Below are 71,868 nucleotides of genomic sequence, written 5' to 3' on the forward strand. Positions count from 1 at the left end.
TGATACCTTGGTGTCACCTTGTGACATGAGACAATGTGGTGTGGTTGGAGAGCATGTAGCAGCATCTTCATCATGGCTTGAGCATGAACCATCATTACCATCAAGTGTGCATGGGGTAGCATCATCACTTGCAACACTTGTCGCATCATCATCAACCTTGTCAAGTGAACTTGTAGTTGATCGATCGTCATTATCATCACTTGACCATGAGGTGGAGCAATCTTCCATAATCACCAAATTGTGGTTATGCTCAGCACACTCATGCACCTCCTTCTTGGGCTCATCCTCCTTGAATTTCCCATCATCCCATGTGGAGGAATCACCGAAGGTTTCCTTGATGGACTCCCATATCTCACGAGCGGTTCCCTTGATGTTTACTTGTTTCATCAAATCAAAGCTTAAAGCATCCATTAAAAAACAACAAGCATGTGCATCAAATTCATAGAGAACTCTTTGAGCTTTGGTGAGATTTCTATGGTCCAAGACATGGGTGAGACCACTTGTGACAACCCACCAAAATTTAGGTCTCTTTGCACGAAAATGATCAAGCATGTGATTTTTCCAAAGTGCAAAGTTTGTGCCATCAAAAATATGTGCCTCACAAACATCTAGCCCATTAGATGCCATCCTCTCGGGTCGGTGAAGACCACAAATGAGAGACCGGGCTCCGATACCACTTGAAAGGGTCGAGATGGCAACTAGAGGGGGGTAAATAGTCCTTTTTAAAACTTAATCACGTTAGCTAACCGAAACAAGTGTGGAATTAAAACTATCGGACTAGCCAAGACTACACCCCTCTATCTATGTACACTAGCACCTTGCAAAGATACTAATCAAGCAACAAAGGTGCTAGGCTAGCTAGAGCTCTCCTAACCAATTCTAGAAGCAAGGTCACATAAACCTATGCCACTAGTACTTTAAGCAACAAGGGAGCTCCTACACATGCTAGTAAGCAAAAGCACAAAGCCAACTAAGCTCACTTAGCAATGCTCAATAACAAGACAACCAATGCCAAATTAGAGAGCGCAATTACTTAGCTACACAAACTAAGCAATGTGACTAACAAGGTTACACAAACCAAATTAGCCACGCAAGGGAGCTACTTCTATGCTACACAAGCAAGAAGGTAACTAGCAAGCTACACAAGCTAACTAATTACAAAAGCAACAACACAAGCTCAATGTATATGAAAGTAATCGCAAGCTTGTGTAACGGGGATGCAAACCAATAGGAAGAACAAGGTTGACACGATGATTTTTCTCCCAAGGTTCACGTGTTTGCCAATACGCTAGTACCCATTGTGTCGACCGCTCACTTGGTGGTTCGGCGGCTAATTGGCATCACCCGCCAAGCCCGCATGTCGGGCACCGCAAGAACCTACCCCTGAAGTGAGGGTAGCTCAATGACATGCTTTACTAAAGTTGCTCTTCGTGACACCCGAGGGGCGAGCACAATGCCCCTCACAAGCTCTTCTCCGGAGCACCGCACAAGCTTCTTACGGGCTTTGACGGAGACCACCACCGAGCTGTCTAGGAGGTGGCAACCTCCAAGAGTAACAAGCACCACTGGCTTGCAACTCGATCACCTAGTGCCACTCGATGCAATCTCACGATGCAATCGCACTAGAATCGCTCACTCACACAATCGGATGATCACTATCAAGCATATTTGAGATGGAGGGCTCCCAAGCACTCTCAAGCATGGACACAAAGTCCCCCAAGGTGCTCAGCACCAGCCATGGTCAAGGGCCACTTCTATTTATAGCCCCATGGGCTAAACTAGCCGTTACCCCTTCACTGGGCGTTTTTCAGGCTGACCGGACGCTGCACCGGATGTAGCACCAGACGCACCGGACGCACCGGACGTGCATTTCGAACGTGTCCGGTCGCAATACCGGATGTGTTCGGTAGCGCCTGATCACCATGTGTCCCATTCAAACTAGCCGTTGCCACAATGGCTCTCTGACATGTCCGACCGGACGCTCACACCGGATGCAGAAGTAGACATGACCGGACGCTGAGGCGCTGCGTTCGGTCGAGTCCAGTAAGCACCCAGGTCTGAACGGACGCATCCGGTCACCCCTGACCGAACGCTGCCAGCGTCCGGTTGACCGTTCACAGAACGCCAACCATGCAGATTCACACCGGACACATCTGGTGTGGCGACCGGACGTGTCCGGTCGCTGAGTTCGCCGGTTAATACCGGACGTGTCTGGTCACTCTCTGACCAGCGCGACTCGCTCCTTTTCTTCACCAAGTTGATCCCCATCAACTCCAACTTCATTTCCTTTGTAAATGTGCCAACACCACCAAGTGTACACCACCATGTGTATGTGTGTTAGCTTTTCACAATCATTTCCCAAAGGGTTAGCCACTCAACTTGCCACGCCACTCAATCCTAGAGATGATGCAAAGTTAGATCACTCGAGTGGCACTTAGATGACTGATATGCAAACAAGTTTGCTCCTCTTGATAGTACGGCCATCTATCCTAAACCCGGTCATAAACTTATCTACACTCCTATGACCGGTGAAATGAAATGCCCTAGGTTATACCTTTGCCTTGCGCATTCCATTCCATCTCCTCCAACATCAATGCAACACATGCACCAACACGATCAACAATGATATGATCCACTTCATATCATCACGTGATCATATTGGTTCATAGATCTTGACTTTACTTGCTCTTCACCGTTGTCATCGTCCATCGGCACCAAGTCTTGCTCAAGCTTCTCCGCCACGCGGTCCATCACTCCAAAGCCTTCGACTTGCCCTTCACGCTTGCAACCGGTCCATCAAGCCAAGTCTTGTCTTGATCTTCTCCACCTTGATCACATGACTCAATGTCATGTCTCATGTGCATTTAAGCTCCTTCATCATCACATGTGTGAGCTTTGCAACATCTCCAAGCCATCTCCACCTCCATGGCATATGTTGCTCACACACATATACATGTGGACTAATCACCTGTGTATCTCACATAAACACAATTAGTCCACCTAAGTTGTCACTCAATTACCAAAACCAAACAAGGACCTTTCAGAGATCCGTGTATATATATCTGTGATCTATGTATATCTGTGCTATTTGGATTGTGTTACGGGCTACAGACTGGTCTAGGCTATAGATGCATCTATAGCATTTTTCTTACTATAGACGTCTCTGTAGTCTAGACTCGTCTATAGTAAGAAAAATACTACAGACGCCTATAGAGAATACGAGTCTATAGTATGCTACTTACTACAGACGCGTTTACAAACATTGTATGTAGTAGTATCCTTACTACTGACGTGTGTATTGTACATGCATCGGCACTATATTTTTTTACACATACGTGTTTATAAACATCGTCTGTAGTAGAATTCTTACTACAGACATGTGTATTACATACGCATTGGCACTATATTTCTTCACACAGACGCGGTTACAAATGTCGTCTGTAGTAGGATTCTTACTATAGACACGTATAACAGACACGCGTCTTAATCTTGTCGCGGACGCGTGTTGGCAACATGCATCTCTAGTATGAGCTTACTGCAAACGCGTGTAAATACTCACCAGTCTATGTTAAGGGCTTATTACATACGCCATACGCGTGTTCGTTTTTGTCATAGTCGCGTATTGGTAACACGCGCCTGTAGTATGTGTTTTATTACAGATGCGTTATGGCACGCGTCTGTGATGTGCCCGAACACGCGTCTGTGATGTGCTTTTTTTTACGTAATGGTCATCATAAATATTCCAGCCTATAAAAAGGATGTCCTGGAACTTTATTTGCATTTTCTCTTTTTTCTATTTTGAAATAGTACTCCTATATAGGGTAGATTTGTTAGTGTTTCAGTTTTTTTTTTCTTTTTTGATGAGAATGTTAGTGTTTCACAATTGATCTGATTTTCTAGACGATTGGACGAATAGATATTTTAACGGGCCGGGAGAACGATGATGAAGACGGGCACTTTGAATCCCGAAAGAGGGTACGGCCCCCCAAGGCCCAAACGAAAGCTGGCCGACGTGCCTTCAGTTGCAATGGGAACGTAGAGCAGTGTACCAACCTGTTAGCAAATATCTCAATGGGCGTCGTAAATGGGGATGCCACAAATGCAAAGGCCAACAGGGACAACCGAAGGATACAAAGATCATAATTCTTTGAAAAAAAGCCCATTTCAGTTCTCTAAACTATCCACAAAGTCCAGTTTTCCTCCCTAAACTCAAAAACCGAGTAAACCACCTCTTTAAAAAGCGTTCATTTTACCTCCCTGACCTGGTTATAGGTGGTTTTCAAAGGCGGTTTTGTCTCTTTCCTTTTTATTTATTTTGGTTGAATTTTTAAAAAATCATAGTAAATCACAGAAAAATCATAAAATGAAAAATTCAATTTTCTTGGACTCCACATGAGTATATCTATACAATGAATATATAATATGGTAAGCTTTAGTACAAAGTTTTTGTTGTAGCTTTAGATCTATGCTTTTCTGTAATTAATTCAAAGCTGCAGTTTCTATGGTCCAATTGTGATGAAATTTTTATGATGGGTTAACAATTATATGATTTAACTATAATAAAAATTTCATGCTCATTAGTCATGTATAGCTGAGTTATAGATTTATTTAGTTTTATACTTGTTAAATAGTTTTAAAATAGTTAAAAGTGTGTAAAAATAGAAACAAGTATGAAATTTTTACTACAGTTAAAGCATACAATAATTAGACCACTATAAAAATTTCACCAAAATTGGACCATAAAAACTGCAGCTATGAATTAATTATAAAAAAGCATAGATCTAAAGCTACAATAAAAACTTTGTACTAAAACATACCATATTATATGTTTATAGTGTAGATCTACTCATGTGGAGTCCAACAAAATTGGATTTCCCATTTTATGATTTTCTATGATTTACTATGATATTTCAAATATTCAGCCAAAATAAATAAAAAAGAAAAAGTCAAAATCGCCTCTGAAAACCACTTATAACTGGGTCAGGGAGGTAAAATGAACGGTTTTAAAAGTTAAGGGAGATGGTTTACCCGACTTTCGAGTTCAGAGAGAAAAACTAAACTTCGAGGACAGTTCAAGGAGATAAAATGGACTTTTTCCTAATTCTTATACATCTCACACGGTATTTGAATTCATACATCTTTTAGAATCACCATGGTGCTTAGATATAAATATCTCAACATTTGCATTTAAAGATGTTAAGGCACATATAAATGCACATATTGTTGACAAATTGTTAAATTAGGATTCACAAATTGTTGAATCAAGCTTAGAAAAATGTTAAATTAGGATTCACAAATTGTTGAATCAAGCTTAGAAAAATGTTAAATTATGATTTAGAAAAGTGTTAAATGAAGCTTAGAAAAATGTTAAGGCACATATAAATGCAAAAATCATAATTCAATATAGACTATTAGTTATAGAGATTGGAAAAAAGAACAAAGTGAAAAAGAAAATTAGCTTACAACTATATGTGTGTTGTGACCCCCTATTGGTGGGATAAAATAATTGGGCCAAGTGGACTATGTAATATTTAATCTTGTTTCTTCTACAAGATTGATAAGAGAGTAAAAAAACAAAATCTTCAAACCACAAATGAGTTTGAAAATGTTGGAATTGCATGAACCTTGATTCATTAGAAGAACTATTGCTCGTTTAGATATTTTACTTGCTATCTAGAATATTTAGAATTGATTTTTTTCCATTCCTATCAACAAGGATTAGCATGATGCTAAAATCCCTCTAGAATGGTCTGACTTTTTAATAGTTCTCCTCCTTTCTCCGACTCACTTTGGTTGAGCAAGAAAGACTTGGCAGGTCCTGTCCTCTTCCTCTTTGCAATCTCAAAACATGCTATATATATAAATTGCCTTCCAAGTGCTAAGAGCTCCCACAGAGTAGTTGCTCTTTCAAGCTTAAAGATTTGATAAATTATGCTCACCTTGAAGAATTTTGTACACCAGTCACTCCATAGCATCAATTTCCCTAGCCCCTATAGTAGGATCAGTGCAAATAGCAAAAAAGAGAAGAATCTTCGTTGCTACTGCTATGCTATCGTGGACTCCTAAAAGCATCTAAGCCCCTAATTTAGGTTTTGGTAATTTAATTATGATGACGTTTGTGGACTAACATTTTCATGAGATTTGAAAGGTGAATGTTGGCCACAAGGAGAAATTGAGTTACATCGAATATCATGGTGTACAAAGTTGGCAGACATGATGGTTAGCTCAAGGCAAACGTAAGATTTTGTTTTAACTAGTCATGAGGTGATTAGAGGATGAGAAATGACCGGACTGATAGGCTAGATAGCCATACTATCAAGAGGGGTTAATGATCTTTACTTGATGGTTATCTAGTGATGTCTTCGTCAATCATGCATGATAGTATGGCCCCTTGAACTTGACGGTTCTCTAGAATGAGTGGTAGTCGTCTAGTGCAAAATGAAATGCTCCCTTGAAGTATTTTTCATGCATACCGTGGATGGCCCGGACTATTATTGTAGTGGACTATATATCCATAGGAGGTCCTTGTGATAGTATGGGCCCTGGATACTCCCACTACAAGGGAAAATGCCCGGGATACCCCGGCGTATGTGTGATATGTTGATCACTAGTCGGACATAGATCCTACTACAGTCCTTTTCAAGAGGAGTCCAGAAAGAGTTTGCGTTCTCTAACTTAATTGAATAATGAACGAAAATGATTATAACTCTTTAAATTAAACTTTAAACATATTATGGAAATCAAATATACAAGGAGTTTGCACTCTCTAACTCAATTTTTATTTCTGCATTTACTTTGCATTTCTCAATGTTTGCTTATCTTTTCTAGTTTGCTTGCTAGGTTAGTTGTAGGATTGGAACCTAGGTGCAAAACTTGTTTTGTGTTAGACATAACAATACTTAGAAATACTTAGTGCACATCTAGATAGAATTTGTATAGGTTTTTAATAAGTAGTTCTCGGGCCTTAGTTTTTAAGTGACATAATGCACCCCTTCACTCGCTCTAAGCACGTAAATAGAGTAAAGATATGGGTCCCCCACCTTACCATCCATTCTGTTAGACAATTGCCTAATGATTTTATTGGATTTTGAGACAATCAGGAAATGGACCATTCTAAAATTGAACATCCGGAATTGTGGCATTTGGATCTGTTGACAGGCTTTGATCGAGCAACTGGTAAAGGTATATTTCTTGTCTTAAGCATCACGACCCCTTTAGCATACATAAACACAACTTGGTTTTTCTTATTACAATGTCTTAGATAAATATTGAATAATGAAAAAAAAATGATTACAATCTTTTAAATCATAATAGCGTATTATAGAAAACAAATATACAGTCAAAGACTGAGTTTGACACTCGCACTGCACTCTATAAAAATGAACAAAAGGGAGTACACATTTCATAATAAACGTTTATAACTAAACTCAAGAAAAACACATATACACCCACGACGGGAAGTACATATATATTAACATAATAATTAACAGAAAAACTAACATCAGTAGTAATCATATATATGATCTTGCCATACACCGTACCCTATTATTAGAAACTTACGGGCAATAATATTTTGTCACCCATGGAGGTTCTTGAAGATGAGAGGCATCCCACATTTGGGTGTCAAGGAGACAACATACTTTGGCTTGTGAACGTACGTCGGGGAGAGGGAGAAGGTGAACTTCCTGAGGATGACCGCCATGACGATCTGTGCTTCTATGATGCCGAAGCTCTTGCCGGTGCAGGCTCTCGGGCCTAGCGAGAAAGACAGCAGCGCGTGTGGGTCCGTGGCGGCTCTGGCGACGCCATTGCAAAACCTCAAGGGGTTGAACTCGTCGGCGTCGGAGCCCCACACCTCCTTGTCCCGCTGCAGCAGGCCGATGGGGATCGATATCACGGTCCCCTGGGGCACCTCGATGCCCCTGAGCACGGCGTCCGAAGCGGTCGTCCGTTGTATGTACACGATCGGCGGGTAGAGCCTCAGTGTCTCCAGCAGAACCATGTGAAGCTGCACGTATGCACGTCATCTTGTAGAAGTGAATGCAGAATGCATGCTTTTATTTGTCGTTATGAGAGTGGAGAGCTGCGTGATTGTCGGTACGTACCAACTTGAGTCTGGAGAGGGTGTCGGAGTTGGGAACGTCGCCGTCGCCGCCGCGGAACTCGCGGAGGACCTCCTCCCTGACCTGGTCCTGCCACTGCGGGTGCGTGCTGAGCAGGAACATGGTCCACACGAGGAGGGTGGCGGTGGTCTCCTGCCCGGCGCCGAAGAAGGTCTTGCACTCGTCGATCACCTCTCCGGTGGTCAGCGTCGTCGTCGTCCCTTCGTCGTCGCTCCCAGCTTGCCGCTCCGGCGGCTCCGGCGACCATGCCTCCAGCAGGAGCCCGAGGAGGTCGTCGCCATAGCCGCCACCGCCGCAGTTGGCGGCGGCCACCCGCCTCGCCATCATCGCCGTGATCTTGGTCCTCAACAGCTTGTCCAGACGTCGCACCGTTAGGTTGCGCCGAGTCGGCAGATGCCTGGAAAAGAGGGGGGAAATTATTGGAACCGGAACCAAAGTTGTTTGTCGAAAAATGCCACGAGCTTGCATTGTTATTGTTATTTGTTATTACCAGAGTATGGGACCATCCAACATGGCCTTGGCGCCCATCTTCTGCATCTGGTGCATCAAGACGAGGACCTCGCCGGCTTCCTGGTGGCTGGTGCCGAAAGCGGCGCGGCCGATGATTTCTGCGGTCAGGTCGCAGATGGCGCGGTCCACTTGTATCTCCGCTCCTTGACGAGCACCGCGGTGCAGTAGCTGCTCACACCATCGCTGCGCCATCTGCTCCGTTGCTTCTGCCGTCACCGCCGACATGCTCTGAACTCGACCAAAGTCAGTTGCTAAATCTGCCTATATATGAAAATTAATATATATACACATATGGTGCATGTGCGTGATCTTGTGAACGATGACGACGGCGACCTTGATCCTCTCGTGGTTGAAAGCTGGAAGGACAACTTTCCTGTGCCGTTTCCAGTCGTCGCCGTTTGCTAGTATGAGCCCGTTGCCCAACAGGACTTTGAAGACGGGGATCATGAAGTCCTTGGCAAACAGGCCCGTCCTGTCTGTAAGCACTTCCTTAATCAGCTCTAAATCAACTGAGAAGATCGCAGGGGTTGGCCCGATCCAGTACAGGAATGTCCTCCCTGATTGACCAAATGAAAGAAATAATCTCATGATGAGGACCTTTTTTGGTTCAAACTTCAAAGCATGCATGCATGTGCGTTCGCAATGTACGTATCTTTGGAGGTCCTTTTTTTTTTGTTGTTGTTGTTGAGAAAACGTATCTTAGGAGATCTGTAAATATAGAGTTTCATTAGGCCCAAGTTCTGGTTGATGCCATGCATGGCCGCGCTGGTCCTGCTGTGCGTGTTGCTTGGCTGACCCATACGGTTCCTGGTGGGCCTTCTCAGGATTACTGCTGGGCCGGTGATGGAAATATACTGGGCCCGAGAATGTCTGCACTCTACAAGATGCTGGCCCGCGTAGTGACAGTGGTTTGGGTAGTGTACACTGTATAGGTATAGTTAAGAGCCGGCTCTTTGCTTTGGTTGAAGAAGTTTATTTATCTCAGCTACTAGTAACTCATGTTTACATTACGGGCCCTCGTCGTAGAAACACAGAATTGAGCTTATGAAGAAACTAGGGATCACAAATGAGAGGATGCGGAGGCCTTTTTTGCAAAGTATATTTACACACGCATTTCCCTTTGCCATTCTCATCATCAAAAGTGCGCGGCCATCCGTTTGGACGAATATATAGGTATTGTTGCTTTTTAATAAAATATAGTATACACATTCCCGCACAAAAAAGCATGGCTCTATTCTGCTCTGTTTCAAATTATAAAACGTTTTGACATTTCTAAATCGCTCTATGGGAATCCTGCTACCAAAAGCGGGGTCGTGGATCGGTCCACGTCGCTCGCTAACCCGATAGCCGTTGGATCGAGGGCTCCTGCGATTTGGTCCGTTCGATACGGGTCCATTCGGGTATCGCACCCGTTTAAACATCGACCAGATTGAACCTTCGTCAGGCGCGGCTTCTCTGCATGCTCCCTCGCCCCAGCCTGCGCATCGCCAGCTGCACTGCACATCACCGTCGGCCGTATACAGCATCGGAGAGTCAGTCACGCCTGCTCTGGGGCCGCCGCACCGGCAGCAGAGGGTGCCTCGCCCTGCCAAGGCTAGCGGCAGGTCCGCCCCGCCAGGGGCCTAGGCCACCGCATCGCGGTGCCGTGGGGCGGGTATGCCGCTATCAACATCAATGTTCTAAATAGCGGGATTTAGCCCCCGCTATAGTGCTATTTAGCCTTTGGGGAGCTCCACAGCTAAGCTACACCACTTTTGACGCTAAATGGAATTTGCCGCTAATAGCAGCTAATAGCCGGTGAAATAGCACTCAAATGGAGGCACCTTAGCTCCACTATGAGGCCAGACTGAGCATGGGCTTTCAGCACCTTGTGGCCCAAATCACACGGCAGTCCAAATCGAGTCAATACACGCATTGGAGACTGGTAACCCTAGCCACAGACCACAGCCACCCATTCGTCTCGTGTTTCTTCAGACAGCGGCGGCTGCGGTCTCTACGCGAGGAATTGCTTCGACCGGCGGTGGCTGCTGCTGCTGCTTCGACCAGCGGCGGGCTTCTTCTCAGCTCTCGACGAGAGTAGTTCTCGCGGCCGCGGCGACGTGGTAGCAGTTGCTGCTGTTGGCCGACAAGCAGCAGGGAGTTTGATCTGCAAGCAGCCGTCTTCGAAGTGCGGCTGCGGGGCGACGAGCAACTTTGATTGGGGAGCAACGAGCTGGTGACCATGTCCCAACCAGAGCAGACAGGCAAGTTCCTTCCTTTCCCGCTTAAACGCTTTACTAATTTGCTACTGCTGATGTTGAATGGTTTACTCTTTACTGTAAATAAATTGACAATTATCCCATGAAGCAAGTAGAGTATCATATCTATTCCAGGTTGGTGCAGTAAGATGACCTTTTTATCTCATATTAATTTTTGTTGCTTAGGTGGTACTACATCTAAATCAGTAGAATAATCAGCTTCATGCAACAACATGGTGGCTAAATCATGGCTCAACTACACCTAATTTGAGGCTATTGGCGATAAAGATTCTAAGTTTGACATGTAGCTTCTCTGGTTTTGAGAGGAGTTGGTCAGTATTTGAACACGTAATAAAAATAATTGTACTTCCACAACTCACCTACATGAATATATTTTTGCATCGTTATTCATTCCTTGAATTTTATTCACCTAAACAAAACTAGGTGTGCACGAAAAAGCACAACAGATTACTTCATGAGAGGATGAGAGACCTTGTATTTATCAAATTTAACTCCAAACTAAGGCATAAGAAAGAGAACAAGATGAGAGATCCCATAGAGAAGGAAATAAATGATGTGCTGGAGGATGATAACAATAAGTTCATTACTGAATTAGAACCAAATGCACATCAAAGTCAAGAAGATCAGGGATGTGCAGAAACAGCAGCAAAAGCACAAGAAGTAGCATCACAGGGAGCATCAACATCACAAGCAAACGCCAAAAGGAAAAAGCCTGTGCGCCCTAGGAAGAAATTCAGGACCATGGCATCTCTGACGAAGCCTCGGTCTGCAGCCTCTACTTCTGAATCAGAGGAAAATCAAGATGCTATGGAATCTACTGATATTGAAGATGATTAGATGAGTACAACAAACTATTTAAATGCTGAAATGCATGTGTGATATACTGATATGTATCAGACTATGGCCTATGCCTCCATGCCTTATGTTTGTTTGTCTATCTGTCACTGTTTAGTTGGTATGCAGTGTAATGTCTGTCAACCTTGTTTGAACTTTGAACTCATGTGTGTATGTGTCTATGTGATGTATCATGTATGAACTATGAAGTTGTGATCTGATGTGTTAGTAAGACTTTGAACTATCGGTCCCTAGTTACTTGATAATTGGTATTTGTAATGTGATCTTCTATGTTTATTTTGTGTAAAATTACCTGATTTTTTATATATTTTTTGCTCAACCGCTAAATAGCTATCAAATGGCTTAGCCCGCTATAGCTTTTCTTAACCTTTGGGAGAGGCAGCCGCTAAGGGGCTTAGCCCAATATTTAAAACATTGATCAGCACGAGCGTCACGTGGGCCTTGGTCGCCGGCTCGCCGCCTTGCTGCTCACGGGCAGTGGAGCCACCGACGTGGCCAACCAGCCACGGACCACCTCCGGTCGAATTGCGGCCACCCCCCGGTGCGCGTGGGCCGGGCGAAGCCCGCCTCCCTCCCCTTGCCGTCCTCCCAGCCCCAAGTGCATCCTCAGACGGAGCACGATCCAGTCCCATGTGCAGTGCTCTCACTAGTCACCACTCCGACGGCCTCTGTGTGTCCTGCCGGCATGGTCAGTTGCTTCGTCCCGTCAGCTGAACTGCTGAAAGCTATGCCTTTCGCCTGTCACTCACTTCATACTCCATTTCGTGCATATCGTTGTTCTCCATCCCAGGTAGCCTCTCCTTCCAGCTAAAATTGTGTCGAATTTTTACCAACAAATGTCATGATTGGTAGCCTGTATGCCCACGCCCACACGGCTCTCTCTGGTTGGCACAATACAACATCAGAGAGCTAGCTTCAATAGATGGTGCTCTCAAAGAAGACCTGCATGGCTGCATCAACGAATTGCAGGAGATCGCCACATTATGGAGCATCGCATTGGGGATGAACGCCAAATGATGGTCAACTCAAAGGACGTTTTTCATGCCTGCAACGTATTCGACAAAATGTCCATAACCTAACACAATAAGCTACAGAGCCGTGTCAATATAATACATGATGAATTATTATGATAAATTATCAGTCCCATATTTATATTTTTAAGGACGCTATAAACTTGGATAACACAATTCTTTGGAGTTTCAGTGGCATCGATGTCTGAAATACATACCCTTTTTATTGTAATAATGCTTCTGCTTATTATAAGAAATAGGGTAGACTAAATACAATTATACCTTGCTATGCCCTTGTTCATCTGAGGTTACTCTACGTGTTAGCTATGTATAATTTTTTACATATTCATGAACAAAAATATTGTGAACAAGAAGCTGATGTGAAACCGACAAGAGTTGTAATCTATGTTTTTCTTAGTTATATAGCACCTTTTGAGAAGGTAAGTCTTCTATTCTTAGCTGTTATTTTCAAGCTAAACTATAGTACTGAATCTAAATTGATAATAAAATATGATTTGTTCTACCACAGACTAGGCAAGGTATATTTTGCACAGCCCCGAAGTGGCATACTGATTTTGACTCAGACCAATAGCCTAAAGCATCTGAAAAGGCCATGAAGTACTACATAAATATATCTTAAGTATAGCATATACCTTCACTCAGTTGGCTTTCCCTTAGCTTTTTTTGTCATGCTGATCTATGTTTCCTCCATAGGTTATGTTCCTAGAATTGTTTTAGCAATAAAAAAATTGTACTTCATTCATTACTAAAGAAATTTATGCATGTCAGACCATCATTGGATCCATGATCATGGTGTGTCCGCTGACCAAGCTCTCCATCCCAGTATTCTCTCTAGGCTCCTAGCCTAAATAATTCATTGCAATGAACAAGCTATAAAAGTTCACTCGAGTGAATATTTTTATCTACTTCACTGCTCTCACATTATGAGACTTCCATTGTGGTATTTCTGCCTTTTGGATCCGAACTGTTTTAAATTTTGGCCTGGTACACTTCAGTATACGTTTCTTCATACCTTCTCAGCATGGCTCTAGAAAACTATCCAGGTAAAAATTTTCATCAATGTCTCAACTACCATATGAAAAATAGAATCATCACAAGGTTTTGCCTTCTCAGTATATATACTAAAGAGGGAGATAACAATTTCATGATACATATATCCTCCGCTGGCCTCCTCCATGGAGGGCGCGGCAAAGCCGTGCTTGAGTTTCTAGTACATAATTTTTGTTACGCACTCAGATATACATTATGTCTAGGTATAGAGGCTGGAATACGTTTACTACTCGATCCTTACCAAAAGTAAACCCACACTATCATAAATATATACGGATCGGAGGAGTGTTATTAGAGTTTACCATACTCGACGACCCATCTGTGGAACGGTGGCAGCAAGATGGGCATGATGTCATGGCAACCGACGTCCAGGTGCGGAACCCTTATCCGGCTGGCACGCGCCAGCCGCTTCACCTCCGGCAAGGACCCGGCCAGGAAACGGTAGGGTGGCCCCCGGATGCCCTGCCTCGCGAACGACCGCGCCACGGCCCGCGGTTGCCACACGAGGCGCCGCCACAGCGCGAGCAGCAGCGCCAAGAGTACTGCAGCCAGCAGCAGGGGCGGCGGCGCCCACGGCCACTGGTCGGCCTCCATATATGCCACAACCGCAAGGCGGGCTATTCATTCATCAGCTCGATCGATCTCGTATGCATGCGTAGTCGTCCTCTCCTAGCTCTAGTTGTACGTTGGCGTCCTCATGGGAATTGCAGGGCCGCCCACACGTTCGCCGTGATCGATGGCTTCTCTCGCAGAAACTCTCCGTCTACTAGCCGGTTGTTGCTTGTGTGTGTGGAGCGCTTCTTCGGTGATGTACGCGCGCGCATATCGTGTGATGTGACAAGTTTGAGACTCGCTACATACACTTGTGTGTTAGCGTTTTTGCTAACTTGTCAATTAGTACTAGGTGAGTGTCATTGCGTTGGAAAAAAAAATCTAGTGGATCGGTGCCAAATTGCTAAAGTAGTATAAGAGAGTATATTCCCTTATATCTAAGGGGGCAGTCCTATCTCTGAAATCACAGGTATAGTTTTCTTTTTTGCGAAAGAACAGGTATGGTTTTCATAGATACCACATCATCATCAAGTCACTGCACCAAGAAACTTCATCGTGCAACGCCTAGCTCCTTCAGTAGAGGTCTAGTAATAATTTTGTTGCCATTCTCTTTCGACACACCTTCTCGTTCCCCTATCCACTTCTCCCTTCACCGTCCTCTTGGTTTCTTCTCTCCCGACTCCACGACGAGAGGGCTGCTATATTTTTTTTGTGGGCAACTTTGATCCATGAGAATATTTTTAGTTTTTAAGATTTACTTAAAAAGGGTGCATGGGAGGGGGGCATATGTTGGCGACTAAAATTAGTAAGGGAAATCATCTTAATCGATTTCAAAGGGTGTTAAATCATAATTTTGACTTCACCATTTTGTAGCATTTGATAAGATGGTAAAAAAAACATTTGTGGGACATCCATTTTGGAATTCGGATGAGGTAGTTATTGTAATACCAGAGCCCATTATAAGCATGTATTAGTTGTATTGTTACCCCATGTGGCATGTGTGGTTGTGGTTGATGGATGTAGTACCACCTTGGAAATTTAGAAGTGTAAGGGTCAGCTTATAATCCTTGTCATTCTAAACGTAGCACCTTCAGGTTAACCTTTTTACACGAAGCGAGGACGATAGTGTAAGACAGGTGATACGTGTATGTAGACCCATTCCACATGTGGAGCCGGACCATATAAGCAGATTTTGGACGCATGGTCTTGCAGTTATGGCCATTAGAAGATCCAAGCTTGTAGAAACCAGCTTAGCTTGTTTGGAAGACTAATCTGAGTTAAAAGTTAGATTTTACATTGGAATTGGAATCTGAGTTAAAAGTTAGATTTTTTCACTGGAAATTGGAATCCAGCTTAGCTTGCGCTTAGCTTGTTTGGCAGACATATGAGTTAAAAGTTAGATTTTTACACTGGGATTGTAAGGAGTTTCAACTCTATTTTAAGCCAAGAGACCTCCCCACAAGGTAAATATGTAGGTCTAAGAGCAATTGATACACACCCAATCAAATTAAAACAATCTATTTCTTCTCTTTTTTGTCTTGTCTTCCTTATCCTTGTGTTGCCAAACCCCTACTCGATGTACATATTTTGATTTTACGATTAGCGGTGTCGTCCTAGACTTGCTGCTTGTAGGGCAATCCAATGATGCCCATGCCCTAATAATAGGTTCCCTCTCATCTGAGAGTTTCAACGATTTTTTTACTAGCATGCTTAGAATCTAAGTCATTCATCATGAAATATGCGTGATAGATATTCGTTATTGGTTACTTGGTTTAGTCATGAATCGTTCACCACGAAAGCATGATAATTACCCTCTCTTAGGCAATACCCGTGAGTTCTTGCTTGACCAATTTCTACATATTTGTAGCGAGTTGACCCGACCGGATCCACACAAGCTAGTGGTTTGGTGTTTGACCAAACTCTGCGTGACCTTTGACAGTAGACACAAGAGAAGAAATGTCATTGTGTTTCAGCTCTACGACTCATGTACCAATGTCTCTCTTTTTTTCTTGTTAACAATATATGTCTTATATCTTCTAGTGAGGATATGAGCTACCTTAGTTGTTCGAGAATGTGGATCAGATCATCTAGGTAAGTCCTCTTACCTCAATGGAGCGAATTTAGGTGCCTATTTTCTCCTCAATATAAAATGCCTCCTAGATCTTGTTTTTTTGTCTTATCTTCTAGTGGGAAAAAGTCTACTCCACCCCCCCAACTATGGGGGTGGTCTACATAACCCCCTCAACTATGAAACGGTCTGATTTACCCCCTGAACTTTACAAAACCGTCTAATTAATTACAGATAAAATTGGATTTTTCAATTAATCTAAAGCTACAGCAAAAACTTTGTACTAAAGCATACTATATTATATATTCACTGTATAGATCTACTCATGTGGAGTCCAACAAAATTAGATTTTCTATTTTATGATTTTACTGTAGCAAACCGCCGCTGAAAACCGTCTGGGGGGTAAAATAGACGGTTTTGGAAAGTTCAGGGGGTAAATCAGACCTGTTTCATAGTTGAGGGGGTTACGTAGACCACCCCCCATAGTTGGGGGGTGGAGTAGACTTTTTCCACCAATAAATCATGATGCCTGGAGTAAATTACATTGTTGGTCCCTAAACTAGCACACGATTCTCATCTAGGTCCCCAAACTATGAAATTGCATATATAAGTCCCTAAACTAGTTAAGTATACCATCTCGGTCCAAAACAGCTACGTCAAAGTCCATTAGCTGACGTCACGCTCCAGTGTGAAACTGGCATGGGTTCGTAGCTCATAATTACAGGAACGGACCCTAAACTAACATGTGATTCCCACCTGGGTCACAAACTATAAATTTACTCATCTAGGTCCCACTAATAGAGAAATGACTTTCGGTTCGTACTTTTAGTCTCGGTTGTGTTGGGATCCGGGACTAATGTGAGCATTAGTCCTGAGTCTAAATTTTACAGGCACCAAAGGCTCTTTTATCTCGGTTGGTAACACCAACTAGGACTAAAAGCCACCCTTTATCAACCCGGACTAAAGGGTGACCTTTTAGTCTCGGTTAGTGTCATAAACCCAAATTAAAGGTCTCCCACCCGGGACTAAAGGTTCCCCACGGGTGAAATCAAAACGAGAGCGCCCAGGACTTTGTCAGATGTGGTGTGCAATTGAGTTGGTAAGGAAGCTACGCGCGAGGAAAAGGGTCTTGGGTTCAAAACTCACGTATTGCAAGAGCGGTCTCCCAGGATTTAAGCTATTTTTTTAGTCCCGGTGATGGTCTTTAGTTCCGGTTGGGAAACCGGGACTAAAACCAGTTCCCAACTGGGATTCAATCCCACCTGTTTACTAGTGCAACCTCTTAACAGCAGAATTGTAACGTGCCATTTATCACACACTAGTCATATATTCACTTTCACACTCAAGAACGAGCTTTTACAATCTTTCTCAGCCATCCACGTTCCTGACGATGAGAGGCATCCCAAGCTTGGGTGTCAAGGAAAGGAGATACTTGGGCTTGTGAACATAATCTGGGGAGAGGGAGAAGGAGAACCTCCCGAGGATCATCGCCATGACAACCTGTACTTCTACGATGCCGAAGCTCTGTCCAGTGCACACTCTCGGGCCCAGGGAGAAAGCCAGCAGCCCCTTGGGATCCTTAGCGGCCTTTGTGAGGCCATGCTCGAACCTCATGGGGTTGAACTCGTCGGCGTCGGGGCCCCAGACCTGCTTGTCCCGGTGCAGCATGGCGATGGGGATCGAGATGACGGTGCCCTGGGGCACATTGATGCCTCCAAGGACGGCGTCCGATGCAGCTCTCCGCTGTATGTACACGATGGGAGGGTAGAGGCGCGACGTCTCCAGCAACACCATGTATAGCTGCATGCATGCATGGGCCATGGGTGAGTGTTTGTTTACATATGGTGCAGTGCAGCAGCATGCTCATCGCATTGGTTACCAGCTTGAGCTTGGCGAGAACATCGGCGTGGGGGACCTCGCCGTCGCCGTCGCCGGTGGAGAATTCCCGGACAACCTCCTCCCTGACTTTGTGCTGCCACTTCGGGTGCACGGCGAGCAGGAACATGGCCCAGACGAGGAGGGTGGCCGTGGTCTCCTGCCCCGCGGCGAAGAAGGTCTTGCACTCGTCGATCACCTCGTCGGTTGTCAGCGTCTCGCCGTTGTTGCCATGCTGCTGCTGCTGCGGTGTCCACGCCTCTAGCAACAGCCCGAGTAGGTCGCCCCCGCCGCCATTGCCGCGCCCACCACACTTGGCTCCGTGGGCGGCCAGCCGCGCCTGCATGATGGACATGATCTTGCTTCTCAGCTGTTTGTTCAGACGCCGGACGTGCAGGTTACGCCGAGTTGGCAGATACCTAAACAAACAAAACAAAATTACTCGGTTGTTGGTGCTGCATGCACAAGTGAATACAGAATAGTAGTAGCACCAGCACCAGGTGAGTGTACCAGAGTATTGGAGCATCCAGCGTTGCCGCAGTGGCGAGCTTCTGCATCTCCCGCATCAAGACGATGACCTCCTCGACCTCCCGGTGGCTCGTGCCAAAGGCGACGCGGCCGTTGACCTTGGCGGTCAGGTCGTTGAAGGCGTGGATCATGTCTATCTCGGCTGATTCCTTGTCGCCGCTTTGGTGAATCTGCTCGCGCCATCGCTGCATCATCTGCTTGGTTACCTCTGCCGTCACCGCCGACATGCTCTGAACACGCGCAGCAGGCCGGGCAAATGAAATCAATCAGCAGTCAGTTGCTATATTATATACTACTTGTAATAATGTTTGAAAGCAGGAAAGAAGGCTCATGCATGTTCTATCTCATGACCTTGATCGTCTCATGGTTGAACGCGGGGAGGACCACTTTGCGGTGCCGCTTCCAATCGTCTCCGTTTATCAGTATGACACCGTTGCCGAAGAGGAACTTGAGCACGGGGATCATGAAGTCCTTCTGATACAGGCCCGTCCTGTCCGTCAGCACTTGCTTAATCAGCTGTAGATCAGTGGAGAAGAGAGCGGGAATCGGCCCGATCCAGAACAGAAACGTTCTCCCTGTAACAATCATGGAACATATGTATATTGATGATGAGGTTCAGTTTACTCAAAATCTTAAAGATAATTCTCGCAAAAAAAAATCTTAAAGATAATGTCTTGCCAGCACTGGTTCACGAGTCACGACCAATTGCATCCAATTGCATAGTTGTTAACACTTTTTTCTAAAGACGAAGGGAAAAAAAAAAGAATTAGCACTGATAGTCATCAGTTTTGCCTACCATAGTCAGCGACCCATCTGTGGAACTGCGGCAGGAGGACGGGCATGATGTCGTGGCAGGCGGCGTCCAGGGGCGCCACCCCTCTCCGGCCGGCCATCAGCAGCCGCTTCGCCTCCGGCAAGGACCCTGCCAGGAACGTGTAGGGCGGGCCCCGGACGCCCTGCCTCGCGAACGACCGTGCCACGGCGTGCGGCCGCCACGCGAGGCGCCACAGCGCGAGCAGCAGCGCCAGGAGCGCGGCCAGCTGCACGGCCACCACCATGGCCGCCGATCGATGCGTAAGGCTTGATCAGAGCAGAGGCCGTTTTTTGTTTTCCCGACCCACTCACTGACTGAAATCCAGGCGTGCGGCTACCATGTGGGTGGAGCGTCTTGCTTGTATTCATCATAATATGCTATATAGTTCCTCGCAAAAAAAAAAAATGCTATGTAGCGTGCATGGCTCGTTAACAGCATGTTGTAGGGTTGGCAACGTCGGTGCCATACTGCTATGTCGAGTTGAGATGGTGTCGATGCGGGACCCACGGGATACACCGTAAGGAAGAGAGAAGATCTAGTTTGATTAGGATTCCTCCCATGTAATCCTAGTAGTAATATTATCCTGTAATCCTATTAGGACTCTACATTGTAAAAGGACTAGGACTCTGGCCTCCTGATTATATAAAGGAGGGCGGACTTCCTGGACAAAACAACACAACACTTTACAATCAATCCAACGCAAAGGCTAACGCCGACTGGACGTAGGGCTATTACTCGATCACGATCGAGGGTCCGAACCAGGATAAATCGACTGTCTCTTGCGTTTACCGTTGAGTTCTGCATACGCTGAAGCCCGAACATACTGCCCTGGGTACCCCCGCGGCAGGCTATCGGTGGTGAACCATCGACAGCTGGCGCGCCAGGTAGGGGCTTTCGGTGAAATTGCATCCGAGAGCTCGACGGACCTCGACAACATGATCTTCTCGACGGGATCAACCTTCATCTTTGGTTCATGGATCTACGAGGCAGGCGATGATGGCAAGCTCCAAAGCCGTCTCCTCGAAGATTCGGATCACTTTGAAGACCTTTCTATTTCGGCGACTACAGTAGATCAACTCGTCGGAAGATTTGCACAGCTCGTGATGTCCGATCCAACTCAGATTTCGCGGCTTTGCGCATCCAACTCAAACTCAGGCTCCGCGTCCGAGATTAAGTCTTTACCGAGTTCTTTCAAGAAACCAAGTTCTTTTCCGGCGGGGCTCCAGAGCGCGGCCTCAGCCTATCAAGAAAACAACTCGGAATACACTCAGAGTCCTTTCAAGAAGTCGGGTCCTCTCCCAATTGGACTCAACAACATAGCAAGATCTTACCAAGACCCACTCCAAGAAGTCATCAGTCCAGTGCGAAGGCTACGGCTTACTGGAGCACAAGAAGGCCTCATACTAACCATGACATCTCAAGATTGCCTCATCCACTAGCCGGGTCCTATTCCTAGAAGCAGCAACGCCCGATTAGTTGATGAGACAGTCGTTCTACCCTACCAAAAAGGCAGTATGCTCTACGACACCGATGCCTCCATAGAAGACATCAACAACTCATGCAAGGCAGACATAGAAGCAATACATGCCCGAGAAGTTTTTATGGTTCGACAATCACCGCTGATACCGCCACAAGCACCAGATGTCAGATCCTTAGATGAGTAGAATCCAACATATCTCCCAACGCCCTGGAATACGATGACGAGTCTGAGGGCCAAAAACAAGCCAGAGAAAGAAGAAATAAACTAAAAGAAGGTCGCAGACGTCGCGCTAGACAGCACAAAGAAACCTGGATCAAGTACGAGACAGAATTAGCCAAGTACGGCAAGAAGAAATACGATCAAGAAGACAGAGAAAGACGAGCAGCCAGGGCACGCAATGCCCCATATGATAAGATCCGAGAAGTGTTAGAAGAACTTGAAGCCATTTCACATCCCAATGAAGAACAAGAGCGACTCCGAGAACTTTTACGAACAACATCCTTAAAAGCACACGACGGAACGACCCGCTCTAGAATACCCGCCGTTTCAGCCGGGCAAGAAGTACAAAGTCAAAGGAGGTCTGCTTTTGAAAGACTGGGGCCAAACGGAAGCCACGACCGAGGAAGCAGAAAAAAACATACTCAGAGTAACCAAGTTGAGCATACCGGCCAAGAGCAAAAGAGCTGAAAAGATGCTTGAGCCCGCCGATGAGGGTAGCTAATAAGCTAACACCCGATCCAAAAAGCAAAATGGCTAAAATCATGCCTGAGCATACCAGCTGAGAACAAAATAGCTGAAAAGATGCTTGAGCCCGCCGATGAGGGTAGCTAATAAGCTAACACCCGATCCAAAAAGCAAAATGACTGAAATCACGCCTGAGCATACCGGCTAAGACCAAAAGAGCTGAAAAGATACTTGAGCCCGCCGATGAGGGTAGCTAACAAGCTAACACCCGATCCAAAAAGCAAAATGGCTGAAGTCACGCCTGAGCATACCAGCCGAGAGCAAAAGAGCTGAAAAGATGCTTGAGCCCGCCGATGAGGGTAGCTAATAAGCTAACACCCGATCCAAAAAGCAAAATGGCTGAAATCACGCCTGAGCATACCGGCTGAGAGCAAAAGACCTGAAAAGATGCTTAAGCCCACCGATAAGGGTAGCTAATAAGCTAACACCCGATCCAAAAAAGCAAAATGGCTGAAACAAGCCAGTTGTCTGACTACTCGTCATAGTTTCCGACTACTTTGGCTGCGGTGACCAACTACTCGACAGCTCATGTCTAAGTACTCGCAAGCTGATGCTCGGGGGCTACAACCACCGGGGTCTCCTGAGCGCAAAATGCCAGGATCACGCGCTGATTCTACCACGCGGCCGTCAATAAGCTAAGTCATGGTTTAATATGTTTTTAAATATTCTTTAATCATCATATATCTCTGGATATTATCCATATGCCTCCATGGCTCTACTACAGTTGATTTACTTGGTTGCTGAGGCATTAATCCGTGAAGCCTACTCGCCAGAAAGGGAACCATTTTCTGGATCACATCATCAAATAAGGAGCTCGCCCACCGCTGGCTGCCTTACTTGGCCACTACTTCATTGGGTGAGACACACGCCCCACGCTGTCTTACTCGGTTGCTGCTCTACAAGTCGCCAGGACGTTCGACTACTCGGCCGCGGTTATCGACTACTCGGTTGGGGTGATCAACTACTCGACAGCTAAGGTCAACCTTGTTGCGGTGATTTGGAAATTCTAAGGTGGGGGTGATACGGGGTCTCCGGTGAGGGGACTGCCCACCCGAAGCCTTTTGACGGATTATCTAGGTTGCCTTCCTTGGATCGGATCATGATCGAACGAGAAGATTTTGCGTCAGTAAGATGAGCACGAATATGAGGATGCACGTGCATATTTATATATACTTTCATTACTCAAGCAAAACAAAGGAAGAGGCATGACATACAGCAGCATGCAAGAAGACATCAAGCACGCAAGCTAATTATGGAAAGTACTCGGTGGCGCAACTGTGTTGACTTGCAATGGTATATGGATAGCCTACTGCAGTTCGCGGGTTACTTGGATACACCCTTGAGAATGTCTACAAGATCCTACATATCCTCAGAAGAGGTTTTTAGTTCTTTGAACAACTCAGATTCAAGACCCTCCAACTTTTTGTTTCAAATAGCAAGAGGCTCGGGGGCTACACTCAGTGAGTACACTTTTTCTTTCAAAAAGCACACATCACTCAGAAGACTTCTTCAAGACAGGAGTTTTCAAACAACATAAGATTCAAGACCCTCTAACTTTTTGTTCCAAATAGCAAGAGGCTCGGGGGCTATACTCAGTGAGTGCACTTTTTTTTTCCTTGAAAAAAGCGCACGTCACCAAGAAGACTTCTTCAAGACAAACCACTTTAAGGACTCATGACAAAAAGAACCCGGACCGAGCTATATCCGAGTTCTTTTTTATAAAGAACCCGGGTATATGCTCGGGAGCCCTTCGACGAAGAATCGGAGCAATTTCAAGACAAGACCCTCCAGCTCCTTGTTCCAAATAGCAAGAGGCTCGGGGGCTACACCAAGATGGGAGTATTTTTTCTTCAAAAAGGCACACACCACTCGAAGATCCCAAGAAGCGCTACATGGTTTCACTCAAGAAAGCACTCGGGCGACGCTTATTCCTGCTCGGCAAGACCTGGAGGAACAAGACAAGGCTTTCGGAGTTCAACCATGAAGTGCTCGGGGGCTTGTCGATGCGGGACTCACGGGATACACCGCAAGGAAGAGAGAAGATCTAGTTTGATTATGATTCCTCCCATATAATTCTAGTAGTAATATTACTCTGTAATCCTATTAGGACTCTACATTGTAAACCGACTAGGACTCGGGCCTCCTAACTATATAAAGGAGGGCGGAGTTCCTGGACAAAACAACGCAACACTTTACAATCAATCCAACGTAAAGGCTAACACCGACTGGACATAGCACTACAGGAAAACGCCTCTTTGCCGACTGCTTGCCCCGGTCGGCAAAGGCATAAACCCAGTCGGCAAAGGCTTTGCCGACCGCAAAGCCACGTGGCAGTCGACAAAGAGAAGTCGGCAAAGCCTGGGTCGGCAAAGGCGGATTTGCCGACTGCCACGTGGCACACAGTCGGCAAATCCTTTGCCAACTGCCACGCCAGCAGTCGGCATAGCCACGTGGCGCCGTCAGCCCTGACGGCAGGCTTTGCCGACTGCTGTTTCCTCGGCAGTCGGCAAAGAATTTTTTTTTCAAAAATTGTTTGCCGACTGGCCGCCAGCTCGGTAGTCGGCAAAGAAAGAAAATTTTTTTTTTGAAATGTTCTTTGCCGACTGCTTTCGGAGTTGCAGTCGGCAAAGGTTTGACCTCTTTGCCGACTGCCTCCCATTGCAGTCGGCAAAGACTCTGTCCTGGGGTTTTTTTGCCCAGCTTTGCCGACTGTAAACAGTCGGCAAAGCTGGAATTTTTTTTTTTTGCTTTTGTTTTCTGTTTTCTCGCATCAAAACCCTGCAAAATCACAAATTATAATCCAATTTCACCAGAAGCACCGGTAGCACCATTTATATCACAATTTCATCACATTTGTCGCCAACATCACCACATATATCACAATAACGCACAACATCACATATATCTCACATATATGTCACAATAACAACCACACAAGTGCATTACAACCATCACATGAAGTCCAACACGTCGAACACCACAAGTCGACGTCCATCACACGAAGTTCAACATAACAAGTCTAGGTCCATAACGAAGAAAAGAAATACATGACAACAACTTCGACGATACGGTGGATACATGATAACAGAATCGACAAGTACCTAGCTCGTCGCGCCGTCCCTGGTCTCGTCGTCCGCTCCACCCCCAGAGCCCCCAGGGTTTGCCCACGGAAACCCCCTTGGACCAAATTGAGGCGCCTGCGCGTACTGCCACCCTCCGCGCACCGGCGGCCACGAGTACGTCGGAGGAGGGCCACGCGGAGGTGGATACGGTGGATAGGGTGCAGGTGGTGGATACGACATCATCTGATGGCCGGGACCTCCAGGAGACGGGTTTGAACCCGTCGACTGTACCTGCACAAGTTAAACGCCAAGTGATGTCATTAGTATCTGCAGCATGGACGCACAAGTTAAAGCAAGAGTCAATATACTCACCGGGGTCCCTCCAGGAGCGACAAGAGCAGGCACAGGAAAAAACTCTGAAGGAGGAGGCGGTGGAGCGAACATTGGAAGAGGAGGCGGTGTAGACGCCCCGGGCGTCTGCATGGACTGGAAGAAGCTGGCCATGTTCTGCATCTGAGTGTTGTAGTGCTGCTGCAGGCTTTGCTGGTAAGCCATCTGTTGCGCCATCATCTGCGCGTGCAACGTGGCGATCCTCTCCTCCATCTTGGCCTCCATCTGGGCCTGCAATATTACATCCGCAGTGTTGATTGTATGTACAGGTGCGAAACGAGTGAACGACGAACGAAACGGCACTTACCTGTGACGCTGACTGCCGCCGGGGCGCTACGGGGATGTCGCTGGAGCTCGTGGGCGTGGATCGAACCTGGGTCAGCGTAGGAACCTGGGACGGGTCGAGGGCGCTGTGAGCCATGTAGTAGCGGCCGTGCTGCTTCCCTGGTCCCAACCTCTGCAGGAGGTCTGTGTCCAGGGGCTCGGCGGTGGGGTCGAACGTCTCCCCGTAGCGCTGGCGAGCCGCGACGGTGTACTCGGTGGCCTTCTCGTAGGCGGTGGGGTTGGTGTACGCATCGGGCCCGTCCTCCGGGTTGTAGACGTTGTTCGGATCCGTCGCCTTGCCCTTGTGAGAGAGGAGGTACGCGGTGTACTCGTTGATTTCCTGCCCACCGTGCGTCTGCGTCTGCATTGAAAACACAAACATGGTTACAAGTATTGACAATTGAGCGCAAGGATTAAGACATGAACGGACGCATACCCATCTTGTCGCGAACTAGGGGAGGGGCTGATTCCCTTGGTGGTGTGACACCCCTCGCATCTGCGCGCGGCGGCCCTGACGGTCGGCGCGCCTCGCGTACGCCTCATCCGTGCGCCACATGCGCACAATCTCCGTCCAGCATTCCCTGTGGTTGTCGCACCACGACGGACACACCTGCATGACATCAAGTATTTGACATGCGAGAAGATTAGTGTAATGTTTCACTGAAGGAATCTGAACGAATGTTGTCATACTTAATTACCTGCTCGTATTGCGCTTGGGTGAGGTCGGCCTCCCTCGAGTTCATTCTCTGGCGGATTTGGGGCTTCTTGATGTTCTCTCCAAGCACGTTGGCGTGGAAGTCGCGGATGGCCTGTATGCACGCCTCATGGTACAGGTCCTTGAGACGATCTTTGCAGACCGCCTCCTGCACTCGCGCCGCCTGGGCTGCTTTACCCTCCTCGCACGTGAAGAAGTCCTGCACACAGACACATCATGTAGCATTTCCTTTTTGCAAGAAGTCCGACGAATGCGTACTATTTAGCAATGCGGTGCGATGAAAGACTCACCCAAAACTCCCTCTTTATCTTTGCCGCGATGGTCTCGCCACCCTCCTCGACGAGGTAGAAGTGGGACCACTTGGTGGGCACCTTCATCTCGCCGTTGACGTTGACAAGGCCAGGGTAGTACTCCTTAATCAGGAGGCCCTGGATGCCATTGATATGGCGTGCTTGACCTGCTCCACTCACAATCTTCCAGGAACTGCACGAGTCATTAAGAACAATTATTAGTCTTCAGTTCGATTTTTGACATGTCATATGAACAAGTAGTGAAATCAATAATGGTTACTTACGTCTGGCCCACGGGTGTGATCACCGGGCGCTGGTGGAATTGCGGCCGCACCCTAGGAAGCTGCGTGGGCCCGCGCGAGTACACCTTGGCCACGCCTGACGAAGTCGAAGCCGTCTCGCCTGGTGTAGGCGCGTCGTCGCCGTCGTCGTCGTCATCGTCGTCGTCGTCGTCGCCGCCGCGCTCGTCGTCACGCGACGTCGTCCCCCCTTGCGAGGACGAGAACGACAGCCTCCTGGTCGCCTGGCGACGTCCGCTGGGGGGCTGGGACCCCTACTGGACGACCCACGCACCAACACCTCCTCCTCCTCCTCCTCGTCGTCGGTGGTCTCCTGCGGGGGGACCTGGTACGCCGAGCGTACTGCTCGATGCGGCCGCTGCCGCCGTCCGCCTGGCATTTTGTCAAGTACCTGCAATGACAAAGAACAAAACTGTTAGCATAAATAAATGACAAGTACTTGTAAAGGAACATAATAATAACAATATAGTATTACATGGCCTCGTAATTATCTCCGCGAACGGCAATATCTCGGGCGTGGAGTCGTCATCTCTATCACTATCGTCGTCATCGCTATCAATATTGTCGAGCTCCCTTAAGTCATCACTGTCATCATCATCCTCATTGTCTCCATAGTCATCATCATGTACCTCCTCCTGGACAACTCCATCGCGCTGCATCTGCCATCGCTCAAGCATTCTTAAGTCCCTGGCATCCTGCACCTCCTCACCCTCGTCCTCATCGATTTCGTTGTCTACTTCCATGCCCATGAGCGAACTAATGTCGATCTCCAAGGTACCTTCTAGCCCCTCAGGTTGATAGAACTCATCGGTGCTTGGGTCAAAGTTGTAATCGTCGTCGTTTGGGAGAGGCGCTTTGCCGCGCGGCGACACCAAATGCACAAGGCTCCACCCCGCAAGCTTCTCGTCTTTTTGGCACGCCCATGGGAGGTAATAAACTTGCGTGGCGTCTCGGTTGGCCACAATGTAGACATCGTCTCCTTTATAGCTGGAGTCCTGTCGAATCTCGACTTGACCTATCGTAAGGTCTTTCCTCGTGATATCAGGATCGAACCAATGGCATTTGAATACCACCGGCGCTAAAGTCCCGGCACCCTTAAAGTTGAGCTCGTATATCTCTTCGACTATGCCGTAGTAGTCCTTCCCATCCGTGCCGGGCGTACGAACTCCGCAGCACATGGTTTTTAGGTTGGGTCGACTCTCCTCGAGCATGCGCAGACGAGGTTAGCTTCCATGCTCCGCTCCCGTCCGAGACAGAATTTCGGCAGCACCTCCCCGCTGTTCTCCCGATACACGTCCCGGCGGGGAGAGTGTGTATCCAGAGAACAACGGGGAGGTCCTGCCGAAACTCCGACTCGGACAGGAGCGGAACATGGGAGCTAACCTCGTCTGCGCATCCTCGGGCTGTCCAGATAACGTGGACAATCCGAAACGGATACGGTTATACATATGCGAAGAACGCATACTTCCAACCGTATCCGTTTCGGACGGGAGACGCCTAACTGGGTAACGCGACCTACGACTACATGTGGCGGAAAGAGGGTTCATACCGTAGGTGCCGGTGAAGAAAGGCTAGCGGGGCAGTGCTGAGTCGTGCTCCTCCGGCTAGCCTCCAATGGGAGCCCTCCTGAAAAAGAAAAACAATTAGTGAGAACGAAAAATTTCGGCAGCACCTCCCCTGTACGGGAAGGTTACCAAACCTGCAAGAAAAGACGGCACGATGGCCGACAAACACATATACATGTCAGGCACGATGGCCGACAACCACAAATGTATTTCCAATCCATGCAGAAGAATATAAGCAGGTATTAATAAAGTTACTACTACTACTAGTAGTACTACTACCTCGTCGTCACGGACGGCGTCACCGGCGCGTGGAGCAGAGGCGCGCGCGAGGACGGCGAGGCGGGGACGGCGTGGCGAGGCGAGGACGGCGAGGCGAGGACGGCGCGGCGAGGCGAGGACGGCGCGGCGAGGACGGCGACGCAGGGCCGGCGGACGGTGAACGGCGGCGCGGACGGCGGACGGCGGACGGAGCGGGGCCGCCCGGATCGGGGCGGGGCAAGCGACGGCGCCGGGGCTGGGTCGGGGCGAGGCCGCGGCCGCTGCGGGGCCGAGCGGAGCTGCACGCGGCGGCGGCGCCTGGCCGGGCCGGATCGGGCGGGGCAGCGCCGGTGATGGGCCTGGGGGGGCGGCCGGGCCGGAGGGGCCCAGCGCGGAGGGCCAGCGCAGGGGGGGGGACGCGCCGCGGGGGTGGCCCAGCGCGGGGGGGGAGCGCGGGGGAGGGGGGGCGCCGCCGGGGAGGGAGAAGAGGGGGGGGGAGGGGAGGGGCGGGGGGAGGGGAGCGGCTGGGGGGGAGGGGCGAGGGCCGCAGGGAAGAGGCGGGAGGGGCGAGGGGGAGGGGAGGGCTGCGGGGGAGGGGGGGGGGGGGGAGGGGGCGCGCGGGGGAGGGCGAGCGCCGGGGAGGGGGATTCCGCGAGAGGGCGAGGGAGGCCTTGCGGCCGCGGGGAGGGGCGCGGGGGAGGGGGGAGGGCGCGGGGGGGGATGCGCCGGCGGCCGGCCGGGCGACGGCGTCGACGGCGGGGGCGGCCTGGGTGGCGGCGACGGGCGAGCGGGATTTTGGGGAGGGGAGGGCGGGCCGAGCGGATAAGGCGACGTTTTCCTTTTTTTATTATTTTTTTCCCTTTGCCGACTGCCAGCATGTGACGCAGTCGGCAAAGGTCTATTATTTTTTTTTCAAAAAATTATTTTTTTTAATTTTTTTTAAAAATACTTTGCCGACTGCTCTGCTCCCTGGCAGTCGGCAAAGGTTATTTTTGATTTTTTTCTCAGAAATTCTTTGCCGACTGCCATCCTCCCTGGCGTCGGCAAAAGTTATCACATGTGGAGATGTCCAGGTTTTAGCCACCCGACGTCGCCACTTGCTCGAAACTTTCTCAAATTTTTACCACAGCCTCCGCATGCGATGACAAGACACGTCGTCAAGTTTCGTCATTTTCGGACTCCGTTTCGATTTTATAAAATTTAAAAACACTTTTCACGCGCGTGGCTCGGCGTGTTCCGACACCAACACGGTCGAAATTTCACGCGAGGCCCCGCACACGGCCTCAACATGCTCCAAACATCATGAATATCATTTTCTGAATGGCCGGATTCCATTATTTCATGTACCTGCAGTTCAAATCTGGAGCTGTCGGAAAAAATCAAAGAAACAGAAAAAATCTACGGAATATAGCAAAATAAATCAAAATGACCCCAAACTTGGAATATATCATGTACTTACTGTAGCAAGGCAACACAAAAAAACTGGGATCGAAAATCGAAAAAAAAAATTAATTCTTTGCCGACTGCCATCAGTGGCAATTGGCAAAGAGCCTTTGCCGACTGCCAGGGAGGATGGCAGTTGGCAAAGCCTGCGCCTTTGCCGACTGCTGACGGAGTGGCAGTCGGCAAAGGTGACGGCGTGGATGGCGTCAATCATGGCCTGCCTTTGCCGACTGCAATTCTTTGCCAACTGCCTGGCAGTCGGCAAATCCAGGCAGTCGGCAAATCCTGCTTTGCCGACTGCAGGAAATTCCAGTTGGCAAAGGGACCTCTTTGCCGAGTGTCGAAAAAAAACAGTTGGCAAATAAAATTGCAGTCGGCAAAGAGCCAGTTTTCTGTGGTGTAGGGCTATTACTCGATCACGATCGAGGGTCCGAACCAGGATAAATCGACTGTCTCTTGCGTTTACCGTCGAGTTCTGCATACGCTGAAGCCCGAACATACTGCCCCGGGTACCCCCGTGGCAGGCTATCGATGGTGAAACATCGACAGATGGTCACAATGATTAACCCGAGACAAATAAATAAACACCTTTGGTGCTGTGCTTTTTTTTTTTCAAAACATATTAAAGCTAGTCTCAGTGGTGAGATTCATGACGTTAATACAAAAACTGCCACATCAGTTTTTATGCTGATAACTATAACAACGGGTTTCATTCAGATGAAACCCTATCTATATCTCTTTTCATAATTAACCTATTAAGAATCAAATCTGCTGAGGTGTCACAATATTAAATGGAAATGAAATTCAGATGAAACCCCCTCGTACTGGCCTTATAAATACATGTACACTTATTTCTAGAGATCTAGCCATCTAAGCTACACTTAGTTCATGGCTTCACGACTTTGCATGGGTATTTGTTACCATACTGGTTTGTGCATAATTATGCCATAAAGTATTATTCACTGCTGGTGGTGAGTCACTAGAAGTCACTATCTAGCACCTGACTAACTCAAGCCTACTAATGTAATTCGGAGAGAGTTGTGCTGCTTCTTTTTATGGTCCACACAGGAGGGGGAAGATTCCCCACTTGGATTTCACTGATGCCTTAGGATTTGTTTGACTGCACACCAATTCACCCTAATCCACACATGTTAAGAGGTACTAGAGTGTATGATTAGTTAACCATAATATTTCTCAACCGAGGTAGATTGATATTCAAAGAGAGCTGAGATCGTTTATTAGCATATCAGCTGCTTTAAGGACTCCAAATTACGCCTTGCGCTCATAGGATGCAATCTAAGGAAGTCCAAACGATAAGAATCTCACTCTGGCTAATTTTTGTATATGTATCATCTTTATTGCTAATTTTTGTGTGAGCTGCCCATTATTATTTTGTCTTCTTTTCTAAAGGAAGTTTGGACCATTTTTTTGGCCTTTCCTAAAGGGATGGTGACCAGCGGGTCATGCGATGCCTCGGCTGAAATAATTCAACTAATGTGAGAGTCCAATTCGGCGCACAAAAAATTGCAATGTATTTGCTAAGGAGGGTGGACGCTTAATTATATATGGAGATGGAGTTGCATTAGTCTAGAGAATTAGTTCATGGCTTCCAGATGAGCTGCGCAGCTTCCTTGCATGCTGTACCTGAACCCGAGCAGTGGCGGCTGATTGTTGGTGATCATCTTTTCAAACAGGAAAAAAGAATGCGAAAAGAGCAGCTTGGGCGTCTTAATCGTGAGGCATGGTTGTGTCTGAAAAATTGCTTGCTAGACATATTGGCACACCGTGCAGTTGTGGGGGCAGAGAGAGAAGAGAGCTGCGTTGCTCTCACACATCTGTCACTGTGAAGATCTTGACTTTAATCGATCGTGATCCCTAGGTAAGAAGTACTGTCTGATAGCCACAGGAACACAGCTTCTGTGAAACTCTTCTTAATAGATGAGCTTGTGCCATCACGGCAGTACAAGTACCATTGAATTCTCACTGAATCTCTGTGTACGTCCCTCGCCAAAAGCTTGCCTTGAAAGGCTTGGAGAGACAGGACAATTCGTGCGTGCAAGTTTCTCATCCACATTCGTCAGTGGTCAGGGCTGTTATGGTCAGATAGATGGTCCTGATATATAATTAACAAGGGTAGCCATATATGTATACGGAAAATTAGATGCTTAAATAAATCAAAAGACACGAAGAAGAAATATCCTCAATGGGATCGTTCACAGCCACACAGGTGCTATATGTAGTGCTTGTGCTGGTGATAGATAGGTCATCGTCAAGCCGTACACTGGATACTGCTAATGATAAAACAAAGACAAGGATCCAGCTAGCCCTGCAGCAATAATGCATTAATGCACTGCATATAGAGGTTAAATTTTGTGTGCGGAAATGAAGGATATATAGGAAGACGACGGCAAAGAGAAGCACGCATCGGTGTCGATCTTTGGGAGTATTCTCGCTAGTTCGGTAGAGGAAACAATCAGATAGTCACAGGCGCCCGGACGGCTCGCATGGCAGGGCAGCTACAGCTGCTCTGCTCGTCCTGTCATGTGCTGTGTGTGCAAGCAAGAAAACCCGGCCCTGTGGTCCATTCCATCTATGCACAATGGCCATCTTTTGAAGCAACAAAGTAGTAGATAGTGTCAAGGCTAGCTAGCCAGCCAAAAGGATGAAAGAGATGGGAGATGATTTCTTCAGTCTACCTAAAAAAAATCGAGTGATAGCAGGCAGAGAATCACTCGAGCGTCGGATAGCTTCAGCGTTAATCTAATGTAATACAAGGGGAGAAAGCGACTCAAGAGGTTCGCGGGTCATATTCTGCTGGTCCACATACGAGCTCTTGCCTTGGCTGGGCTAGCCAACGAGCTGATCGGGCTCATGACTTTGCTCACAAGTTGCTTTTGCCTTGGCAGCCCATCTCAGGAAAAGCAGGCCCATCTATAGGCTGTCTGTCAGATTTGGTGTCCCCCTGCGGCCCATGACTTGGGAAACTGTTGTTGCATACTGCCACTTTAGGACGAAGATAGGTTTCCACCGTGCGTCATCTTCCTCCTCCAGCCTAGCCCTGAGCATTCAGCTAACCAAAACCGATCGGTTCGGTTCCTTGGTTTTTGACACAAATTCGGTTCTCTATAAAAAGGAACCGATCAGTTCTTCACAAATCTTGGAACCGAGCAAAATCGGTTTCGATTATTTTGGTTCGGTTCCGATTCCAACCGAACTAACCGAGAATATACACAAGCAGCAAAAAAATAATAGAGAAAGGAGGGAGCCTCTGCTTCCAGCGACCAGAGATGTGCCAGCCAGCGGCTGGCTGCGGGCTGCCGCGAACCCGCCAGACGAGGCACCAGGCTGCCCCTTGCTACTCATGATGGGTGCGCCCTCATCCGTCGTCACGTCAACGGGCACTGGTCTGCCCCTTGCTCCTCAGCTCGATTGGTCGCAGTTCGCAAGCTCATGGTGGTAGGGAAGGAGCAAGAGCAGCAGAGTGGGGCGCGGTCCTGCTTCGGTCGCTGGAGGAGCGGGAATGGGGTTGGGAGGAGGGAAGGAGAAGGGCGTGCGATGAGGCGCGAGGAAGGCTGGTGGCGTTGGGGTCCTGAGAGTTGTGGAGTACTCCTGGTGTCAGCTGGGAGGGATGAGTGGAGTGGTCCATTGGGACTTTAGGGTTTGGGGAGCTTGTATATATACAAAGGCCTGTTGGGATGGGCCTTTTCTTTCTGGTTACTGGGCCTCATCGGTTTCGGTTATTTCGGTTAACCGAGCCCCAGAACCGAACTTATTTCGGTTACTTAGAACTAGGAGCCAAGCTAGGAACCGAAATATTCAGTTTCGGTTAGTTCGATTCGGTTTTTGGTTCTAGGTTATTTTTGCCCAGGGTTACTCCAGCCCGCACGGTCATCTTCTCCTCCAGCTCCCTCGCATGTGGTCGTCCTCGCTCCACCTCAGCCTCCTCCTCCTCGCCCCTGCCGCCAGCCACCGCCATGCCGCGGGGGCTAGGGTTCGCCGAAAGCGCCTGCGGCGGCTGCCTGCTTCCTCTCCCCCCTCTCATCGGAGCTCCACCATGGCCACGCTCGTCGGCGACGCCGAACTTCGAGCTCCGGCCATGGCGCCCATGCCCCTCATTGTCAAAACCTTACAACGTAAAATTTTGTGCTTAGATACTCTTTGGTGTCTTTGTTAGTGCATCAATGACGATGTGATATATATATATATTTTATATATAGTTGCATCTGGCTTTGCTCCTTTTTAAATTTCTTTGTATCATTGGCACACATCAGCAACAAAAGAAAATGTTGAGGATAAGGAGGGATGGGAAATGTTGATTCTGTTTTCAGTGGTGTTTGGTGGAGGGAGAATAAGGATTAGGTCTAAGAATATTTTGAGAATATCCCTTTGAATCAGAGATCCCTACGGCCCTATTTGCTCGAATTATTTCAGCAGTACTTTTTAGTGAACGAACAATGTTTTTTTCTCACAACAAATCAGCATAAGCCAAATTTCAGCGAAACGAACAGGGCCGTACGTCCCTAAAAAAATGAGAGGATGGGGATTGTCCCTCTTCTTCGCGTGTGTAATGGCCAAGTGTGAGCTGGTAGCGATCAAGGCTGGCCATGGCGGTGGTACATGTGAGGCTAGATGTTGTGCAGGTGCGGGGTTAGCTGTTGTGGTAGCTAGACGGGTGCGGCTGCGATGAGGCGAGCATGGGCAAGCAGTGGGCTAGTGTGTGTGGTCATAGGGATGACAACGTGGGGGTGACTGCAGGGCGCGTGGACTACGGTAAGGGTGTGGGCACTAGGACGACAGTGAGGGTCATGGGCACAGGGCCGACAATATGTCGAGGCGAATACAGGCGCAGAGACAATGGTGGGGGCACAGGCACAGGGACAATGATGCGGGGGTGATTGCAAGCGCTGCTACGAAGAGGTGAGTGTGGGCGGACAACGAACCGACACATGTCGGTTTAGCCGTGGTGGCACGAGACAACTGCGGGCCAAGGGATAGGAATGCAGGAGCGTGGCAGTGGTCGCATGTGTGTGGGCACAGTGGTGCGGGCAGGCCAACGACTGCTGGGCAGGACGGCAACGTTGCATCTTTGGGAAGGAAGAAGAAAGAAAAAACAGAGAATGACAAAATAGGCTCCACATGTCAGGTGGCTCATCCCATATTTTGATGCCCCAGAACCAAACAAGGAATGGAGAAGGTCCTATCTCTTGCAACCAAACCCGGAACAAGAATGGTTCCATTCAAAAATTAGAAATGGAACCATTCTATCTCTATTTGTCTCCAAACCAAACATACGTGTAAAAGAACCTATGGAGATAGGATCATCCCCTGCAGAGACGACAAAGGGGAAGCTTCTATAGGCGCCGACTGGCTTAAAACCCATGCCACTTCTTACGCTTGTATACTAATGAACCGTGTTAGTGGATGGGTTTAATCTAAAACTTGAAAATTGCCAAACAAAAGATGGATCTCATGAGTACCCCCCTCCCTATATCCTAAAATAAATCAATTTCTGGCTATGTATCAAGTAGACAAACACTTGTCAACATTCTGGAGTTGATATATTCTGAGATGGAAGGAGTAGTAATTAACAAAATCGTAGTTGAAGTTTAAAAAAAATTGGAGTCAGTCTGGCTTGACGTATGGGCAGTTTTTTAGTAGCCTCGTGTTGTAAATGGCCAACAACCGGATGCCCATTACCGTATAAACTAGGGTCGCCAGTACAAATAAGGATGGGATTTAATACTGATCCCGTGACTCACCTGATGGCTAACGAATTTTTTTAGCCAAATTATTTGTATCTGTGGTTATATATATATGGCTGTCACCCTAGGAGCGGCGCATCTCGAATCGAAGCTTTGAATAAAGCGCTAGGCCCCAAAATGTCAAATTGTCAATATGATTTTTTTTCACCCGGCCGGCGGGTGGTCGCTAATCAAATGCTGTCATCATCCACACATGAAGCCTATCTGTTCTAGTTGGATAATGGTTCAGAAAAAGCCTTGTGAATTTTAATGTACTGCTCAAAGCAAAACTTAGCGCAGGTAGAAACCAAATTCTAAATGTCTGATCGTGAACGACGTCTCGATCGCTACCTGAAATATAAACTATCCAGCAATTTTAGAGCCAAATAAGAGTATGGCAAAAGACTAAGGTTCCATTTGGCATGGCTCTCAAGTGCTCCGGTTTCGGCTCCTGTTTTACTCTAGAGCAATGTTCAACACTTTAGATTTTTTCAGCACCAGAAGAAAAAATGGCTCCGGCTCCGGCTCTGGCTAAAATAAACTACGAAATGGAGGAGCCGCAGGAGCTGCATTCTAGGTGTTTTTGGGCTCCACTATAGTACTGCTACAGTGACGGAGCCGAGAAGAAGCCCATCTAAACAGGGCCTAACTTGAATAATGTTGTCGGGGACCAATTACTTGGGTACCCAAAGAGGTGGAACTAATAACCATCAAACGCTGATGCTTCCGAACAGGCAAGAACGCAACTACACTTCTTGACCATACAACCGAAGGTTGACTGCGCCTCGCTTGGCTCCAAAGGGTTGGCTCCGCCTCGCCCGACCCCCGAGGGCAGAACTCCGCCTCGCCCGACGTCTGGGGGCAGGCTCCGCCTCGCCCGACGACCGAGGACTGGCTCCGCCTCACCCGACCCCTGAGGGCTGGACTCCGTCTCGTCCGATGGCTGAGGGCTAGCTCCACCTCGCCCGACGTCTGAGGGTAGGCTCCGCCTCGACCGACAGCTGAGGGAAGGCTCCACCTCGCCCGACGGCTGAGGGCAGGCTCCTCCTCGCCCGACGTCTAAGGGCAGGCTCCGCCTCGCCCGACGGCTGAGGGCTGGCTCCGCCTCGCACGACGTCTGCACTCTGCCCCTTCATAATGACGAGCACAGGGTAAGACAGGACATTCGAGTCAACCACAGTACCGAGGACCATACCCTGCATGCCTGTAGGAAAGTACCGTCACGATACGATGGGACGGGCACTTTAAGCCTTTCCAGGCATGACAGAGCCCGAACAGTGTTTTAGTCGCCGACTTTTATCTTTCAGTGTTGTGGGCGCCGCCATCAGCCCTCGGACGTGGATCCTGACATAAGCATACGATAACCACTACAATCTAGGAGAGAACTCACATCGTCTACAGTAACAGACGTGTAGTCACTTCTCCGTCTGCTCCCCGTAGGGTCACGGCTCGGCACCCTGGCACGCCGCAACAGACGTATTGTAGGTTTATACTGGTTTGGACAGAACGTCCCTATCAGGACCAGTGAACGTGCTATCCCTGGTATGGTCTACCATGTCAGCAGGGCAGTCTCAAGGGAAAAGGAAGACCCGACATCTTCGAAGGACCTTCTTTATCTTTGGTTTTTTCCTCTTTCTCCTATATGTAACCCCTGCTCCCCCTTGGTCTATAAAAGGAAGGGCAAGACACCCCACTAAGGGGACGGATCGATTCCACACATAACACACAGCCAAGCAGCAATCGAGCTCATGGCATCCTTTCAACCTTTTCATCAGAGACTTGGGACATGTCCCTCTCTCAACCGTTTGTACCCCCTACTATGAACCTTTTTTGGTGCTAATAACATGAGCAGCAACAAACTAGACATAGGGATGTTCTGTCCGAACCAGTATAAACCTTGTGCCCTTTAGCGCACCATCCGGACCTAACACGCAACAAATATAAAATTACTAGTTGATATTTATTCAAAACACCAACTATTGGCGCGCCAGGTAGGGGACCTTTGCGCATTCCGACGATAAACATATGGGCACGGATGGCTAGCCACAACATCAACTGGGTCCCAGGCGCACACGTGCACTTCAGGAGCCTAGACTTCATCATCACGGTGGAAGGAGAGTTGGCATTGGCTCACGTCGCCATCCAATCTCTCCCCTCCATGGGCCTCAACCACGAGAAGCTTGGGGCCGACTCGGTGTCTCCCTTGGACCCCAGTAGTCTAGGGAGAACCAGCGCCATCTCACCCTTTTCGACGCCAATGACATGGCGTGGTCTTCTGGAGGAGGATCCCTCTCTCTGGAACACCACATACGGAGCGCCCGACAGCGTTTCCGTTTGATCTCCACAATGTTGTGGTGATCGTTAGCCACCTTGTGGCATGACGCATGGTTTAGCCGCCCGCGAACAACGAGTTCATGGGGGTGATTGAACATATCACGGAGTCTCTCCCCAACCTCCTCACAGAGGAGCCGGGGTCATCCTCTGGCTCTGACTCCAGTAGGGGGAGCCATCATCCCTGAATGCTTCATGACAGGTACCCCTAAGGGGCACATCGAAAGCATCTCCACGGAGGAGGCTACCCCAGTGGGCAACCTCACCGACGAGACCGAAGGGGAGACAACGACTCCACCTCACATGGGGGGTGGAGCAGCTAAAAGCCCAAAAGCGAGAGATCGAAGAAGTCAAAATCCAGCTTGTGCAGGAGTGCATGGAGCTCGATCGAGAGATCGAACGCCTTAGAGACGGTGGGCATGCATGTGCCATGGCCTGCGATGTAAATCAGAGGATCATCATTGATAATGAAGCCCTTCCTCACTTCACCCGAGCGAGCTAGAACATCACCGCCATGACAGCCTTGCTCCATGGTGTTCCAAAGGCCACGACTCCCAAGGATCATCAGGCCCACCGCGAGATCCGCACGCTACTTGAGCGTGCGGCGGTGCAGCAAGCTGAGAGCTCGCTGTCTCGATGACGCGAGCTCAACGCTAGCCAGCGCACAACCTTGGCAGCCCCCACTAGGGATGTGTCAGTCCACCAGGCACCACAAGGCGGCAGGCAGCGCGTTGCTATCCTGATACACCAGCGTCTCGACCGCAACCGCGACACATGCAGCACTCTCGACGCTCGCAGACACACCTACAGTGACCCGAGAGAAGGAGCCAGCCATGGCTATCATTCTCGTCGTGGTGGGTGCTACTACAGTGGCGAGGACCAGAGCCCAAGTCCTGGCCTATCGGGCACCTCAAGCCTTTGGCCGCTACATCCTCAACGCTGCTTTCCCACCAAGATACTGACCAGCTACCAATATCCCAAAGTACTCTAGAGAAGCAAACCCTAGACTTTGGCTCAAAGACTATTGGCTTGCCTGCCAAGCTGGTGGTGTAGATAATGACGACTTCATTATCTACAATCTTCCACTATTCTTAGCCGATTCAGCACGAGCGTGGTTGGAACACCTACCGTCCAACGTGATCCAGAGTTGGGCGGATCTGAAGGAGATCTTTGTGGGGAACTTTTAGGGCACATATAAGTGCCCTGGGAACCCATGGGACCTCAAGAACTACCGTTAGAAGGTCAGTGAGACCCTCCAAGGGTACATCCGACGCTTCTCCCTGTAGTGCAATGAGATCCCTAACGTCGTCGACGCTGACATTATAGGAGCCTTCCTGTCCGGGACTACCTGCGAGTCTTTGGTTCATAAGCTGGGACGCAAGGGCCTGTGAACCACTAAGGAACTCCTAGACATTGCCACCAGCCACGCCTTAGGAGAAGAGGCAGACGGAGCGATCTTCGATTGTCTCGAGGGCAAGGCAAGGCGGGATGAGGGTGCCGACGAAGGCACCTCCAATCATTCCGCCAAAAGGAAGAACAAGAAGCAACGGCGCGAGGACTCGCTCGTGGCCGCTGCTGACCACAAGGGTGGTTGGAAGCACACAGAGGGCACGCCGAACCACTTTGAAAAATTACTCAAGGGGCCATGCCCGAACCATACCTTCCCGGTAAAGCATCTACTCAAGGACTACAGCCTCATGCGGCGGTTCCTATCTAGAGGCTCCAACAAGGGGAAGCAAGGAAAGGACCCTACCCCCACCATGGATGACACCGAGGAGAAGGACGATGGCTTTCCAACACTGGACGGCTGCCTTATGATCTTCGGAGGATCAGCGGCCTACGACCCCAAACATCGTCAGAAGGTCATGCGCCGCGAACTCTACACAACCAAACTGGCCACGCCTACTTTCCTCTAGTGGTCAGAGTCTGCCATAACCTTCGATCGGACCGACCATCCAGATAGCGTCCTGCACCTAGGGAGATATTCACTCATGGTTGACCCAATTGTCGGCCTAAAGCGACTCACCAAAGTACTGATGGATGGGGGCAGCGACCTCAACATCATCTATGCCAAAACATTCGACGAGATGGGCATTGACCGGACACGCCTCCGCCCAACCTGAGCACCTTTCCATGGCATTGTGCCCGGGAAGTAGGCCATGTCGCTTGGGCAGATCGATCTGCCTGTTACCTTCGGGGATCAGTTCAATTATAGGACTAAAACCCTCACCTTCAAAGTGGTTGGGTTCCCCAGAACTTTCCATGCCATCATGGGGCATCCGTGCTACGCAAACTTCATGGCCGTCCCCAACTACACGTACCTCAAGCTAAAGATAATGGGCCCCATGAGGTCATCACCATCGGCACCTCCTTCTAGTGGGCCTATGAGTGTAAGGTCGAGTGCTATGGCCACGCCGCAGCAATCGTCATCTCCGATGAACTCGCCACCCTTAGAGAGGAGGTCACCAAAGAGGCGCTCGACGCTAAGAAGTTGATCGGGTCATTCAAGTTAGTCGAGGTCTCTAAAGAAGTCCTTGTAGAAAGCCGATCGCTTCGAGTGGACATCTGAGGCCTAGGAGGCACTTGACATGGTCAAACTGCATCTGACAAGGGCCTCGATCTTGGTTCCTCCAAGCAACGGAGAGTCCCTCCTACTATACATAGCGGCCACAACGCAAGTGGTCAGCGCCGCCCTAGTAGTAGAGAGGGAGGAAGAGGGGCACACCCTCAAGGTGTAGCTCCCTATGTACTTCATCAGTGAGGTACTATCTAACTCTAAGACCCGCTACTCCCAAATCTAAAAGCTCCTGTACACCATCCTCATCACCAAGAGGAAGCTACGCCACTACTTCGAGTCATACCCCATGACGGTTGTGACGTCGTTCCCCCTCGGTGAGGTCATCCAGAGCTAGGACACCACAGGAAGAACCACAAAGTGGGTGCTCGAGTTGATGGATCAAGGCATCACCTATGCCTCCCAAACGACGATCAAGTCCCAGGTGTTGGCTGACTTCATTGTGGAATGGACCGAGGTCTAAACACCATCGGTAGTCATCGATCAAGAGTACTAGACAATGTACTTTGATGGATCACTGATGAAGAAGGGCACCGGCATGGGGCTGGTCTTCGTATCACCCCTCGGGGTTTGCATGAGGTACATGGTTCGTCTCCATTTCCCCTTATCCAATAATGTGGCTGAGTATGAAGCACTCATCAACGGCCTACGCATCGCCATCGAGTTGGGCATCTAATGCCTCGACATCTGGGGTGACTCCTAGCTGGTCGTCAACCAAGTCATAAAGGAGTTGAGCTGTCATGACGCCAAGATAGCTATGTGCTACCATGAAGTTCGATGGCCAGAGGACAAATTCAACGGCCTCAAACTCAATCACATCCCAAGATGCCTCAATGAGGCGGCCAACACACTTGCGAAGGCGGCATCTGGCCAAGAGCCGATGCCAATAGGTGTCTTCACCAGTGATCAACACAAACCCTTGGTGCACTATGAGGGGTCAGAACGGGCCGACGATGGTCCACCCGATCTAGCCTCAGGGGCTAACCAACCAATGGCTCCATCTGGCCCCGAGGTCATGGAGCTTGAAGAGGATCCAGCGACAAAGCCCGACCCTCTGGTCGACTAGAGAACACTCTACCTCGACTACCTCCTTCGTGACACGCTGCCAACAAACAAGATAGAAGCTCAATGGCTCGCACATCGTGCCAAGTCCTTCATTCTTGTAAAGGGTGAACTCTACAAATGAAGCCACACTGAGATCCTACAACTCTGCATCCCCATCGAATAGGGGAAACATTTGTTGGGCGATATCCACGATGGAGTCTATGGTCACCATGCCACGCCCAGAACCTTGGTTGGAAATGCATTCCGATAGGGCTTCTACTGGCCCACTATAGTAGCCGACGTCGAGCAGATCATGTGCACCTGCGAAGGGTGTTAGTACTACACTCAGCAAACTCATGTCCTAGCCCAGGCACTCTAGATGATCCCCATTACATGGCCCTTTGCGGTCTAGGAGCTCGATCTGGTTAGGCCTCTCAAGAAGGCGCCGGAGGATACACCCACTTACTTGTAACCATAGACAAGTTCTCAAAATGGATCGAAGCTCGGCCGATCTCCGCGATCAAGTCCAAGCAAGCCGTGTGTTCTTCCTTGACATCATCCATCACTTTGGAGTACCGAACTCCATCATCATGGATAACGGCACATAGTTCACCAGTAAGAAATTCCTTCGATTCTGTGATGAACACCACATCCGATTCGATTGAGCCACCATCGCGCACCCCCAAACAAATGGGCAGGTCGAGCGTGCAAACAATATGCTCCTATAGGGCCTCAAGCCTAGGATCTTCAACTGGTTGAATAAATTTGGCGCACGCTAGGTCACTGAGCTCCCTGCAGTGCTTTGGAGCCTAAGGACAACTCCCAGCCTAGCCACCGGCTACACGCCTTTCTTCTTGGTCTATGGTTCTAAGCTCGTCCTCCCAACTGACCTCGACTATGGAGCACCAAGGATTAGAGCATAAAATGAACAGGGGAGCTAAGGCATCCCACGAGGACGCCATGGACTAGCTAGACGAAGCTCGTGACATTGCCCTCTTCCATTTGGCCAAGTACCAGCAGGCGCTGCGATGATACCACAGCCGACGGGTGCAGGACTGAGCCTTCAATGTCGGGGACCTGGTTCTCCGCCTTGTGCAGAGCAACAAGGACTATCACAAGCTCTCCCCACCATAGGAGGGGCCATACATCATCGCGGAAGTACTCCAGCCATGTGCCTACGAGTTGAAAACCATCGACGATGAGGTCTTCACCAATGCCTGGAACATTGAGCAACTACGTTGTTTTTACCCCTAAATAAACACATACTTTCTCTTATTAGTTTTGTCATCGAAATCCCCAACTTTTCATGACATCTAACCCCTGCAAATGCAAGGGTCGGACCATACTCGGGGGCTAGTATAAGTATGTTTATCTTATAAATATTCTATGTGTTTTTCCTTCTTTTCCCATGCTAAGTCCTAAGGGCTAGGATTTTAGGAACAAACTCTAAGTATAACTGGTAGGACTGTGGGAAGCCCACGCCCCAGCGGCTACGGACTCCTTGCTCACTAGCGTGATCAGAATTGGCTTGCCCACACTCTAATCTTTTTGCGACCTTAACTACGGGAAGGGTCGGAAGGCACCAAACCTCTTTTACAAAAAGGGGGAGAAGAGCTAAAAAGTTGTTTGCCGTAACACAATTTGAGAACTTGTTCATTTTTTGCGCAAATTCATCGCTTACAAAGTGATTTTATCACAAAAAGGGACTGATGTATTCATGAATATATAAACTAGTTCACACGGGGGCTCTCCCACAAATTAAACGATTACATCTGCTTACCATCTCTACTCTAAATATTACTACGGTCGCCACGCCATGCTCTCCATTAGCAGCGTCCTACCACTTCGAGGGATCCTTGAAGGCACCATCGTCTTCAACGTCGAGCACCATGTCGGTGACCGTGGTGTCTTTGCTAGGGCAGCCAGGGACTACGCCATCATGATAGCTGCAACCCTAACAACAACAACTGGATGGGGGGCGCTCCCCACCAAAGAAAGGCCGCCATGGCTGATGGATGTCTCTGACATCTCACCAATCTTCATGAACTGGCTGATCTGAGTAGCTACAAGGGCGAAACCCCCCATCAATGCAGTCCTAGGTGGCTTCCCCACCAACAAGGCTTGCCTAGAGAAGCTTCACTAGAGGAGCCCCTCGTATGGATCCATCCCGACGAAGGCCTCATGGACGACGACAAAGCCGACAACGCTCAGTACCCTCCAGTGTGCCTCCTCCTTCGGCGAAAGCAGCCCCTTCCCGACGAAGGCGGCTGACACCATCTCACCTACATTGGATGACCTCTAGCTCGACATCATGCCCTAGATTCATGAGCGGATCTATGAATTTTTCTCTCCCTGGCATTACCCTCTCACCTAGGAACTGTTGCGGTGCACGAATGCATTCGGTGAAAAGGAAGAAGGAGAGGAGGTAGCAACTCAAGAATAGGCGAAGGAATGGGGACAAGAACCCCCTCCCTCCCCCTATTTAAGGAGGAGACACAGCAGCTGAACAAAGGCGAAAGGTTGGGACAAAAAAGCCTCTCCCTTCCCCTATTCAATGTAGATGGGAATTCGATGCTGACGAGAATTCAAGGGGACATGCCTGGATCGACGGGACATGCTCTCATCGATGAGATGTTGCCTAGTCAAACAGGACATGGCCTAGGCATGGTCCACCACTACCGCACATAGGGCGCGAGAATCAGGGCGCACCCGCATGTAGGCGACTCTCTGCTTCCCTAGGCAGGACTTGGAACAACCCAACGATGAAACCTCTATCAAGGGGAGCCCAACGGGTCTCCTAGGTCGATCAGACAGCCCAGGCGGCCGCTGAACGAGCGGCCACCGAAAGATAAGAACCTTTGTTTTTTTACTTTGCGTGTCAATTTTACTACTGAGCCTCTGACCCCAGTAACGGCAGGGGCACAGACATTGCTTGGGGGCAGCTGAGAGCATCTACTCGTTTAGACATTCTCTTCGCCTGGCCCCTCCTTACGTTAAAAAACTAGAGGCATGGTGTGCGAGTGTAAACTTTGAGTAAAACTGGACAAACCGCTAGACCCTATGCCCCAGTGGCTATGGTATTTTTGTTCACCAGCATAAACGAATTCTTTGTCCCCGCACCCCTAGCTTTAGCATCCGCCTTCCCAAGAAGGGTTTGGAGGGGTCTGCCTATGGAATCTCCTTCAAGGAGAAGCTATCAGGTCATCTAAGTTAATCGAATGGCTTGGATCGCCGCCGAGAGATAGAAACAAAAAATTTCGATACTCATGAAGGTCACACCGGCCCCGTTACGAATGACTGACCCAAACCCCACATGGGCATATCCGGTAAGAGCTTCCGGTCACTCATGACCACCAATGTAACATCACCGACCCTCACTCTTGTTTCCATTATATCATACATACATCCAAACGTTGCATATGCAATTGTTGTATCTCAACGCTTCGTATCGCGTCATGAAGCGGTAGTTGCCTCATTCGATATGAGCGGCAACCAATTGAGGTTTGAAGGTCAGCCTGCGAAGGGCTCGAGGTCACCTCATGTCAAATAGAGCCAGGGAAGAAAAACTGAGATGGGCCCTAGTGGCCTTGCCCGACCCCACTCAGAAGCGGACAGGGACATCTCAACCTTTCTCGTTCGATTCTAACCTTGAGCCAAAGCCACAGAATCTCTATCGAGGAGAGGCCAACAGGCCACCTGAGCCTATCAAACAGCTTAGGCATCTGCCAGGAGGCAGGTTAAGAAGTAGTGGAATGCCACATGAGGGCTCTACCGACCCCATCAGTGAATGATAGACCCGGATTCCACAAAACGTGCTCGTTAGCGAGCTCATTGAGCGCAACACTCGAGCCATCGAGCCAAGTGTCGTTAGCTCAGCCTCTTTAGTTGTAGAAACTAAGGATGGGGTGACACACGAAACACCGACGACCCCTATCAGACCCCAAGGGGCTCAGGGGCTTGAGCCACTCGATCCTAGATTGAGAGACCGAGGTTCGAAGGCTGGCCCACAAAGGGTCCAAGGCCACCTCATGTTGAACAAGAGCCAGGGGAGAAAATGCAGATGAGCCACAACAGCCTTTGCCCAACCCGCATAGAGGCGGATGGGGTCATCTCAACCTTCTAGTTCAATCCAGCCTCTAGCCGAGCCCATAGAATCCCCATTGAGGGGGAATCTGTTGGAAGGTGGGTTAGGGAACAACAGAATGCCACCCGAGGGCTTTGCCGACCCTATCATGAGTGACGAGACCGAATTCCGTTCAAACATCCATGTTAGCAAGCTCATCGAGCACGTCACTTGAGCCGTCAAGGCAGGCGACGTCGCCTCAACCCCTCCAATTGCAAAAATCACAAACGGAGCAGTAGTCACAAAACAAGCCAACCCTTGACCAAATCCCCACCACGCGTAGAAGCTCGAGGAAGGCTGGGCTTGCAATGAGACCAAACGCACGGTCACAAAACGATAGCTAAAATCCTAAGTAAGGGGAACATGCGAATACAAGAGTAAGTTCGCTACCCTTGCTTCGGTCTCTAGTAACATCCAGCCCCAGCAACCGCAAGGGGTCAGATCTCACTTGGGGGCTGATAAAGATATAAATACCTCCTTTTTTTGAAATAGTCATTGCGTCAGACCTCTTCCTCGCATTAAGGTTAGCGGCAAGGTTTGTGGGAACAAATAACCGAGCATGCCTGGTAAGACTACAAAAAACGACGCCCCGACGGCTATGGTAACTTTGCTCACCAGCATTATCAAAGTCTCCCTCTTATACATCTTAGACCCTATGGTCTTAACGAACGGAAGGGTCAGATGGCATAAGCACCTTTTTCAAATGCAAAAAGGGAAGAAAGCAAGTTCAATCAAATGAAACTGCAAAACTTGTTTAAATGAAATGAAGTCACGAATCGTTTTTCAAAAGAACCGACACTTGTCCACATATTATAGATAAATGTCTACCAGACTCATTCAACTAACTACCCCCTCTCAGGGAGAACCATGTCTTCAATTCTGCTCGCCAGGGTTTCTGCAAAGGGAGTCACCGTCGCTTCTATGGCATCCAGATCGGAGGGTTCATAACCAGGCGCAAAACCAAGGCACATCACCTCGAAATCGATGTTGTCATCGTAATGCGAGCAGGCAACGATGAAGGTTTGGGTGATCCCTAAGTGAAGAGCTTCCTTCTCTAGCCGGTGCACCCACGCCATGATATTTGCGGCACAGGCCACGAGTGAGTTGGTCCCCTCTGCCTGCACCACCTATAGGTCATTGTAGACTACACCGAGGGCAACCTTTAGGATATCAAGCTTGTCGCTCTCTGCCTGAAGAAGACTCCTCGTGTTGGTGAGATCCATGGCTAGCCCGACAGCGGCGCCCTCGGCCTCCAGCTTCTGGGCTCTCACGGTCTCTAGCTTGGCCTAGAGGGAGCAGATCCTCTATTGCGCCTCATCGTGCTCTCAGATGGCACGATCGCGCTCCCCGTAGGCCATGCCATGCTCCAAGTGGAGCCTCTCCATAGTATGGCATAACTTGTCTCGCTCTGTGTGTAGTCAGGCGACCATCTTAGTGTCTAGTTTCGCCCTCTGCTCTAGGGCCATGGACCTCTCCTCGGCTACTAGCTAAGACCCCACTCCTTCTCGGCCTCATCTAGGAGGTCGATGATCCGCTAGCGGGCCTCGGCGTCCTGATGGAGCAGCTCGTCTTGCTCCTTCCGCACTCCGACAGCCTCCTCCTGATCCCACTGCACCCTCACTAATAGGTCATCAAAGGACTTCTCGGCAAGCTCTGCATCCCATGGGCCTCAGCCTCCCGCCGTCAAAGATCGTCCGCCTCCGCGGCTAGGGGAGTCAACTCAGTCACCCTCTGTCAGAGCTAGGCAGTCACGTCCCTATGCAGCCACGCCTCATTAACAAGGCAGTCCCAATCCTCCTTGTGTTCATGAAGGAACTAGGATTTCTCTCGGCTACGTGCAATAAGCGACTGAAAAAGACGGTGGTCAGAAAACAAAAATAGATGAAGAAAGAAGAGATCAGGAGGCAAGACCAAATGGATACCTAGCCGATGGGAATGATGATGTCTCAAAGGGCACCGCTAGCCTGGTTCAGAGCTTCCAGCATGGCCATGAACCCCTCATGGAGCTTCTCCTGCTCCATGCCCTCGGCGACATCGTCGAGGGTGAACAGTTTGGACAACGGGTCCCACGGACTCACCCACCGAAACGGGGGCTCATCCCATGTGGGTGGGTGGTGGCCCTCTGATGGCAGGGCCAAAGACAACTCCCTGCCCTTCTCCTCGGCAACCGCCATAGTGCCCGAGGGTCCTAGGGCCATGACCCCCTCAGTCCTACCCATGGCGGGTGTCGTCTAGGGGCTGCTGGTGGCACGAGATGTACCACTGCCTTGGATGCCTCCACCACCGCTCCTGGCGGCGACCCATCCATCATAGCCACCTTCACCTCCGCCTCCATCAGCAGGACCTCGTTCGGCTACACCGTGCCTACCATGGTCGATGTAACGGGTGTGGCCGATGGCTCCACATGGCCCGACGTCGGTGGCGGCATCACTTTTGTCGTCGGTTGAGCGGCAACCTCCATGGGTGCCTCCTCAGCCTCCGTGGGCGGCGCTAGACTAGATGACAAAATGGAAGCGACATCTGGCGTCGGCCCCCACCTTGCCTAAAGGGTGACAGTTTTCTTCGATGCCAGTGCTATGGAAGTGCCCTATCTGACTAGTCTCCCGACACTACAGGAGAAACAAAAGGCATGAGTCACTATGAAGAATAGAGAAAAGTAGAGGAATCGACAACTTACGTCGACGTTGTTGGGCGGTGGAGATGTTTGGGGGATGAACCCCCAGTTCCCTACTCCATCTCATCAGGGCGGCACTGATTCAAGCCCATCCCCTACTCCCGAGCCAAGGGGCTCATCTCCCTCATATCTAGGGGCACGATAGTGGAGCTACCCCCTCTCTCAGCACCACGGGCATGGCGGCAGACCCGCTCGCTCCCACTAGCACCTCAGGCACGGCGGTAGATCCACCCACCCATGATGGTGCTAAGGGCGGGCCGATGGTCTAGCCCACCTCCTCCTCCAGCCTCACGGCCTCACCTTCCCTCATGTGTAATGGGAAGGGTCCCTGCATTGATGAGTGTCTGGCTATCAGTAGGTCCTCGCTTTCTAGGTCACCCCACTTAGTGGAATACCTTGTCATATTCCTTGTCGTCATCATCGCTATCTGTCTCCTCTCCTCGCTCCCATGCTTGCTGTTTCTGCTGCTGCTTCTTCCTCCTAAACTCCTTTGTCTTCCTCTCCCACTCGCCACAGTATGATTCGCCACCGCCACAAGTGGGTCCTTTGACAACAGAGCCACGCTATCTGTAAAGACAAGTCTCTTCGGCTGGTCCCGCTGTCCTAATGTTAGCATCAAGGGGTTGGAAGTTCAATTAAAAAAGAGGCACGAGGAAGGAGAACTTACAAAATCAATGAACCCTGGTTTCAGACGCATTGGAGGGTGCCCCAGTGCCGGATACATGAAATCAAGGATGACACCGGCATTGTCCTTCGAAGGTTCCATCGCCTCCTTGATGCGTTGCACCACTTTGGAGGGGGAGCGCTTCATCAGCAAGCAGCATCCCATCGAGTGGCGCTCCAGGTGCCATCAGGTACAGGGGAAGCACGTGGCTCATTAGCGGTGCCACCCTCTGCATTTGGTAGGCGCCGATGATCCCCGACCCCTTCACGCCCCGCTCCTTTAGAATTCAGATGCCAGCGAGATGGTCCTAGATTTTCTTGTCTTTATCCGGTATACCCCACTTCCACGGCTCTAGGACCTCTTCGATAATGCGCCAGGAGAACGCTAGCAAGGGGGCAGCTATGTCGTCCTTGACATAGAACCAATGCGAATGCCACCCCTTGTTGGAGGTCAATAGACACATCGATGGGTATTCATTTACCCAGTTGTTGTAGAGATGAATGCCGGCACATCCCACCAGTATGCTCAGCTCTTGCCTCTTCTCCCGCTTCTTCAAGAGGTTGATGACAAAGAAATACCGTCATAGGTCGAAGTGGGGACTAATCCCAAAGAACCCCTCACACAGGGTGATGATGCCGCAATGCGCTGGACCCCATTGGGAGTGAGGTGTTGCAGCTCCACCTTGTAATAATGCAACAGCCCCTGAAGGAACTTTTGGGCAGGGATGGTGAATCCATGCTCGTGAAAATGAGCGAAGGACACCACATAGCCTTTGAGCAGCGATGCCGTGTCCTCATTGCCAGGAAGCCGCCACTCCTCGGTGGCGGTCAGTGGGCAAAGGAAGCCACGGTGAACGAGGCTCTCCAAGCGCTGAAGGGTGATGTCGGATCTACACCACGACACCATTGAATGATTGGGAGGGGGTGCACATGAGCTTGATGGCGGCTGCGATGCAGGTGTGGGAGGCTCAGGTGATTGGCAGCGAACGTTGTAGATGTAGAGGCAACGAGGCAAAGTACGGAACCCTGGGGGCGAACCCCTTCGTTTTATAGGGGCGACGGATGCGAGAAGGGCAACTGACCTCCTAGATCTCCATGCCTACCACGATACACCACCATGTCATGTCGTGGGATATGCGCCCACAATTCCTATCCTTTCTCACCAAAATCACGCCGGACGTTTTGCCTTCTCGGGCAAACTAGGACTCTTTTCCCGCAGAGGGGATATGGGTCAAGAAGCGTTTCTCTGGCCCACCTAGGCCCAAGAGTTCGAGGGCTGGCCCAATAGTTTCGATGGCCGTCCCAATGAGGGATGGGCCCACGAGCGCCCAAAACTTAGGCGCACGAGCCTCAAGGGAGTCTCGATCTATGGTCGAGTCTCAATCGGGCTAACCCTGGACGAATCACCACGAATGGGATACTAGGGTTCCCTTTAAACTATCTAGTTGTCAAAACACCAAATTTCACAGCCATACTCATGAAGGGTCCGAATTACCCCCTGGACGATTCTATCCAAATCACCCAGGGGCTCGGGGCTACACCCATCGGGTGTGCTCGCACGCACCCTCTGGCGAATCGAAATACCCCCCCGGGCAATTCTATCTGAATCACCTGGGGGCTCAGGGGCTACACCCATTGGGTGTGCTCGCGCGCACCCTCTGGCAAGTCGAATCACCCCCTGAGGGATTCTATCCAAATCACCCAAGGCTTGGGGACTATTGTCGGGGACCAATTACTAGGGTACCCAAAGAGGTGGAACTAATAACCATTAAACGTAGATGCTTCCGAATAGGCCAGAATGCAACTACACTTCTTGACCATACAACCAAAGGTTGACTGCGCCTCGCCCGGCCCTGAAGGGTTGGCTCCACCTCGCCTGACCTCCAAGGGTGGAACTCTGCCTTGCCCAATGTCTGGGGGAAAGCTCTACCTCACCTGACGACTAAGGACTGGCTTCGTCTCACTCGACCCCCGAGGGCTAGACCCCGCCTCTCCCGGTGTCTAGGGGCAGACTCCACCTCACCTGACGATCAAGGACTGGCTCCGCCTTGCCCGATGGCTGAGGGCTAGCTCCACCTCTCCCGATGTCTGAGGGCTGGCTCCATGTCGCCTGATGTCTGAGGGCAGGCTCCACCTCGCTCGATGGCTGAGGGCAGGCTTTGCCTCATGCGACGGCTGAGGGCTGGCTCTGCCTCGCCCAATGGTTGAGGGCTAGCTCTGCCTCACTCGATGGCTGAGGGCAGGCTCCACCTCGCCCGATGGCTGAGGGCTAGCTCCGCCTCGCCTGATGTCTTGAGGCAGGCTTTGCCCCGCCCAACGTTCCAAGGCTGGCTCTGCCTCGCTTGACGTCTGCACCCTGCCCCTTCATAATGACGAGCAAGGGTAGGATAGGACATTCGAGTCAACTATAGTACCGAGGATCATACCCTGCACGCCTGTAGGAAAGTACCATCAAGATACGACGGAATGGGCGCTTTAAGTCCTTCTAGGCATGATAGAGCCCGAACAGTATTATAGGCACTGACTTTTGTTTTACAGTGTTGTGGGCGCCGCCATCAGCCCTCGAACGCAGATCCTGACATAAGCATACGACAACCACTACAATCCAGGAGAGAACTCAAATCGTCTACAGTAACAGACGTGTAGTCACTTCCTCGTCTGCTCCCCATAGGGTCATGGCTCAGCACCCTAGCACACCGCACCGACTGCCGGAGTAGGATGGGATGTGACCACTTGCTAAAACAAAGTCAGAGCATGGTGAAAGCATCTAGGCCTCTTGTTGAGTTTCAGTGATTAATGACAATACATGATTACTGTGACTAATGTGTGTTTTGCAGAAACAATTGAGTTAGGTCACGGTAATGGAGATCGATTGGGCACTCATGGTTGTCATGCCCCTATGATGGAAATCATTTTAGTTTTCAAAGGATGGACGACAAGGTTAAGGATGTACTAGTTCTAAGTGTTGATTGGAGTTGGAGAGACACTTAGAGTAGTTTAGGACTTTGTTTTTCCTTTAGCCATACTATTAAGGGGGGTATGAATGGGTAGCTTGACCTAGGTGAGTCTAGTGAGTTAGGTTTGGTGCACAGTTGTTAAACTAGCACTAGGTAGCTCCACAACAGCCCTATGATCCAATGGAGCAATCTTCATTCACATATGTTCAAGAGTTGGAAGTGAATGGAGGGTCAAATACTGACCGGACGCTGGCTCAGGGTCCGGTCAGTTCATTTGACCAAGGTGATTGCATCTGGTTTGACCAAACGCTAAGAGGTCAAGTGACTGGACGCTGAGAGGCAGCATCCGGTCGACTCCAATAAGGTTCTAGAGAGGGAAAATCATGACCGGACGTGTCTAGTCACACTGTAAACACTAGAGTTCGAGGTATACTAACCGGAGCATCCGGTCAACATGACCGGAGCGTCCGATCACCCCGCAGAGGCACATAACGGTTCATTTTTCAGCCGGTGTTATAAATACCACCTCCACTCGTGTGTGGGGGTACTTTTGCTCATTCCAACAGCTGAGAAACACCTTAGAGAGTGCCAAGAAGAGCAAGGTCCTAGTGAGGTGATTGAGATTTGAGAATCCCAAAAAGAGCCCTCATTAGTGAAGATCAAGAGTAGCAAAGTGTGCATCCACCTTCTCATTAGGCTTGTCGTGGTCAAGTGAGAGTTTGTGCTTGTTACTCTTGGTGATCGCCATCACCTAGATGGCTTGGTGGTGATTGGGAGTTCGGTGATCACCCGGCGGAGCTTGTGGGTGACCCAACTCAAATTGTGAGCGGTTGTGGGTGATTCACCGCGATGGAGTGTCGAAGAATCAACCCATAGAGAGCACTTGATCCTTGCACGGACCAAGGGGGAGCTACACCCTTGCACGGGTGCTCCAACGAGGACTAGTGGGGAGTGGCGACTCTTCGATACCTCGGCAAAACATCGCCGTGTTCCTTCCTCTCTATTTACTTTGAGCATTTACTTTGTGCAATTCAATTCATGTCTTTATATTCTTAGAATTGCCATGCTAGAGTAGGATTGGAACTTAGGTTGCAAGTCTTTTGTGTAGTAGAACAATTAGAAACACTTTTTAGGCACAAGGGGTTAATTGAGCTAACCATAGGACTTAATTATTGCAAAGAAATTTAGAATTAGCCCAATTCACCCCCCCCTCTTGGGCATCTTGATCCTTTTAATTGGTATCGGAGCCTCGTGCTCACATATTTAGGCTTAACCACCTAGAGCAAGATATCTCACAGGGATGGACCTCCTCCTATCTTTGAGGGAGATGACTTTGCTTATTGGAAAATTCGCTTGGAGGCGTATCTAGAGGCTCTAGATATTGGTATACTTAGAGCCGCCTCACAAGGCTTCCCAAAACCTCGGGATGCTACTAACCTACAAGGCGATGAGGTTAATTACGAGAAGTGGAATGCAAAGGCTCAAAACACCATCTTTAGAGGCCTTTGCAAAGATGTGTTTAATTGGGTGAGGAACCACAAAGACACCCATGCACTATGGTCGGACGTTTGTGTGCTCCATGAGGGAACTAAGAGTGAGCGTGAGGAATGCTATCATCTTGTCATAAAAAAGCTCAACTCTTTTGAAATGCTTCCTAAAGTATGTGCTAATGAAATGTATTCACGTTTGAATGTTCTTGTAGAGGAAGTCAATGGGCTTGGACTTACTCAAATACAACCATCCGATGTTGTAAGAAAAATCTTAAGTGTCCTCCCCATTGACAAATATGGGCATATTGTGACCATGCTACACCAAGGTGATCTTTCCACCGCTACACCGACACAAATCTTGGGGAAGATCAATGCTCATGAGATGTATATGCACATCACACCTCAAGATGGCTCATCCTCTACAAAGAAGAAAGAAAAAGATTTAGCATTCAAGGCTAGCCAAGAGAAGGGAAAAGCAAGACTTGAGTATGAGAGCTCAACTGAAGATGAAGTTGATGATGAAAGTCTTGCTCTCATGGTGAAGAAGACCGCCAAGATGCTAAAGAAGCTCAACAAGAGTGGCATCAAGTTTGATGGCAAAAAAAAAGAAGTTCTTCACAAGCTCTAGAAGAAAGCCAATCTTTGAGATGGATTGCTACAATTGTGGAGAACTTGGTCATCTAGCTCACCAATGCACAAAGCCCAAGAAAGACAAGTTCAAAAACAAGAACAAGGGCAAGAAAGATGACTCAAGCAATGAAGATGAAGATGAGAAGAAAAAGAACAAGCCATACAAGAAGAGAGATGGCAAGAAGAAGGATTTCCACAAGAAGAAGAAGAGTGGAAAGGCTTACATCGTCGGTGATTGGCTCACGGACATTGATTCATCTAGTGGATCATCCGATGATGAAAGTGACAACGAGAAGGTGGCCGCCATTGCTATTGACTCATCATCTTCACTGCCACCACCACCATCATCCTCTACACACCTATGCCTTATGGCCAAGGGTGAATGCAAGGTATCACATGATGATGATAGTAGTGGTGATGATCATGCTCATAATGATGATAGTGATAGTGATAGCGATGATGAATATGAGTCACCTACTTATGATGATCTTGCTAAATTACTAAAGAAATACACTAAGATCATTATAAATACTAGAGCTAAAAATGAAAAGCTTGAGATTAAGAATGATTCTCTTTTAGCTAAATGTGAGATAGCCAAAAAGGCTAGTGTTGAGCTTAGAGAAGCAAATGATGCTATGTCATCCAAACTCAAGGAGCTCAAATCCTCTAAGAAAGAGCTTAAAGATAAACATGATAAACTTGAGTGGGTGCACAAAGAGCTCATCACTAGCCATAACAAGCTAAAAGATGAATACACTACTCTTAAGGTTAATCATGATACCCTTGTTATTGCTCAAGAATTTTTACCCAATGAGCCACATGATGCCACTAATGATGTTGTTAAGATTGATATAGCTACATCATGCGATGATCTTATTGATGAGAGCATTGAGCAAAGTTCTAGTAGCAAGGGCAAGCAAGTGGTTGAAGCCGATGACTATGATGAGTTTGTCAAGCTCAAGAATAATAATGCAAAGCTCAAGAAAGATCTTGAAGAACTCAAAACCACCAAGTCTATAGTGCTAGAAACTATTGTTCATGATGATGGTTGATCCTTGAGAATGAGAAGCTCAAAGATGAGAACAAGAAGCTCAAGGAAGAAAAGAACAATAATGCCCTCAAGGAAGAAAACAAGAAGCTCAAGTTGGAGAAAGAGCATCTTAAGATTGCATTGAGCAAGTTCACTAGAGGCAAGTATCTTCAAAGTGAGCTTCTAATGAATACCGTTATGAAGATGGATAGAAATGGCATTGGGTACATGGCAAACAAAGAGAAGAAGGCTCAAGTTCAACAATAAAAATCAAAGCCAAAGCCAAAGCCAAAGAGATGCTTTGAGTGTGGACAAGAAGGCCACTTTGCTCATGAGTGCCAAACTCCACCACCACAACCCTTGCCCAAGCATGCTAGACCATTTGCCTTCAATGCTCACTACATGCTTAGAAAGGATTCTAGTGGGAAAATGAAAGTGATGTTCTTAGGTCCTCCAAACAAGAATAGGCCTAAGAAAATTTGGGTTGCTAAGTCACTTGTTGAGAAGGTGAAGGGCCCTCAACAAGTTTGCGTTCCTAAAGCTTGATCTCTTGTGTGTAGGTGAACTATAAGACCAGTGAAAGTCATTGGGTTATTGATAGTGGTTGCACACAAGATATGACCGGTGATCCTCGTATGTCCACCTCACTAGATGAAGAAGTAGATGGGCAAGAAAGAATCACATTTGGAGATAACTCAAAGGGCAAGGTCAAAGGATTAGGCAAAGTGGCAATATCAAATGATCACTCCATCTCCAATGTGCTATATGTTGCTTCATTGAGTTTCAATTTGCTATCCGTTGGATAATTGTGTGATCTTGGCTTCCAATGCTTGTTTACCGAGAAGGAGGTTGTTGTATCCAAGAAGGATGGTGATCATGTGATATTCAAAGGATTTAGATACAACAACCTATATCTAGTGGACTTCACCTCCGAAGATGCAAACTTAAAGACATGCCTATTCACCAAAACAACACTTGGGTGGCTATGGCATAGAAGACTTGCTCATGTTGGGATGAGCTCACTCAAGAAGCTTATAAAGAATGATTTGGTGAGAGGGTTGAAGGATGTGAAGTTTGAGAAGGACAAGCTTTGTAGTGCATGTCAAGCCGGCAAGCAAGTTGTAAATACCCATCAACAAAAGCTTTCATGTCAACCGCAAGAGTGCTAGAACTCCTTCACATGGATTTATTTGGACCAACAACATACAAGAGTTTGGGAGGAAATCTTTATTGTCTTGTGATTGTTGATGATTATTCAAGGTATACATGGGTATTCTTCCTTCATGACAAATCCTAAGTTGCATCTTGCTTCAAAAAGTTTGCCAAGAGAGCACAAAATGAATTTGAAGTGAAGCTCAAGAAGATAAGAAGTGATAATGGGAAAGAGTTTGACAACACAAACATAGAAGCTTATTATGATGAAGTTGGAATCAAACATGAAGTCTCCGCAATATATACTCCTCAACAAAATGGTGTAGTTGAGAGGAAGAACCAGACATTGATCACTCTTGTAAGAACAATGTTTGATGAGTACAACACCCCCGAAGCTCTATGGGTGGAAGCAATCAACACTGCATGCTATGCATCCAACTGCCTATTCCTTCAAAAGTTCCTTGGTAAGACACCTTATGAGTTGCTCAATGGGAAGAAGTCGGACGTCTCCTTCTTTAGGGTGTTTGGTTGCAAATGCTACATCTACAAGAAGCGGCAACACCTAGGGAAGTTTCAAAGATGTTGTGATATTGGTTTTCTTGTTGGTTACTCATCAAAGTCCAAAGCATATAGAGTATTTAATCATGCCACCAGCTTGGTTGAAGAAATATATGATGTGGAATTTGATGAATCTAATGGCTCCCAAGGAGCACATGAGAATCTTGATGATGTAGGTGATGAACCATTGAGGGAAGCTATGAAGAACATTCCAGTTGGAGACATCAAGCCTAAAGATGATGATGATGATGTACAAGTGATTGATCCACCCTCTTCATCAAGTGTGCCACAAGATGATGAAAAAGATGGGAGAATAGAAAATGAAGATACTCATGTCTCACATGAACAAATGGTGGTACAAGCACAAGATGTTGATGCTCCACAACCTCCCCCCTCAATTGGTCAATAGAAGAAATACACCCCTACTTCAAGATCATCCACAAGATCTCATCATAGGGAGTCCATAAAAGGGTATAATGACTCGATCTCAAAAACTTGCTTCATTTATTGCTCATCACTCTTTTGTCTCTTGCTTTGAGCCTACTAAGGTAGAAGAAGCTCTTCAACATCGGGATTGGATAAATGCCATGCATGAAGAGTTGAACAACTTTACTCGCAATGAAGTTTGGACTCTTGAAGAGCGGCCAAAAGGTGCAAGAGTCATTGGAACAAAGTGGGTGTTCCAAAATAAGCAAGATGATCAAGGTGTTGTTGTGAGGAACAAGGCAAGACTAGTTGCAAAGGGGTTCTCTCAAGTTGAAGGTTTGGATTTTGGAGAGACCTTTGCCCCGGTTGCAAGATTAGAAGCCATCCATATCCTCCTTGCATATGCATCACATCATGAAATAAAACTTTATCAAATGGATGTGAAAAGTGCATTCTTAAATGGCTTTATTAATGAACTAGTCTATGTTGATCAACCTCTCAGGTTTGAAGACCCTAGATATCCTAATCATGTTTATAGGTTGTCCAAGGCACTATATGGGCTTAAGCAAGCCCCAAGAGCTTGGTATGAGTGCATTTGGGACTTCCTCATTGAGAAGGGCTTTGTCATTGGAAAGATCGATACCACACTATTCACCAAGAAGCTTGATGGGCATATCTTCATTTGTCAAGTGTATGTTGATGATATTATCTTTGGATCATCAAATGAAGATTCATGCAAAGAATTTGGTGAATTGATATCGAAGGAGTTCGAGATGTCAATGATTGGAGAGCTTATATTCTTTCTTGGTTTTCAAGTCAAGCAAATGAGAGAAGGGATTTTCATCTCTCAAGAGAAATATACTAATGATCTTCTCAAGAGATTCAAGATGGATGAATGTAAGCCAATCAAGACTCCAATGCCAACCTATGGACATCTCGACCTAGATGAGGGAGGTAACCTGATTGATCAAACTCTCTACCGCTCTATGATTGGTAGCTTATTATATTTGACCGCATCTAGGCCCGACATCATGTTTAGTGTGTGTATGTGTGCTAGGTTTCAAGCTAATCCTAAGGAAACTCATTTAATTGCTGTAAAAAGAATCCTTAGGTATCTTAAGCACACACCAAGCATTGGCCTTTGGTATCCCAAAGGAGCTAGATTTAAATTAATTGGCTATTCCGATTTGGATTATGCTGGGTGCAAATTTGATAGGAAAAAACACATTCGGAGGGTGCCATTTGCTTGGTAGATCACTTGTGTCTTGGTCCTCTAAGAAACAAAATAGTGTGGGTTTGTCCACTGCCGAAGCGGAATACATTGCCATGGGTGCTTGTTGTGCACAAATACTTTATATGAAATAAACTTAGCTAGACTATGGTGTAGTTCTAGATAAAGTACCTCTTTTGTGCGACAATGAAAGTGTGGTAAAACTTGCAAATAATCTGGTTCAACACTCTCGCACCAAGCACATAGATATCCGCCATCACTTTCTTAGAGATCATGTTGCTAAAAATGATATATCACTAGAAGGTGTAAGAACCGAGGATCAATTGGCGGATATCTTCACTAAACCACTAGATGAGGCAACATTTTGTAGATTGCGGAATGAACTCAATGTGCTTGATTTTAGCAACTTCACTAAAAATTGAGCTTGTGTTGTCCCTTGCATTACATTGTAATATACAACATGTTTAATGCTTTATAATGCATATAGGGCTTGTCTAACATGGTTAAGATAACCACCAAAAAGCGTGTGAAGAAGCTTAACCTTGGATCAAACTTGACAAGCAACTAGATTTACATTCAAGTATTGCATATGCATGAATGTTGTTTTGTTGTTTATCTTAAATTGCCCTCTTATTGCCTAGTTTCTTAAAAAGAATTATAGCCTAAGGCAAAATATTTTGAAAAACTTGAGGGTTTGAGAGAGGTCACTCATATCAGTCCCAATTGGTGTTTATTTGGATCTTATTGGAGTTGGGACTTGATTGGGAACATGCAGCGCGAAGGAATTTGAAGATTCACTGAAGAAGGAGTGACCGAATGCTGCACTGGACTCTGATGTCCAGCGTCCGGTCAGTTCACAGGAGGTGAACCTGCTGCCAAAGGAGTGACCGAACGCTGAAACTGTGTTTTTCCAGCGTCCGGTCAGAAGGAGCTTCAGCGTCTGGTCGATGATGAAGATGTCAAGGCAAGGTGACTGGACTCTAGCTATGTCTGGTCGGTGTCCACCGGATACATCTGGTCACGATTCCAGAGGAATTGAACCTCTCTAGAATCGACCGGACGCTGGGTGGTAGCGTCCAGTCGCTACCACCGGAGCGTCCGGTCAGTAGATTTCGTGCGGCATCAGATCTCTTTGCCTCTTTCCTTATCCAACTCTATCGGGGGACTCATTTAACCGCCAGTCACCATGATTTGTTGACCTAATCCGCTCCTTGCGCCATCGCCCACCGCACCAACTTCCCCGAGCCACCGTGTTGACTTTGCCGTGAAGTCGCCGGTTCCACGCCGTCGCCACTAGCCCGCATGCCACCGCCACTAGCCCGCGTGCCGCTGCCGCTTGCCTGCGCGCCACTGCCCCTACTCCAGCACCACCGCCAGCTGCCCCGCGCGCCACCACTGCTCAGCACGCCGCCGCACTCCACTGCACCAACGCCGCCATGAGCTCGCCTGTGCCCTAGCCGCTGATTTTGCCGCATGCCACCAGTGACCTAGCATCCGCACCAAGCACCACCAAACGTCTTCACCAGTTGCAATCCAGTGTCGCCGATCCTCGTCGACTAGGAACCCTAGCCAATTCGGTGTCCCCTGATCCATTTCTCTTCTCACCGCTTTGCCATTTTGATAGGTAGCAAGTCCCGTGTCTCAATTTCATATCTAAATTGCTTGCTTCCTAGGGTTTCGCATCTATTAGATACATTGTATTTATTTGTATATCAGCGAGTCGGGGCCATTGAGATCGTGTGGCAGTTGTCAGTTAACTCGGGGCCAAGCTCGCGAGTACGGACCGAGGCCAAGCCTCAAAAGTGTCAGAGGCAGTTGTTTCTTGTCAGTGGCAGTTGATTCTCTTCACATTTATCAGATGGATCGCTCGAAGAATGTCGAAGGTGGTCTAGGAGATGAGGATCTGAGGCGTCCACCTCACTTGCCTACAGATCCTAAAGGCAAGGCAACAAAGAAGGTTGCATCAAAGAAGTAGAAGTACCCTGATGTAGAGACAGCTAGAGCAGCTGTAGTTGCAGAGGCCGTAGAGCGTGCCGAGAGAGGAGGTACTCACAGTGGAGTTGTTATTGCAGATCATCTGTCACCAGAAGCGTAGGGTAGACTTGAGCGTATTGAGCGTCTTCATGGTGGTCCACCTAGGACTGTCATGATGCAAGGACAACGTCTTGCCATTGAGGAGCCTTAGCCTCATGGGGAGTCATAGTAGGAGCCACAACAGCAACCCCCACCAGCAAAGCTGATAGAACAGACTTAGGAGGGCCAGCAGGCCGAGGAGACAGAGTAGGCACCTCAGCCATAGCTTCGCCGCTCTAGTCGTACCCGTGCCCAGTCACACCGAGGGCTGGCACACAACGGAGGGGTTCTCATCCACCGCCCAGACCATAGGGTCCACCTCCAGTGACCCATCTTGACTTGAGGGCCGCCATGGCCAAGCAGGTTCAATAGCTGAGATTTGTTGATTTTGAGGTATGGTTTTCACCGAGGAGGGATGAGAGAGCTTCAGAGGGCTTCTACACTCCACTGCAGGAGGATTTCTACAATGCCTATCTCAACAGTGGGGCAGTTTTCAGATCTCAGAGGGTGTGCCACATTGACTCTATAGTTGCAGCAGTTGGAGAGCACATTTGCCCCTACCTTACATATCTGCCGGGGCTATCAGGTTTGATTGGACGGACCGGACTATATGTTCCATCTTGGGTTCGGCAGTTCTATGCTTCCCTCTGGATTGACCCGCAGCATAGATATATTCACTTCGCATTCGGAGGAAGAGACTACCGCCTGACAAGCCAGAGGGTTAGGGAGATACTAAGGCTTTAGGAGTAGCTAGTCAGACTTTATGAGGTGTGCTATGGCCAAACAGCACCCCCCAGACGCCCTCATGGTGGTAATGTGCCCCCTACTGACTTGGTTCGCCACTACTTCACCGAGCCTTTCGGTGAAGGATCATGCAGGAACCCCAGTGACCTAAATCCCACTGCTCGCATACTTGAGGCTGTTATGAGGAGGATACTGCTTCCTAGGATGGGATACAGAGAGGGATTGACACGTATACAGTTGTGGCTGATCAACTCTCTGATGCAGTAGATAGTCTTTGATATCTGGGATCTTATTCTATCAGAGATGGAGGACACTATAGCTGAGGGCTTTAGAGGACACAGGCAGCTACCTTATGCTCACTAGATCACATGGCTTATCCACAGGGTAGTCACAGTGAGGCCACCAGAGATGCTTGCTGAGTATAGTGGCACCACCATAGAGTTTCCTACCTATAACATGACACAGATGATCAGACACAGTACACCTACAGCACCCAGTCAGCCATGTCGATGTCCTGAGGTGCTAGAGTCTATAGCCTAGTAGGATGATATTATCAGGGGCATTGCAGCTACTGAGGAGGAGCTTGCTCAGCAGGAGGGTGTAGTCGTGAGCGACCCTAGTGATAGTTCTGATGATGACTACCAGCCCATCCCTCGGATGCCTCCACAGCGACATGATCATGAGGCCGGCAGTTCTAGCTCAGCGCCACCTACCCCATAAATAGATCCCGCTCTCCTTGCTATACTTGAGCGGTTGAGGTAGGACCAGGCACGACAGGCTCAGGAGACAGCTGCTACGTTTGCACAGTTCTAGACTCAGCAGGGTGAGTTCCAGCAGTAGCAATAGACGATCCACCAGCAGCAGCTAGCTATTCAGCAGCAGACTCAGGCTCTATAGCAGCAGTAGCAGGCCATGCATCAGCAACAGATACTCATGTAGCAGCAGCTCCTTGGCTTTATGCAGCATGTAGTGACAGCCATTGGGGCTCCACCGACACAACCTTTACCCCAGCTTGGTTAGGCAGACACTACTTCGATGACTCCAACGTTACAGCCCAGTGGGCTTCAGAGTTAGGGACAGCCACCAGCATAGTTTGCTTCTCCTATAGAGCATGTGTCCTAGTGGTTTGCTACATCAGTGCCAGCCCCGCAGTTCACACCTTTTCAGATGGGCTTCACACCGGCTGGGACATCTTCGCTGCTTGTGCTAGAGACCACCGTGTCTAGGAGCCTTGGTGCTTCATTCAGTGAGTTGACAGGGATGCCCACTCCTCCATATCTATATGTCCTAGGTACTTCTATAGTTGTACCTGTTACCGGGACTACAGAGATGCTCCCTTCCTCAGTGGCATCATCAGAGCCTACTATAGTCATACTAGCTCAGCCAACAGCAGCTCTAGTTCCTGATCCGACCCAGACTGCTACAGCATCACTTCCAGCTATAGAGGGTCAGATGATGATGGCACTCAGTTTTAGCTTGCTCCTCGTACTTCAGTGCTCGGCTCGTCCGCTGCTGCCCCGCCGACCGACCCTTAGGTTTTGGTGTTTGACGCCAAAGGGGGAGAGGGTTCGAGTATGATAGTCTTAGGGGGAGCGACTATTTAGGGGGACCTTTGTTATTATATTAGCTTATATATTGCATTTGGAGTTTTTATGTGTGATACACTATTATGCATTCATCGTGTGTTAACTTTCATGAATTGAACTATATATATGTGATAGTGATATCTATGTGATCGTGATATATGACATGTGTGCTCTCTACTTTGAATTATTTATATGTCATATCACTTGTGCAATGCTCATTTGCCCTTGCTTCCGTGTTTTACTCTGATGCAAATGAGCTTTATTACTTGTACTCTTACTTATTTCATATCTTTTGAGTACATCATGTTGGTTGGATCATATAAGCTTGTCTAACACCTTTGTTCTTATTGCCTAAAGCTTATATGAACCAAGCATGTAAAAACCTCATCTCTTTCACATACTCGAGGTAGTATTGTCATCAATCACCAAAAAGGGGGAGATTGAAAGCATCTAGGCCCCTTGTTGAGTTTCGGTGATTAATGACAATACGTGATTACTATGACTAACGTGTGTTTTGCAGAAACAATTGAGTTAGGTCACGGTAATGGAGATCGATTGGGCAATCATGGTTGTCATGCCCCTACGATGGAAATCGTTTCGGTTTTCAAAGGATGGACGACAAGGTTAAGGATGGACTAGTTCTAAGTGTCTATTAGAGTTGGAGAGATACTTAGAGTAGTTTAGGACTTTGTTTTTCCTTTGGTTGTACTATTAAGGGGGGTATGAACGGGTAGCTTGACCTAGGTGAATCTTGTGAGTTAGGTGTGGTGCACACTTGTTAAACTAGCACTAGGTAGCTCCACAACAGCCCTATGATCCAATGGAGCAATCTTTATTCACATATGTTCGAGAGTTGGAAGTGAATGGAGGGTCAAATACTGACCGGACGCTGGCTCCGGTGTGACCGGACGCTGGCTCAGGGTCCGGTCAGTTCATTTGACCAAGGTGATTGCGTCTGGTTTGACCGGACGCTGAGAGGTCAAGTGACCGGACGCTGAGAGGCAGCGTCCGGTCGACTCCAGTAAGGTTCCAGAGAGGGAAAATCATGACCGGACGCGTTCGGTCAGTGCTGACCGGACGCTGCCCAGCGTCCGGTCACACTATAAACACTGGAGTTTGGGGTATACTGACCGGAGCGTCCGGTCAACATGATCGGAGCGTCCGGTCACCCCGCAGAGGCACATAACGGTTCGTTTTTTAGGTGGTGTTATAAATATCACCTCCACTCGTGTGTGGGGGTACTTTTGCTCATTCCAACAGCTGAAAAACACCTTAGAGAGTGGCAAGAAGTGTAAGGTCCTAGTGAGGTGATTGAGATTTGAGAATCCCAAAGAGAGCCCTCATTAGTGAAGATCAAGAGTAGCAAAGTGTGCATCCACCTTCTCATTACGCTTGTCGTGGTCAAGTGAGAGTTCGTGCTTGTTACTCTTGGTGATCGCCATCACCTAGACGGCTTGGTGGTGATTGGCAGTTCGGTGATCATCCGGCGGAGCTTGTGGGTGACCCAACTCAAGTTGTGAGCGGTTGTGGGTGATTCACCGCGACGAAGTGCCGAAGAATCAACTCGTAGAGAGTACTTGATCCTTACGCGGATCAAGAGGGAGCTACACCTTTGCACGGGTGCTCTAACGAGGACTAGTGGGGAGTGACGACTCTCTGATACCTCGGCAAAACATCGCCGCGTTCCTTCCTCTCTATTTACTTTGAGCATTTATTTTATGCAATTCAATTCATGTCTTTACATTCTTAGAATTGCCATGCTAGAGTAGGATTGGAACTTCGGTTGCAAGTCTGTTGTGCGGTAGAACAATTAGGAACACTTTTTAGGCACAAGGGGTTAATTGGGCTAAGCATATGACTTAATTATTGCAAAGAAATTTAGAATTAGCCCAATTCACCCCTCCTTTTGGGCATCTTGATCCTTTCACACGGCCCTATCAGGATCAGCGAACGTGCTATCCCTGGCATGGTCCGCCATGTCAGCAGGGCAGTCTCAACGGAAAAGGAAGACCTGGCACCTTCGAAGGACCTTCTATACCTTTGTTTTTTCCTTCTTTCTTCTATCTGTAACCCCTGCTCTCCCTTGGTCTATAAAAGAGAGGGCAGGACACCCCATAAAGGGGACGGATCGATTTCACACACAACACACAGCCAAGCAGCAATCGAGCTCTTAGCATTCTTTTGACCTTTCCATCAGAGATTTAGGACATGTCCCTCTCTCGACCGTTTGTACCCCTACTACGAACTTTTTTCGATGCTAATAACACAAGCAGCAGTAAACTGGACGTAGGGACATTCTGTCCGAACCAGTATAAACCTTATGTCTTTTAGCGCACCATCCGGGCCTAATGCGCAACAAATATAAATTTACTAGTTGGTATTTATTTGAAACGCCGACAAATGTATACCTGCATTATGTCATTGATTTCGGCTACCAATTGTATAATTCATTTTGAGTAAGATGGCATCTAAAAGACATATATGGATGGAGGTTTAAAAGCCGGTACACATGGGGTTGAGCAATCTATATTTTGAGTGGCCTCAGAATCACGGGAAGACCAAACTTAGGTTTGAGAGTGAAGAGATCGACGGGCGCATGCACATAGGGTTGTTCGGCTGGTATTAAAGCCAATTGATAAACTGGCTAAAGTTGTTTTTATTGTGAAATAAAAATATTGTAGATTCTAGGGAAGGAGAACTTCTGGAGCATCAGTGCCAGCGTCGATTTGGCTTCCAGCATCTTAAAGTTCTGGCCGATGCAATTCCTTGGTCCCATTGAGAACGCCAGCAGGCCGTGAGGAACTTTCGCTGCTCCCGAGATCCCGTTCTCAAATCTCATCGGATTGAACTCGTCCGCGTCGTCGCCCCAAGCATCCTTGTCTCGATGCATGATCGGAACAGGTATCACAATTGCTGTGCCTTTGGGCAGCTTTATCGACCCCACGGTCATGTCGGCCAAGGTCGTCCTTTGCATGAAGAGGGCAGGCGAGTAGAGCCTCAAGGTCTCAAACAACACCATTGTCATCTGCAACAAATAGCTTATCTCAGACGAATCAGGAACAGTCAGATCATCAAATCAAATATATATAACAATATATCTATTTCTTGCCTCTTTCAATTTGTTGAGCGCATTGGGGTTAGGAGCTTCCCTCCCGAATTCCCTCAGGACCTCCTTCCGGAGCCTTTCTTGCCACTCGGGGTACCAAGTGAGGAGAAGGGCTGTGTTCTCATAACCGGCGAAGAAGAAGAGCTTGCACTCATGTATGATCTCCTCCATGCTCAAGCTGAGACCATCCACTTGCTTCCCTCCTTGCTTGGCTTCAGTGCAAGAGTCAAGCATCACACCCAGCAGATCATTTCCGTATTCACCACTCGCTAACCGTGGCTGTATGATCTGCCTGACTAAGCTCTTGAGCCTCCTTTCAAGCATCCATTTTCGCCGATTCGCTTGGGTTGGGAGATATCTGAATTGAGAAAAAATAACACATAAGGACTAACTGTGTGTACGAAAATTGTTTCAAGAGATGAACTGATTGAGTACTGAAATTGTAGGAATGTGATGAGATTTTTACTGGATTCCTGGTATGGGCACGTCAAGGAAAGTAGCCATGGTGATCCCCAACATCTCAGTTTGTGCCTCGAAGACTTGTTTACCTAACTTGTAACTGTTTCCAAAGATGGCATAGGCTATGTTGTCAACTGTTGGATCGCTGAAGTGTTTGTTTATATCCACTTTTGTTTCTCCGTTCTCGTTTCGGGATGCTTCAGCTTCCAACTCACTGGCCATGTTCTCGGCAAAATCCAGCATTGTTTTTGTCATAATCTGTAATGAACACAGCATTGTTCTTGCTTTCAGGCATACTGTGAAGGAACTTGTCTATAAATGCAAGAGAGCTAGACATTACCTTAAGCTTATCAATGATGAAAACAGGGTTGATTACCCTGCGATGGCGCACCCAATCAGCACCTTCCATGAAGCCGAGCCCCTTACCAACCAAACCTACATGGCCAACCGCGGCCCAGCACAGGCACGGGCACGGCGTGCCTAGGCATGACACTATTGGGCACGGTGCCATAGCCGTCCCGTGCCGCATTGTGCTGCCGTGCCGAACTCTCGGCCCAGGCACGGCACTATAGCTTGTTTGCCGTGCCGTGCCATGCCGACTAGCACGGTGGCCCGGCGTGCTTCCACCGCGTGGACGCACACCGCCACAGCCGAGCCAGCCGCCACAGTCGAGCGCGGCCACGGCGGCGCCGGCCTCGTGCGCTGCTGCTGCTGCTGCCACCGCCGCCGCCATCACAGACTCGTCCCCCGGCCGCGTGCGCTGCTGCTGCTGCCGCCGCCGCCGCCGACTCGTCCTCGCCGCGCTTGCTGCTGCTGCTGCCGCTGCCACGGAAGCGCAGCCCACGCCGTGGTGCTCAGGATAGGATAGGAGAGGGACAGAGGGTGAAGAAGTTAGGACTTGGGGAGGCAGTGGTGCTTATGGACGCGTTTGTTTGCTGGTCCAGCCGCGCCACAGCATCCGTGGGCTGCAACCAAAGATGTTTGTTTGCCTGGACCTCCTTTCTAGCCCGGTCCACATGGCCATTAAAGCAGGCCTTAGCTAGGCCCCAGGGGAACGAAAACTCGAGCGGGCGCGGTGTGTGCGATTGCCTTCCTTCCCGTCACCTCCCTTCTCGTACCTCCCTTCTTCCCGTGGGTGATGAGCGCTGACCCAGCCGCATGAGAAGGTGACTCGTCGGAGATGACCATGGAGCGGCGGTGGCGGTGTTCGAGCGCCTAGGGGAGCCACGCAAGCTGCGGGGCGCTGGCCCTAGCCGATGATGGCCTGACGCCTCTCGGCCACGCACGCAGGCAGATCTAGCAGCGGCGGCGGCCATGCCCGCGATGGCGGATGGTGGCGCCCTGTCTCGGTTATGGCTTGGCAAAGGTGGAGGCGGGTTCGGTGGGGCACCCTTCTTCCTCACGCGCGAACCATGGCGGCCTCACGCGCGCTCCTCCCCAGCCCGCAGGCGAGCACGAGCCCGCCTGGCCACCACGGCCATGCCGTCCTTGCTCACCACGCTCGCGTTGCGCGTGGCTCAGCGTCCGGCCCGTGGTCCTATCTGTTAGTTGATCTCCACCAATAGGCCCAACGGCCTATTGGGCCCTTGTCTCTGTTCCCTAATCGGGGGAGCCCAACCCTAATACGGTTGGTGGGCCCCTATCGCACAGCACATATAAAAGGTAATGTGGGGATCAGGGCTCGGGTTACGAGGTTCAACGGAGCCACCGCCATCCCACCCACAGTAAACCTAAACCGATCAAAGTAGTGCTGCCAGCGACGGGAAGCCCATCAACCTCACCGTCGCCACTGCAGCGCCACTGGACTTCATCTTCATCACACAGGACGCCTACTACACCACGGCACCGGCGTCCACGTCGCTGCGGTGAAGCTCTGAAGGGCAAAGGAGCCTTACTACGGATCTACGGTTACATAGAAAGGTACACCCACGATCATAACATTGGTACCAGAGCCAAGTTACCAGTGTGTAACCCTAACCCTAATCGGGTAAAAGAAATGGAAAAGGGACCGGGGGTGGCAGACGTCACTGGAACCACGGTCACCACCGCCACCGCATAGGGAAAAGTGTCGGTGCGGCAAGAAAAGAAAAGAGTTCCTTATGGATCTGAACAGAGAAGGGGTTCACTAACCCTAAACCCGTAAAAGCCTTCAACGGGAAGAGAAACAGTAGAAAGAAGAAGAAGAGTGGGTTCGGATTTGGCCGAACCCTAAGACCTAACCCTAATTTTAACCCCATCCCAAATCAAGTTGATCCCAAAAGAAGAAGGGGAAGGGGGAAGAAGGGGAAGGAATCAGTCTCGGGGAAGAACAGTGAACCATAGCATCTCGATCTCGACTCAAAACAAATCGGGTTCAACCGAACCCAAACCCTAACTCGCATAGAGAAAGGGAAAATGGGAAAGCCATTCGGATGAACTTCGAAAAGAAAAAGAAATCAAAAGAAAATGAATCCTACACCAATCGGTTGAATACGTAGAAATAAGCAGATTCAAAAAGAAAAGAAAGAAGATTCAAAAGCAAATCAGAGAAGGGGAAGATCGGATTTCGAACCCTAACCCAAGAACAAACCCTAATCCTCATCACCGGTTTGGATAAGAGAAAAGAAATCCAAATCGGAGAAGGGGAAAAGAGGAATGGACCTACCTCGCCGTGTGTCGGGATGGCCCTTCGTCGGCGCAGGAGAAGAAGAGCCGAGCTGAGGGCAGCTGCTCGCCAGGCTCAGCCAAGGGGGCGCCGTGGCTAGGCCGCTCGACGGCGGCGTGCTCACCCGTTGGGGAGCACGCGCGCCGGCGAGGGGGCCGACGACGGCGCCATGGTCGCTCCACTGCCGTAGTTGCTCGGTCGTCGCTCGGTGCTCGCTGCGCTGAGAGAGGAGAGAGCGGCGAAGATAGAACGAAGAGAGAAGCAGACAGAGCAAATGAGGCTAGGGTTTCCAGCCGTCGCGGCCGAGCGTGGTTTTGACCCCGCGAAGCCTGCGGGTGACTGTCGGATGTGATTTGACAGTGGAGCATGATCGGGCCGACCCGCGGCCTAGGCGGGCGAGCGCACCGGCGCGGCTTTGCCGGCCTAGGCCCAGGTTGCGGCTTTGGTGCGGCAGCGCGCGCGGAGAGTAGCTAGGCCAGGTTGTTTTGCTGGCCGGCTGAAAGAATAGTGATCAATTCGAGTCATTTTTTGTTTTTTTTCATTTTCCAGTAAAGGTTTTATTTTCTGGAAATTGATTAATGGCTTAAATAAAATAGAAAAAGTAATTTTTCCCTTTGGGTAAAATTCAAGAAATTGAGTAAGAGTTTTTCCGCTGCCAAAGAAATTGTTTATCCTCCAGTTAATTTGTACCAACGTGATATTTAATTGGAGAAAAAGAAAGTTTTTCCGCTGCTAAAGAAAATGTTTATTCTCCAGTTTTTTGAACCAATGTGATATTTAATTGGAGAAAAAGAGATTTAACATGATTATGATGTTGTTATTTTCTGACCAATGTTGTTAATAACAATATCATAATTTTAATGATTTATGCATTAATTCTATTTCTGTCCAACGATGATGTAGAATTAGTGTGTAAGAACAGTTGTAAATTTTAATGATTTATGCATTAATTCTATTTCTGCCCAACAGTGATGTAGAATTAGTGTGTAAGAAAGTTGTGAAAGTTAATGTTTTATGCATTAATTCTATTTCTGCCCAACGGTGATGGAGAATTAGTGTATAAGAATAATTGTAAGTTTTGATTTTGACCAACGTTGGAATCAAGGCATGCAAATGGTGTTATTTATATGTTAAGAAAAGGTTTGACCTAGTTTTCATCTTGGCTAAGATGGACTGGGTAGTCACCTCACCGTGTCCCACTGATTTTGTGGCACCGGTGAGGAAGACAAAAGAGAATGATGCTGATTAGGCAACTAAAGAAAGGGATTTAGAATCCCAAAAGATGTCTGTCGATACGGGACTCATAGGATACCCCGCAAGGGAGAGAGAAGATCTAGTTCAACTAGGATTCTTCCCATGTAAATCTTAGTAGTAGAACTATCAAGTAATCCTACTAGGAAATCTCATTGTAAACCGACTAGGACTCTGGCCTCCTGACTATATAAAGGAGGGCAATGCTCCTATCAAAAGAGAGAACAGAGCAGATCATAATCAATCCAACGCAAAGGCTAAGGCTGACTGGACATAAGGTTATTACTCGATCTACGATCGAGGGCCTGAACCAGGATAAATCGGCTGTCTCTTGCGTAAACCATCGAGTTCGGCATACGCCGAAGCCTGAACATACTGCCCCGGGTACCCCCGTGGCAGGCTATCGGTGGTAAAACATCGACAGCTGGCGCGCCAGGTAGGGGCTTTTGGTGACTTTGCTTCCGAGAGCTCGATGGACCTTGACAACATATATTTCCCGACGGGATCAACTTTCATCTTCGGCTCATGGATCTGCGAGGCAGACAACAACGGCAAGCTTCAAAGCCATCTCCTCGAAGATCCAGATCATCTAAAAGAAGTTCCTATTTCAACAACTGCAACGGATCAGCTCACCAGAAGATTCGCGCAGCTCATAGTATCCGAGTCAAATCGGATTTCATGACCACTCGTATCCGATTCGAATTCAAGCTCCAAGGCGAAGTTTTATCCGAGTGCTTTCAAGAAACCAAGTTCTTTTTTGGCAAGATTCCAGAGCACAACCCAAAACAACTCGGATTACCCCCAGAATTCTCTCAAGAAGTCAAGTTCTTTTCCATTTGGGCTCGACAACATGACAAAATCCTATCAGGGACAGGTCGAAAGATTTTTCAATCCAAGATTCAGGATACCACTGACAGGAGCTCAGGAGGGTCTCGTGCTAACGATAACATCGCAGGACTGTATCATCCACTGGCCGGATTACGTTCCTGAGGGTAGCGGAACCCAACTAGTCGGCACAACAACAACAGCTATTTTACCTTACCAAGAAGGAGACTCAATCTACGACACTGAGGCATCCACTAAAGTTATCAGCGACTCCAACAGCATGAAAACTAACAGAACGACTCATGCACGAGAAGTGCTCAT

The 71,868-nt window shown here is 48.6% G+C and overlaps 2 protein-coding genes and 1 pseudogene across 5 annotated transcripts; all 3 read right to left on the bottom strand.

The window, feature by feature from the left end:
* Window positions 1-7,435: 7,435 nt before the first annotated feature.
* On the bottom strand, window positions 7,436-14,659 carry LOC136539807 (cytochrome P450 709B2-like). 4 transcript variants are annotated; one of them, XM_066531791.1, is made up of 5 exons: window positions 14,130-14,659; window positions 8,967-9,190; window positions 8,614-8,894; window positions 8,106-8,520; window positions 7,436-8,027 (listed from the first exon to the last, which is right to left on the bottom strand). In XM_066531791.1, exons 1-5 carry the CDS (start codon window positions 14,419-14,421, stop codon window positions 7,557-7,559), a joined length of 1,683 nt encoding a protein of 560 aa, XP_066387888.1. In that variant the 5' UTR covers window positions 14,422-14,659; the 3' UTR covers window positions 7,436-7,556. The 4 variants fall into 4 exon arrangements, with proteins under 4 accessions (XP_066387888.1, XP_066387889.1, XP_066387890.1 ...); XM_066531792.1 differs by having other exon boundaries at window positions 8,614-8,861; window positions 14,130-14,657; XM_066531793.1 differs by having other exon boundaries at window positions 7,436-8,008; window positions 14,130-14,656.
* A 3,061-nt stretch (window positions 14,660-17,720) lies between these two features.
* Window positions 17,721-20,028, bottom strand: LOC136539808 (cytochrome P450 709B2-like). Its single transcript, XM_066531796.1, has 5 exons — window positions 19,647-20,028; window positions 19,202-19,425; window positions 18,833-19,080; window positions 18,327-18,741; window positions 17,721-18,247 (listed from the first exon to the last, which is right to left on the bottom strand). Exons 1-5 carry the CDS (start codon window positions 19,906-19,908, stop codon window positions 17,816-17,818), a joined length of 1,581 nt encoding a protein of 526 aa, XP_066387893.1. The 5' UTR covers window positions 19,909-20,028; the 3' UTR covers window positions 17,721-17,815.
* Window positions 20,029-65,687: 45,659 nt separating this feature from the next.
* LOC136539809 (cytochrome P450 709B1-like) lies at window positions 65,688-67,115 on the bottom strand (annotated as a pseudogene).
* Between the last annotated feature and the right edge of the window lie 4,753 nt (window positions 67,116-71,868).

The sequence above is a fragment of the Miscanthus floridulus genome, chromosome 2 (genome assembly GCF_019320115.1).
Source record: "Miscanthus floridulus cultivar M001 chromosome 2, ASM1932011v1, whole genome shotgun sequence".
Lineage (NCBI taxonomy): Eukaryota > Viridiplantae > Streptophyta > Magnoliopsida > Poales > Poaceae > Miscanthus > Miscanthus floridulus.

Bases quoted from the DNA above. Each gene is read 5' to 3' on its own strand.
- LOC136539807 (XM_066531791.1), bottom strand. From the start codon at position 14,421: ATGGAGGCCGACCAGTGGCCGTGGGCGCCGCCGCCCCTGCTGCTGGCT. The intron at 9,191-14,129 runs GTAAACTCTAAT...TTGGTCAATCAG, and splicing joins CAGATGGGTCGTCGAGTATG to GGAGGACATTCCTGTACTGG. The intron at 8,028-8,105 runs GTACGTACCGAC...CACTTCTACAAG, and splicing joins CCCTCTCCAGACTCAAGTTG to ATGACGTGCATACGTGCAGC.
- LOC136539808 (XM_066531796.1), bottom strand. From the start codon at position 19,908: ATGGTGGTGGCCGTGCAGCTGGCCGCGCTCCTGGCGCTGCTGCTCGCG. The intron at 18,742-18,832 runs GTACACTCACCT...TTGTTTGTTTAG, and splicing joins CTGGATGCTCCAATACTCTG to GTATCTGCCAACTCGGCGTA. The intron at 18,248-18,326 runs GTAACCAATGCG...GCATGCATGCAG, and splicing joins TTCTCGCCAAGCTCAAGCTG to CTATACATGGTGTTGCTGGA.